This window comes from Engystomops pustulosus, chromosome 4 (assembly GCF_040894005.1).
Source record: "Engystomops pustulosus chromosome 4, aEngPut4.maternal, whole genome shotgun sequence".
Taxonomy (NCBI): Eukaryota; Metazoa; Chordata; class Amphibia; order Anura; family Leptodactylidae; genus Engystomops; species Engystomops pustulosus.
Window position 1 is genome coordinate 194,672,699 of NC_092414.1, and position 60,948 is coordinate 194,733,646.

Genomic DNA, 60,948 nt, shown 5'->3' on the forward strand with positions numbered 1-60,948 from the left:
CATACCTGGTATTTGTAGAACAGGATAACTATCATCTACAGAATAAAGATATTAAAATGTAATAAAACCATGCAGAATAATGTGCATCAATAGTACTTGTATAGCTACACAACTCATCGTGGTGTGACATTATATTATTATTATGTTATTACACCTTCTCTGTGTGCATAACCCCCTAGGATGCATATCATCCTAGTTCTACCCCCAACACAGGCCCTGCTCTCGAGGCTTTTGTCTGGGGTGTACCCAAATGCTACCTTTACGGTACTTCCACAATACCCTCAAATACTATATCCCAGAAATGTCCTTGAACACAATAGCACCCCCACTCATATCATATTTTTTGGGCCTTTAAGAGGCAAGAGACGTACCCCAGATTTCCAAAAAATTCCCTGGTGGACATACAAACTTTTCTTCAATAACTCTCAATGTTCACACACAGACAGTACTGCTACATTTGTGCACACACACAGCTGCTACAGCTCGGCTACATGCAAGTTTGCACCCCCAACACACACATAAAAAATAGATATCCTTCAGTGGCATCCAGGGGTGGATTAGGACTGCCACGGGTCCTGAGCTGTAGGAATATTACAGCCCCTACAAGTCTGGAATCACTTCCTACATCTGGAACTAGAATCAGCTTCTTGGGGAATGGAGGATGCGTCCTTTCTGTCTGCTTTCAATCTGTGGTTTCAGGACCTTTGGAGGATCTTCAAAGGTCCTGAAATGGCTCTTGCATACATGTGTATTGAGAGCAGGAACAGATGTGTGAGGATTTCATGGGTGATGGTCCTTCAAAGTATAAAAATGGTGTGTGGTTTGGGTGGCCATGGGCCCCCCTAGAACACTTGGGTCCCGTTCTACTGTCCAAACCACCTTTACTATAAACCACTGATGGTGGTCTTGGTTTTACAGGTAACCTGTGTGTATCATGAATGAAATTGCAATAAGTTCATACATTCCTTACATTCCCCCAGCAGTGACAACTATAGGACCAATGTAGTATTACATGTGGCCATTAAAAATCATTTTCGCCACAGTTTTTTTCACTGAATTGTAAAGGAAATTTGTACAAAGCCAATTTACTATGTAGTCTGTGTAAACAGTTGCTATCTTCCAGCGATTGCACCATGTTTGTCCACAGCATTAGGATGTGACTTGCTTGACTTTCTCCTTAGCTTAGGGGTGTGGATAAAGCAACACCCAAACAAAGGGACATATCCCAATAGGGAAATATGGAGGCAAAAGGAGGCTTAGTCTTAGGGGTGGGATAGAGACCCAAACAAAGGGACATATCCCAATAGGGAAATATGGAGGCAAAAGGAGACTTAGTCTTAGGGGTGGGATAGAGGCCATCACCACCTTACTACAACCCCGACCATACAATATCAGAATACATTACAGAATGGCCTATCCCTGACTGGATATATGAGAATTTCATCCTATGGTTGAAAATACAGAGATAAAATATAAAGCAAATTGGAGCAAACATAGACTTACCTGAATTTGATTGGTTGAAGGTAGATAAGGAATAGGCCATGTTGACTTCCAGTAGGTAGGTACCTGTAGATATGAGAGACTATGCTTGTTAATATTTCCACCAAGAGAAATTATAAAAAGGAAAAAAACAATAAAAGGACTGGACACCTACTGATCAAGTGATGGTTGTGATGTTGGAGTTAACACATTTTAGTCCATATTGACCATTCCATTTGTTCAAACAAGAAATAAAAGATGAATAAACTTTCTTGGTTTCAAGGAAATAACTTTTGGGTATAAAAGATTTTTTTTCCGGGCTATGGAATAGATTCTTCAACCATTGCCTTCTTCTTTTGAGCCGATGTCAGTGTGTCAGCTATCGTGATTGTGAGTTGTAGCATTTATTGTGGTTGAAATTGTCCCTTTTTGTTACTTTACACTAATTTTTATGGACACCACTGTAAAAATTTACATAGTCTGTGGACTTTGGATCTTGGGGCCATAACTTGGATCTGACTTGACTTGTTTTGCAGCAGGAAAAGAATTTGTCCAGACCATCCGACACATTTATCATGCAAAGTCTGACACAATTGTGTTGCACGCCCCATATTAAAGGTGCAAAAAAAAAAAAAAAAAAAAGATTCATGAAGAATGTGCACATCACTGTTTTTAAAAAAAGGGGGGCCTAATTTTTTTTTTTTTAAATTGTTCATGGCATATCCAATAGATCAACAACCAGGAGTCATGAAACAGGAGACCTCACAATAAACCTGCTAAAAAACTTCATGCTCAAAAGCCCCCTAATTGGGGAAGGTGCCTATTACTATCATAGGCTTGCTAAGTCTGGATCATCCATGGGGTACTGTTTTATTCAAATATTCCTAAAATTACTTAATCCTACAACTTATGACTCCCATCCTAACATGGGTAATAACCAAGATCACTCTAGAAGATCGCTGGCCTTTCTACAAGTAAGTATGATGGTCATATACTTCCCCTGGAAAATTGGCCATCCTCTTTAATGTTTCATGTTAAGATAATTGTTTTTAAAGTTTGGTAAAGTTTCCCTGTAGTCCGTGAGGGCAGCATGTCATGTGACCCATTGGCAGCAGGACTCAGGACTTCCTGTGACGTATGTGTCCTGCTGGATTCTTGTGGATAATGGGGGCCGTGCAATCATTACTGTATGCACATCCGAATTCCCCCCCAACTACTAAAATGGGAGTGTTTATAATGGAGGGGGCCCTCCTCATCCACTAGAAGCCAACAGGACATGTATCATCACAGGAAGTCCTGCTGCCGGTAAGTAACAAGACCTATGGCTCCCGTTGACTACAGAGAACCTTTACCAGGTTAAGTTTTATTTGGCTGATCTTTTTAGGGTCTTTGAATTACCCTTGTAAATTTGGTTACTAGAGGGCAATCCTTTTAAGTCTTAACATATGAAATATACTGTTTTTCATACAACACTATTTGCTATATTGCCGTTGCCTGGTTGTGCTTATTGATGGATGTTGGTCTGAAGGACTTCGGGTATCTTGTTGTGCAGCACTTAATCTGTCTATACGTATTGCTGATAACACTTACTGCTCTGATAACTGTAAGTGTGTGTGCGCCTTGTTCCTTGCTATCTCAGATAAGTTTTTCCAGGCTTTTTTTTCCTCTACATTTCCTTAAACGGTGTTAATGTTTTATCTGATCATGAGCTTGCTTAGCGATTTTCTCCAACTTTTGTTTGCCCCTTGCTCAAGTATCTTCCCAACAATTTTTGAGATAAGACATAAGATTAAGGATTACATTAAAAACCTTCAGTTTCCCTATAGGGCTGGACAAATTCAACATTTTCTTTCCAGTTAGAGCCTTTGTCACCTTATTACATGTAGGATTTTAACATTGTTGTTCTGAATACAACCCATTTAACTAAGACCTTCTGGAGTTGACAGCCATCCCACCAAAATCTGAAGTTGGATGGATATTGAGTAAAAATAGTGAATATTGTTTGATGTTTACCTTCATTGTTTGCTCATTTTTCATTGTAATGCTATAAAATGTTAAATTGTAAAAGTTCTAAGTGGCTGTTTTAGATTTTGGCTTGTTTCTGCAGCGGAGAGGATACATGTTGAGGCAGATTTACTTACCCGGTCCTTACGCGATCCCGCGGTGCGTTGTCTGACAAGGATTCGTGTCTGCCGCAATTCACTAAGATTGTGCGCCCGATATCCTGCATGTGTCACTTCTGCACCGAGGTCCACCGGAGTTCACCTGCTTCTTCCCGATGTATGTGAGTGCATTTCTTGCGACACAATTCTAAATTTTAAATCCTGCGCGTTGTCAGACGGCCCGCCCGTCGTGTGCAAGCCAATGTGCCAAAATCCGATCGGTTGCGTCAAAATCCATCGGGGAAACCCGACGATAATGCGTCCGACTGACCCTGAGTAAATGAGCCCCATAGTCCCTACAACTTATGATTTCGTGTGCTAGACCATTGGTGGCTAACGCTGTTATCATTGAAAGATTGGTAGGAGTGCAAGTTGGCGAGATGCTGGTCTCTGGATGTGCCATGAATCTGTGAGACAAGGACATCCCTGTAAGATGCAGGAAAATATGTCATATGTAAAGGTGTGGTCCCAAATATTTAAGGTAACCCCTATGCACAGGATAGGGGATAACAAGGTGATCTGTGTGGGTATGGCTTCTGGGGCCTCCATGGATCACGAGAATGGGACTCCTGCAATCTGGAGGAAGGGGATCATCTTCTCACTGATGGTGGAGCAGCAGAACAAGCATGTCCCCTGCAGCTCTGTTTACTGTCTATGGGAGTAGGAGGGGAAAGCCGAATGTTGTGCTCTGCACATTTTCATCCTGCCCCTTCATCCATCAGTGAGAATAGGATCCCCTTTCTCTGGATGTGAGGGGCCCATTCTCGTTATCTGCAATCAGACCCTCTCCTTGGATAACTTAAGTACTATGTACCATCAAAATCCATCATGATAAACCAGGGACACTTACTTATACATCCAGGCACTGTGACTGGGGTAATCTTCTTATATTTGTTATCCATGGCCTCTTTGGGTCTAAAATCAACGTTTAAGATTATCCTAATGAACCTGAGGGGCCACCCTTGCCCTTCTGAGATCTGGGCTATTACAAACTCTTACACCATCTCACAACAAGTGCAGTGAGCACTTTCTACCTACTGGGGGGAGTAGGTGTAATAGCCTGTAAAGATCACAGAGGGGAAGTGGTAGCCCCTCAGGCTCATTAGCATAATTATACAAGTTGATTTTAGAAGGAAGGAGGCCTTGGATAACAAATATAAGAAGATTACCAAAGTCTCGGTGCCTGGATCTATGAGTAATGTCCCTGGTTTATCATTGATGGATTTTGATGGTAGATTTCCTGTAATGTTCATTTCCATACCTTCAACCTATGAGTCTCGAAAGTTGTCTTGTAGCATCAATAATTTCCATTATGGTAACTTGAAGAACGGCCATTTTGTCTATTTTGGCTTCATTCTTTATACATTTTAAACCCACATGTCTGTGTGTAAATAATGTCTTCCTGTTCCCAGATTATTTGATTCTCAAGTCATAGCAATTCACTGCATAAAATCAGATTTTGTAGTAAAAATTTCTCCCAATGAACATTGGTTTTATTGGAAGTTGTGTATGTGTACGGATTCCTTCATGAGTGAAAGTAGAACCAGCTCACGCCATGAGTGCACTTTGGATCCTGTGAGCATTATTTGCATATGGGGGTTTTGCAAAAGGAAAATGGAAAAGCCATATAAGTTAATTTTTTCCCTTCATCAAGGTCTATTTGGGAAAAATAGTTGATAAAAAGTTTTGGGCACCGGACACGTCCTATAAAGTTGTCTTCTCGATGAAACATCACAAAATCTTTGGAGTCTTTTGTAACCCAATTAAACGCCATCAAATATTTAGCAAGTCCAATTTTTCTTCTGCCCAGGTCAACATCTGCAAAGAGTTTGTATGTTCTCTCCGTGTTTGCGTGGGTTTCCTCCGGGTACTCCGGTTTCCTCCCACACTCCAAAAACATACTGTTAGGTTGTTTAGATTGTGATTGGGAACAGGGACCAATTTGACATGCTTGTGCAGCGCTGCGTAATCTGTGTGCGCTATATAATTAAAGAATTATTATTATTATCTTCCAATTGTCACTTTCTTCATGTGATAAGAATTGGACATCAAGCAGTTTGTCCACATGAAGTGATAACATTTTTGAAAGGTTTGACAAAAGTTCAAACCACACAATCATTTCACTATCCGAGACAGTAGAAGGAAACAGTAGGGAGCGCTCGACCTCATTCTTACTAATGTGTGGAGTAGCAGGACATCCTGCCACTACAGTCCATCATGAGGAAATGATGGAAATAACCTAGCACAGTGATGGCAAACCTTTTGGAGATAGAGTGCCCAAGCTACAACCAAAACCCACTTATATGTTGCAAAGTGCCAGCATGACAATTTAAGCAGTAACTTATTGTTCCCTGCTGTATCACAGGTTTTAATCGTATTGGCGCCCTGAGTTCACCAATACAATAGAAAGATGATGGAGAAATGTGGATTGTAGCTTCCCTCCAGGGTCCAATGAAGAGGAAGAATCAGGGGACCCAGAGCAGGAGCTCCAATAACAATCCATCTCTATCCACACCTTCTGGCTCCTCCTGTAGTCCTGGCAGCCAAGGATGTCACTTTAAAATAGCACTGAGCTTGGCATGTCCTGGGCTGTATTGTATCACAGGAAAAAGCCTTGAGTCCTAGCTGGCAAATTCTGTGTTGGGGTGAAGACCTGGGTGCCCACAGAAAGGGCTCTGAGTGCCACCTCTGGCACCCGTGCCATAGGTTCGCCACCACTGACCTAGCACATAACACCGACCGCTCCGGCCATCTCCGACCACTCCCATAGTGACAGGGCGCAAGCTTATATTGTAACCCATTAGTGAGAAAGGAAACCCCTGTCTCTGGAGAGCCAGGGGTTCTGTTCTTGTAATTGTGCAGGCCCCAGCAGTCGGACCCTCACCAATTAGTTAGTTATCCCTTGTCCTGTGGATAGGAGATCATTTGAATACAAGGAAGTCCCCAGGTTACGTACAGGATAGGTTCTGCAGGTTTGTTCTTAAGTGGAATTGGTATGTAAGTCAGAACTGTATATTTTATAATTGTAACCTCAGCCAAAAATTTTTTGGTCTCTGTGGCAATTGGATTTTTACATTTTTGGGTCGTCATAAGAACCAGGATTAACAATTAATCTTAATTGCAGACACATTTATAACTGTTACAGTTGATCATTGTAGCCTAAGGCTAAAGTACAGTAAATTACCAATTACCAGAGGTCCGTTTGTAACTAGGGGTCGTCTGTAAGTCGAGTGTTCTTAAGTTGGGGACCGCCTGTACTTGGAACAAACTTTTTAAGATCACGGGACATATAAATAACCATATAAATCATATAAAGCATATAGTAGTAAACTAAAACTTGGAGGAAATACATTAAACCAATTACCATATATACTCGAGTATAAGCCTAGTTTTTCATCACAAAAAAATGTGCTGAAAACCCAAACTCGGCTTATACACAAGTAAAAAATATATAGGTTTTACCAGGTTGTTGTGGTAAAATTAGGGGCCTCGGCTTATACTTGGGTTGGCTTATACTCGAGTATATACGGTAATCTGAAGATATTTTGTAACTTTAACAGAAGACTAAAATTAAGTCTAAACCAAATAAAAGACTAAAATGTTGCAAATTCCTAAACCTCAGCCTAAGGCAATTTGTAAAATCGGCACCGAGTCTAAAAACTTAAAATCTCTACCCTAAACATAAGACTAAAAGATATTCTCATCTCTACCACAATGTTCTTCAGGCTTAGACCGCTGTATAATATAAAATACAGAAATAATGAAATCTATTTTTTCATACCTTTTATACTTTTAGATTTCATAAGTTTTCATTTTATAACAAAGTGCACGTTCTGTTATTTATCATATGATCCTTGGAGGCCAAATAAAAATATTTTGTATTTTGACAAAAATGCTAAAAACGAATATAATTCAGAATCATTTACCTGTATTAGAAATCAGAATCACTTACCTGTATCACTTGAGTACTTCTTCACCAAATGGTTGTGAGAAGACTGTTATGTTGTCTGTAATCTTCTGCATATTCTGTTATTTGACACTCCTTAAAGGGATTTTCCAATCTCTACTTCCTTATACAGTATGTATGGAGAATCTGTGTGCGCTATATAAATAAATTATTATTATTATTATTGTTATTATTATTATTAATCCTGCCCTGCTTTATTTTTTCTTATTTAAAAAATGTATATCTTCTCTATCTAACTACAGAGTCCTGTCTCATGTGGAAAGGAAAAAACAGCCTGACTGGCTTCCCTTCCCAGAAAATATCATGTAAGTGTATGATATTGATGGGTAGATTTAGTCAAGAACAATGAAATAGGAATCTGATTAGGGACCAAAACGACCCCTAGTTACAAACGGACCCCTCTGCCCCCTGTGACCTCTGGTGAAGCTCTCTGGATGTTACTATAGTCCCAGACTGCAATGATCAGCTGTAAGGTGTCTGTAATGAAGTTTTATTGATAATCCTTGGTCCCATCACAGCAAAAAAAATTGAAAATCCAATTGTCACTGGGGGAAAAAAAAATTTGTCCGGATCTACAATTCTAAAATATACAGTTCCGACTTATGTATAAATTCAACTTAAAGGGGTATTCCGGGAATATGATTGTTTGACACAAAAACCCAATAATGATATAAATAAATGGATACAAAAAAACTCAATGTCATTAGTCACAAAATGGAGCTTACATAGTTTGATTTTATGATTTACAAAATTTATGGCCTCTCTAAAGTAGGTGGAGTTATCACTAAGATGGCCGCCACTGGAAACTATAAGTCCCATGATCCTTTTGTTCTCAGTAACTCCTCCTCCCTCTTATGCTCTGCTCCCAGTAATGATGTAACAGGTTTTCTTGCTCTGTTACCATAGTAATGATGTGTAACTGCCATCACCACAACACTGGCCATACTGGATGCACTGCAACCAACCGACTACAGCCAAACGTAGTGGTGATCACATGACCTGCCCAGGCAGGTGCAGGACATGTGATGTGGACATGTGACCAGCAGCCATCTTCTGTCCTGCAACGGACCACGCGGAGGAAATTAACGGACTGATTAATGGGCCAGTAGCATTTTAATTCTTCATTACAGTCTATGTCACCAGCATTTTCTGCAGAGGGGAGCAAAATTTTAAATAACAACTAATTACACGTTGGCTTATATTTTGATAACCCATTTGTATATGAATTATGCTGATTCCTGGAATAACCCTTTAAGTAAAACCTATGGAACCTATCTTGTACGTAACCTGAGGACTGTCTGTAATCATCGCCAATTAGTTATCCCTTGTCCTGTGGATAGGAGATCATTTGAATACAAGGCAGTGCCTGGGTTACGTACAAGATCGGTTCTGCAGGTTTGTTCTTAAGTGGAATTTGTATGTAAGGAATTATGCTGATTCCTGGAATAACCCTTTAAGTAAAACCTATGGAACCTATCTTGTACGTAACCTGAGGACTGTCTGTAATCAGAATTTGCCCAGTATTCCTCCAGGGTGGCCTATAATCAAAATTCGGGAGCTTTTCAAAGGTTTTTCTTGACCACTGACCAAATGAGCACCATGGAGCCATTTAGAAGACTACACAACTACAGAACCTCTCAGGGCATTGTCACTGCTTTTGGCTTATTCTCAAAAGTTAATTTAATCCGGTTCACATTGTGTGAGTCAGATCCAAGTCTCCCATATCTTTAGTTCTTCCCATCCCAATCAAAGTTATAAATGTTTAGGTTTTTGTGCTTTTTATTCCTACTGCTCCCTGAAAGAATCCTGCCCATTTTTCAAGTACGAGTAGAACCTGTTACTTCTTGTATAGCTCCTTGCACATTGACCGGCCAACCAATCACACCTGGGACCACAAGGGTCTCTCAAACACATCATTTTAAGAAAGAAGGGGGAAGTTTGTTCACCGCTCTTCTTTGTACATACATCCACAACACATGCCAGGGAATTTTGTTTGTGATAATCTGAGTATTATCTATAGCAATAAACAATATACTAGCAACCTTTAAACTGAACCTACGTGCTATACCAGGACTATCCTGAAGAATCAGTGTCCGTGTAATCAGAATAACACGACAACAGCATAAACATTAACTACACCAACTTAAAGGGGTTTTCCTACGAAACAAGTTGGGACCTAGATTGCTGACTCCTGGTGGTCTCAGTTATTGCGCCGTACTCAGCAATCTCCGTCAGTCCCATAGAGATACACATTGGGGCACATTTACTTACCCGTTCCCTGCACGATTTCCGCTGTGTGTTGTCCGACGAGAATGAACTTTGCCGCGATTCACAAAGATCGTGCGCCCGATATCCTGCATGTGACGCTTCCCCGCTCAGGTCCGCCGGAGTTCCCCTTCTTCTTCCCGGTGCATGTAAGTGCTTGATTTTGCGACACAATTTGAAAGTTAAATCCCACGCTCAGTCCGAATCAGTTGGATCATCCGACGGCCCGCCCCCCGATTCCTGTTGCATGAAAGTCGGCGTGATTGCGCCAAAATCTGATCGCTTGCGACACAATCCCCTTCTAAATAGCTGTCACTGTGGCGCAAATCCTGAAAAGTTCGAAAAGTTTCTAAAAGTATTTTGTACTTTCAGTTCTGCATAAAGAACAAAAAGAAAGCTAATAGCTCAATGGTGGAGTGCTTACACCCTGCACCGCACCGGCTCCGGGAGATCTGGTTTGTTGGGAACTGTTGTATGGCTGACCTGGAAGAACTTGCTATCTACTTTATAGGAGAAGAATCAGATCATGGTACCATACCTCAGTGAGGGGAAGATTTGCCTATAATGCTGCATTCAACGGAGTGGGCCCAAGACACCAGGGGGGCTGCAGGTTCAACCCAATCAGGTGTGGGGTCCTGCTTACAGCTCAATTTAATGGGAGGAGGATGATATGAGTGAGTGGTGCCATGTGACACCAAGGTTTAGAGTCTAGCATTAGAGGAGCATCGAAACATAGGTTTGCTTTCGGTCCCCAAAATGCCAAGTTAGACCCTGCCACTGCAACTGTTTTACAATTTAAACATCACATCACCAGGTTTTACCCCACTAAACTACTACCCCCCAAAGGTTGGGTATGAAAATGTCCTTTCTAGAATTCCCTCTTTCATTTGAAATCTCACATGTGTAACGGTTTAATAAAATATCGTCCAAAGTCAGGCAATTATGACTCTTCTAACCTCAGTTTCACATGAGATGAGTCAAGTTTAGCGGTTGAAGGTAGAGATTTTTTATGTTGCATTTTCCTTGGGTTTCTATTTTTTGTTTAGTTTTTTGCTTTGTTATTGTAAAAAGTTTGGCCTTCATTGAAAATCCTTTTAAAGCTCTGAATATACCCAAATATGAGTGAATCATATGAACACATAGAGGCGTCCCAACTCATCCTTTGGGAAAAGTGAAAAATACATAAAAAGATTGGTAAGTAAAATCTTTATTGAATGGTGACTTATACACATGAACACTCAACACAAGAATGATTCAAACTGTCAAGAATGAATCCGCCTATCATTAGATCCGTGAGGCCACGCAGCTCTTCTGAAATAGTTGAGTATCTTCACTGGGTTGGCAACATCAATCATTGCAAAGTCTAAAAGTATAAAAAAAATGATAATTTTAAATCAGGTTTCAACAAAGTTCTTTAAACCACACCCAGGGTCAGACTGGCCCATCGGAGTTCTAGAGAATCCTCAGGTGGGCTTAGGTTCCAACATATTTAATAGGACTCATAAGAAGACAAACCCATGTGGGAATGGGTGGAGCAATCACTGACACAGAGATTTATTTTTTAAAGGATGATCCAAAAATATTATGGGTCACGAGATCTTTTTGATGATCATCATACATGAGAATTTTATGGAGGAAAGTTGGGCCTTCAAGATCACCACCTTTGCTAGGACCATCATACCCCTGTCTGAAACTTCTCCTAGTACTTTTTGGGTCCTTCTCCATTTTCCTCTTTTTATTATTCACATTTTCAGTACACCCTGTAAGTGGATAGTCATGTTCTAGCAGATTGGGGGTCATTTACTAAGGGACCGATTCGCGTTTTCCCGACGTGTTACCCGAATATTTCCAATTTGCGCCGATTTTCCCTGAATTACCCCGGGATTTTGGCGCACGCGATCGGTTTGTGGCGCATCGGCGCTGGCATGCACGAGACAGAAATGGGGGGGGCGTGGCCTAACGGTAACCCGACGGATTTGGAAAAAACAGCCGCATTTTTTTAAAAAATTGGTCGCACGGGCCATACTCACATGCACCACGATGAAGACGATGAACTCCGGGGCACCTCGGCGGAATTCGGCACAGCAGTGCCACCTGGTGGACATCGGGCGCAGGACCTTCATGAATCGCCGGAAGAACCGAACGCTCATCAGAGAAGCCGCTGCTGGAACGCGAATGGACCGGGTAAGTAAATGTGCCCCAATATGTCTAAATGCAGTGTCACGTTTTCCTCCTATCCATTCTCCACATACATTAAAGGGGTTGTCTGAGAGTTCTGAAAAAAAAACTATAGGTGGCCGGGAGTGGGCTGCTTAAAAAAATTAAGATGTACTTACCTTCCGGCGCCCCCGGTATCCAGCGCTGCTGTCGCTCCGGTACGGGTGCCATGTAAACAAACATGGCCTCCGGAGCAGCGCTGGACTCAGCTTCCGGCTGGACCCGACAACCTTCTGGCCCGCATTCACAATGCTGTGAATAGGGACGGGTAGGCGTGGCCAGCCACAGCCGGCCGGAAACTGAAACCAGCACTGCTCCGGCGGCCATGTTTGTTTACATGGCACCCGGACCGGAGCGACAGCAGCGCTGGATACCGGAGGGCACCGGAAGGTAAGTACATTTTTATTTTTTTAAGCAGCCGTCTCCCGGCCACCAATAGTTTTTTTTTCAGAACTCTCGGACAACCCCTTTAAGTAGGATCTTCTCCAAAAATAGACAATTGCTATTAATTCCATACTCTATTTCACTAAATAACATGTTAAATAATAGTGGACCCAGCATAGGACCCCCGGGTACACCACTAACTGGTGACCATTCTGAGTTGGAATCTTTGACCACTTCCAACTTCCTGGATACAACTGCAAAACCAATAGACCTGTGAGTCCAAGAACACTAAAGGGGGATTTATCAAAGCGATATACAAGTCTTGACATAGTCATAATTCTTGACACACAGCCAGGAATTGTGACTATTTCCCCCCTTATGCAACCTCCATGCCAAGTGGTTTTGGAGGGGCGTGACGGGGGCTGACCTTTAAGGAGGGGCGTTCCTGTCCCATGCCTGTGTAATAGCTATAGTTCTTGGCATAATTAACAGCGCAATTCTATGCCAGACAGGACCTGATGTAGAAGTGCCTGGCTGCATGCCAGTCACCGCATATATCAGGGGGCCAGAGACTATAGATATAACCATTAGGATGGAGGGGCACACCAAGTGCAGATATCACCGTGGGTAAACACATTATGAAACATGATATCCACAGCAGGGTCACTTAAAGTTGTTAATATGACTAAATTCTCTCTTTTTATCAACTTTCACTAACTTACTCAATGATATCCGTACAACATACGAGGCAGTCCACGCAGGCGTCACCTAGATATTTGGGATAAAAGCATAATTCAATCTTTGATCACATTTTGTATATAAAATCAAATAAAAGGTGGAAATTATTTTGACAGAAAACTACATTTATTGTGTTTTCTCACAAATACAGCCCCTGATTATGTCCTATTGGGGCACAAGGATGTGATCGAGGCTGGATGTGCCATAAGAAGCAGGTTTATCAGTTTAGTTCATGGGCCCCTCCTACCCAGAAATGTTGTCAGGAAAACAGAGGAATCAGCAACCTTTACAAAGAGGCTTTCTTACATGGCACTGGAAAAACGGTGTTGCCAAAGTTGTTTTCACTAAAACCATTTAACAATTTATGTAACTCTAGGGATCAGTGAGCCAGAAACTACTCACTGGGGTCTGTGAAGACATTTCTAGGCATGTTCTGAAGTATAGATAAGCTGTGACCAGTAGTGGTTTATAGTATAGGTTGTAGCCCGGGGCCTAAGCCTTCTAGGGGGCTCATGGCCACCCAAACCACCCATCTTCACCCATAAAATCCTCCTACATCTGTTCCTGCTCTCAATACACATGTACACAAGAGCCATTTAGGGACCTTTGAAGCTCCTCCAAAGGTCCTGAAACCGCAGATTGAAATCAGGCCAAGGGACCCATCCTCCATTCCCCAAGAAGCTGATTCTAGTATCATATATAGAAAGTAGTTTCCGGACTTGTAGGGGCTATAATATTCATACAGCCCAGGACCCATGGTGGTCTTATCTGCCCCTGGCTGTGACATAATTTATTCTTAGTGGTGGAAGCTTTTTGTAGGAGGTTTCAATGGACGTTTTATCTTCTGTTACCTTTCCTTTAAGTATTATTTTGCATAATGTTACATTTCATTTATGCATATAGAGGGCTCCCCTTTTGTGGCTCAAATAATTATAGTTTTTATAACTTTTGCTCATTTCATTATATTCATGGTTTTTCTTTTACAAGCATGCAAGATAAAACACAACACCCATTCTAAAGTTACTAGAACCCCAACACCCATTCTAAAGTTACTAGAACCCCAACACTCGTAATAAAGTTACTAGAACCCCAACACTTGTAATAAAGTTACTAGAACCCCAACACCCATTATAAAGTTACTAGAACCCCAACACCCATTATAAAGTTAATAGAACCCCAATACCCATTATAAAGTTACTAGAACCCCAACACTTGTAATAAAGTTACTAGAACCCCAACACTTGTAATAAAGTTACTAGAACCCCAACACCCATTATAAAGTTACTGGAACCCCAACACCCATTATAAAGTTACAGGAACCCCACCACCCATTATAAAGATACTAGAACCCCAACACTTGTAATAAAGTTACTAGAACCCCAACACCCATTATAAAGTTACTGGAACCCCAACACCCATTATAAAGTTACTAGAACCCCAACACCCATTATAAAGTTACTAGAACTCCAACACTCGTAATAAAGTTACTAGAACCCCAATACTCATTATAAAGTTACTGGAACCCCAACATCCATTATAAAGTTACTTACATGAACTTTCTTCCGTTTGCGAGGGCTTAGCTGATGTGGATGTAACTGATCAAGGAATTAAGAAAGGCAATTAAGAGTCCGCGGTTAGATACTAAAGGGAACCTGCCACCAGGGACCTCATTTTCACAGGTTGCAGAAGCGCATTACAGCTGCAATGCAAATATGTCTTTCTCCCTTTTATAAGCATTTGAATTACAATATAATTGTGTGTTATAACTTAACTTGCACACTGACAAAAGCCGTCTGACTCGCGACTTCTGCCCTGCCACTCTGGCAGCACCTCCTCTTCCGGCTGCTCTCCTGCCGTCCCGCTGAAGACCATAGCGCCATCTTTGCAGCACCATGTGCCGCAACTATCTTACCATTGCCGTCCGGACCCGATGCTTCACCCCCATCACGCTGCTCCCCGGCTGCCGACTCCCCTCTCAGCCTCTTCCGCATCGTCTCCTCCACTGGATTTCCCTGAAATCCCACCGCTCCGGTGAGAACTCTTCCTAGCCCTTGATGGCCTTTCACTTAATCCGCCAGGTCCCGATCCGGGCCAGCTGTGCTTCCACCCAATGTGGACACCTCGCTACCGTCTCCTCCCACATTCTGACTAACAGTTCCTCTAGTGCTGCTATCCTGTTGCTTGACCGACGACCTGCTGACAATTTATCTTCGTCCTTCCTGTCAGCCCTTAATAAGCAGTAAACTCCACCCCCTCAACTTCAAAGCCTCCCTATCACCTGTTCTGTTATTCTCCATTCACCAATCATTTCCATGCAACGCATTCCGCAACCCTTCCCAGTCCAGCCCATCATGCCCGCACTCCGCCCACCAGTAGCAGGCTCCGTGCTCCTATGATGGGGAGGTCTGAGGCCTACGGTGTGGGAGAGGCAGTCCAGGGGAGAAGCTAAAGAGAGGTGAGTGCCTCGGACCGCCCTCTCATGAATATGCCAGACCACTGTAAGCTTGGTCCGGTGGGCTATATTGTGCAGTGCTTCCTTGCTTTATCCGTATGTTCCGATAAAGCTAACAATTTAACACTGCAACTACTGGGGTAGGGCTAGTCGCTACTAGCTCCTAGAGGGTTTAGTCGGGGTGACATATCCTTTTTAAGGCATCACTAAGGGTCCTGCCATGAAATACAAGATGGCCGCCTCTAAACAAGCGCAAATATGTTATGTAATGTGTTATGTTTGTTATGTAAAGTCTTCCTCCTCGCTGTTGGAAAATAAGCTGTAGATGATGCAACTGCTATGGAATCCACAGAAAGATGAGATCAGTTCAGTTCTTTTTATTTTATCTATTCATTTTTATACTAAGTTAAAGACTTAACCCTTTAGTTTAATCATGAAAAGAAAGAAGAAAACCACATACCAGGCTGCTGTCTGACAACGTTGTCTTCACCTAAAGAAAATAAGTCATAATTTCTGAAACTGTCTTTGCTTAAAATGGATATATATAACTTTTTGACAAACTTTTCATCATCAAAGATTGTTTGGTATCATTGATGTGCCAGATTACATTGACTCCCTAAGGAGACTGTAGGGATACAATAAGTTACAGCAGCTAGATTCTCCCACAAACATTGAAAATTTGCATATTTGCTGCATAATGGGGAAGATTTATCAAGTGTCTGAAAGTCAGAATATTTCCAGTTGCCCATGGCAACCAATCACATATCCCCTTTAAAATATTCATGAGCACTGGTAAAATGAAAGCTGAGCTGTGATTGGTTGCCATGGGCAACTGGAAATATTCTGACTTTCAGACACTTGATAGATCTGCCCCAATGTGTTTGCTCCACCATCTTGGCAAGAATTGCTCCCCCTGAAGAAGCAATCAGACATGATGATCCATTGCTATGACAGCCCAGGAGGAATTGTGAGACTCCAGGGCCTGTCGTTTAGGCAGATCCAGATATTTTCCAGTGACGGACTGATAATTTTCACTAATAAAACTGCCATATACAGCAATATGGTATGAGCTATCAGACCCCCTAAGGTTCAAGTACCCTAGGGGGCCTTAAAAATATATATTTTTAAAAAAAGTTCAAATCACCCTCTTTCCGAAGTACGGAAAATAAATAAACAAACAAAGATAACCGTAGGTATGGCCACGTCCCAAAAGTCTTGAGCTATCAAAACATAAAAACATTATTATTGGGGGTGAACCATTTAATGGAAAATAACGTCCAAATGTCTGAATCCCCACTTTATCAGCGTTACACAAGAAAATTTCATAAAAAGTGATCAAAAGATTGTCCCTAATCAAAACATCAGCTCGACCCGCAAAACATGACGCTTTACAAAGCTCTGTGCACCAAAGTATGAAAAAGTTATTGGTAGCAGAATATGGCACCTTTTTTCTACAAAAGGTTTTAATTTTTTAAAATCTGTTAAAACCTATATAAAAGTGGTATTGCTGTGATCGTACAGACCCACAAGAAAATGGTACAAATGTGTTTTCTCATAAATTTCATCACATTTGGAGTTTCTTTACAGTGTCCCAGTGCATGACATGGAATAATAAATACTAACACTAGGAAGAGCAATTTGTTACGCAAAAAACAAGCCCTCATACAGCTCTGTACATGGAAAAATCGAAAGGTTATAGATTTTTTGAAGAAAGTGAAAAATGGAAACAAAAAAGGGAATGTTTTTAACCCCTTCAGGATGCAGCCATTTTTTTTATACATTCATAAACCATAAAAAGAAAAACCCCATTTTAAAATTTATTATGCAATTGCTCCGGAGTACGTGTACACCCCACATGTGGACGTTACTTGTTGTATGGGTGTACAGCGAGGCACAGAAGGGAAGCAGGGTCATGCATTAGACAATTTTGCCCTACAGAATTTAGTGGTTTTTAGTTGGTGCACTTTTCTGAGCAATAAAATATTTGTTTTTCTGTTAAAGTTGCCATGCGAGGGCTTATTTTTTGTGGGATTAGCTGCATTTTTCAGTGATACTATTTTACGGTTGGCTGTGCCCCGTTGTTGAAAATGTATTCACTTTTTTATAGGGGGTTGTAGAAAAAACATAAATTCTGTCATGGAATTGCAACATAAGAACCTAAAGAACGCATGTAACCCAGGGACGTTCCTGTAATAATGCCTTAAAAATACAAAACAGACTGTACTAAGTATAAACTCACCCAGTGCTTCTAGTTCTGACACCTGCCATTGGTTCAAGTTGTTTTCAGACTCGGACATGATCGTACCTGTAGAGAAGATACATTCTGCCTGTTTATATTTCCAATAAGAGTGAAAAGAAGGAAGTTATAGGTGAGTAATCCTTTAACATACACGTGATATGGGAGATGGTTGTGTTGTGCAAAATTCCTATAAACTTGTATTTCAGTTTAGTCCAATCCCAAAAAACACTCTCCGCCCAACCTTCCTCTACCTCACCCCCACCCCACCTTTTCCCATCATTGGAACATGTCTCTTCCCGTTCTTTCCCATGTTCCCTTCCAGTCCTCTGGGCTATGTTCATGTTCAAGTTTGTTTGTCTTCCGTCTCATGACATCTTTCTACTATAGTTCATTTGGGTACATCAGTACTGATCGGGTGTAGTCACAGGACAGACAGGTATTTAGGATTTTTATTCATGGCCAAATTCAATTCCGGAAAATTGGTCCATGTATCAACCGGATTTCCTGACCCAAACCTCACTCAGATGAGACAAGCTAGGAATGTTAAACTTTGGACTAGGTGTCATGGATCAATCCTGCCCATGTATAATGGCCATAAGACAGTGGGGGAGATGTATCATAAGCTTCTGAGGTAAAACTGTTCTAGTTGCCCATGAAAACCAATCAGAGTTCAGCTTTAATTTTATAAATAGCTGTGGGAAAATTAAAAGTGAGCTCTGATTGGTTGCCATTGATAACTAGAACAGTTCAGCTCTAACAAACTCTTGATAAATCTCCCCCAGTGATTCTAAGGTAACATCCTCGCGGATTGTAGACATTCACTTTCCAGACTTTCTCCATTACAGTTAAACCTCATTTACATCACATGCAATGTCAACCTTAACGCCCTCGTAACATCTGCCAATGACAGTGCCAACGATGATAGCCACATTGTCCCTTTTACCACCCAAAACAGGGTTCTACAATATCCTAAATGCCTTATGAAAGTCACTGTGATAGTGAAACATATGGTAGCATTGCTAAGGGGATAGAAGAACCCGTGCTATACTTTTCACAGATGAATTATAAGGTGTAGGGGAGTAGCTATAGGAGGATGAAGCTATGGGGAAGGGGTAGATGAAGCAGTCACACCAAGCTCAAATAAAGCCAACAAGTCCTTCTGTTACAATACGATACAGGGTAGGTGTGGGCTTCTGTTACAGATTGTGCATTGGGGTCCACTAAATCACTTTACCGGGGATACTAAGTTCCCGATTAACTCCGCAATGTCCTCATCTGCTCTCATTTTCTATTACTGACCTCCTCTCAGTGTTTCCCAATGTACTTCTTGTCATAATCACAGCCGGTAATATACTTGGTCTTCTTCTGGCTCTGTAATTTCTGACTCATCTTGTATCTCCCAATCTCAGATCACAACTTCCTGTTTAACTTTTAAGATTTCTTGTCCCTCCCAGAATGCTCCTTCCTGTCACACATACCGAAATCTAACACTCATATTGTCCCCATGTCTTCGATGTCCTGTCCAAATCCTGTTACCAACCATTACAATAAATGCCTTGTCGCACATTAGACCAGAGTAAAAGTAGACTAGACCAGTCTGAGCCTCAGCTTCACCATCCCACATCTATTAGGGAAATAGATATGCAACACCCCTGCCAATGCAGTGCAAAACTAGTGTTGCAAAATCAACATCCTCCCTCCATTCAATAGGGTTTTCAATTCAGGGGGGCCCTAGGGTATGGAAATGGTTATGCAACTGGTAATTATCTGCCTGAGAAAGGGTGCCCAATTCTGTAACCAATGAAATGCATTGTTATTATTATAACGTAAAGAGAATGCTGGTTGGATAATGAGCTTGCCACCTCACCAGGGGAGTTTATACAATCCCTTGTGGCTGGAAAGTTCCAGGTCAGAGTGAGGAGGTCAGTCAGACCAGGAGACTTTTACTGAGAGAGCTTTATCGTAGCACAAGTGTCAGTGGCACACTCCCTGCACACACTTGGCCTGTCTGAAGACCAGGCCCCAAGGGAGTCTGCCGCATCCTGCTGCTGAAGCAGCCAACTATCCTTTATCAGGCTGCGAGAACCTTCTATGGAACTTTATCCAACCAGCCATCTCCACCAGTTGATGGTACTGCTATTGTGGGCGTTGGCGAGTTCCAAATAACAAACAGTAAGGCTACATGCACACTGCCGTTGCCTGCCGTTCCGTAGCACAGCGGGCACACAGCAGTGCGCTGGGAGAGGAGGAGGAGGTGAGCGCAGCTCATCCCCGCCCCTCTCCAAAGGAACATATGGTGCACGCCGCCGTAACCCGGGAAAAGATAGGACATGTACTATCTTTTCCCGGGCTTCGGAGCAGTACGGTGCCGCACGTGTGCTGCACCATACCACTCCCGTACGGTGCTGTGAGCCCATAGAAGTGTATGGGGGACGTATATCGGCCGTATATGTGTCGGCCGTATATACGTCCCCCATACATGTCTGTGAATGTAGGCTAAGTTGAATACTTCACATTCTCTGCCTCCGAGTGATCCCTGTGTACGGCTGTTACCATGAAAGGTGCCCCATTCACCACCACCAGGGATCCTTTCATTTACATCAGGGTTTCCCCAGGAAGAAACTTCTACATCTTCAGCCTCCTTCACTCCTTTCTTGTACTTCCACCTGTCAGAGACCTCTGAGGCCTCTGTTTTCTGGTACCCAGCACTGTGACCACTGACAAAGCTAGGCCATGCTACACCAGCCACTCAGGGATCTGGCTGCCCCTAAGCCATGAAAAAGGCTAGGCCCCGGTGGGGGATGTTGCACATACTACTTGAAAATGGTTGCAAAAAAGGCTTAAACGTCATTATTTTGATCTGCTAAAAAACTACTATTTTAATTTGGTAAAGGCCAACTAAGTGTTCTGTGAATTACGATTAAATAAAATTTGAAATGAAGTGAAATCAAGATTGGTGTGTGCCGTATTTATCTACATTGTTTATTCAGATTGAGAATCCTGCTCATGCTCCACCACGTTACGAGTGTGCCATGCCTCTTTTCAGGGCCAGATTTTAAGGGGGGGCACCCGGGGTGCACGCCACATGGCCCTTACCACTTTGCTGCTACAAGGGGCCCCCACCAATTGTTTACAATTTGGGCAATTCGGGCGGTTGCATGGTCGTCCATATTGCCCACTAAACATGTGCCGAACCGCCAGTAATCTGGACAGCAGATATGGGTTTATGGCAGAGCAAGGGAACGACGATCCCTGCTCTGCCATTGACATATTAGCGCTGTGCAGAGGAAGTCCGGAAGCATGCGGTGCAGCTGACGCAGTGATGTCACACACTGCAACACCTGCACCGGACATCTAACCTGCCGGAAGAGGAGGAAGTTGATTGCCGCAGTGGGGGAGCGGGAGAAGGTGAACAAAATTTTATTGTTTTACTGGGTACTGTATATAGTTAATGCTGGGAGGGGGACAATATATATATTGGGGGAACTGTATAAAGTTAATGCTGGGAGATTGTATATACTTAATGCTGGAGGGGCTGTATATAGTGTTTATTGGGAGTTGTATATAGTTATTGTTAGAGGCTGTATATAGTTATTAATCGGGGACTGTTTATTGTAATTGCTGGGGGACTGTATATTGTTATTGATGGGGGGCTGTATATAGTAATAACTGGGCACTGTTTATTGTTATTGCTGGGGGACTGTATATAGTTATTGCTGGGGGGCTGTATATAGTTATTGCTGGGGGCTGTATATAGTGATTGCTGGGGGGGGCTGTATATAGTGATTGCTGGGGGGGGCTGTATATAGTTATTGCTGGGAGCTGTATATAGTTATTGCTGAGGGTTGTATATAGTTGTTGCTGGGGGGTTGTATACAGTGATTATTAGGGGCTGTATATAGTGATTACTGGGGGGGGCTTTATATAGTGACTACTGGGGAGCTGTATATAGTGATAACTGGGGTCCATATATAGTGATTGCTGCAGGGCTGTATATAGTGATTACAAGGGGCTGTAAATAATTATTGCTGGGAGACTGTATATAGCTATTAATTGGGATGCATATCGTGATTTCTGGGGGGCTCTATATAGTTATTGTTAGAAGGCTGTATATAGTGAATACTGGGAGCTGTATATAGTTATTACTGGGGAGGCTATATATAGTTATTGCTGGGGGGCAGTATATAGTGGTACCCTGTATGGACTTCATTCAGACATTCTTGATTTGATGCCCCATAGACCAGGCAAATCATCACAAGATTTACTAGTAGTAATGATGTACTAGTTCTATGGGACTAGTCATGTCAGGAGAGATAAGGTCAGTGTGACTCTTCGTTACCCTCCGACTCCTTAGCTCATTTATATTCAGTGCTCAAAATCTGTATTTCCAGTACATCATTGTTATCCTATCACTACATCCAATAACATTTCCCTATACATGGACAGTCATCGTTCTGTGCAAAGCATGCACGGCCTGCAGAGGGCGGCATCCAGCGGTGCACACGCAATGTGGTGTCAGGATAACTACGCTATCTGGATTCATTTAGAGTCTGTAGAAAGAAACCAATCTCTCAAGGGACCAGATCACAGAGTAGGCAACGAAGCCCTGAGGCCTCATCAGAATGCACCCATCCCTCTTTCATAACCATATGGAAGATCATGATAATTTATAAACCCCTATTTTTTTAAAGGGCATCTACCACCAGGATGTAGGACTGTATTCAAATGAGCCTTAGGGGCTCCAGGCTCCTTAGAGGTTAATGGAGCCCCTGAGACCCATTTGCCTACAGTCCTTCATCCTGGTGGTAGATGTCCTTTAAATATTTTTTGGGAATTTTGATATAGATACATAGCATTTCCTTCAGCCACCACCAGGGGGAAGTCAGTGCAAACAGATATTTACAGCTTCCAATAATACACTGGATAATATGGTGTTAGAAACGGACATTGCATCAGCGCTAAGAAATATATTTTTTTAAAACTATGCTAATTAAACCAAAAAGTCTTGGAGGAGCCCCTACTACATTATGATATGGGGAAGTATGATATAGCATATGTCTCTATTTACACAATTTTATTTTACATAAAATATTGTAGGAGGCTTATTTGATTTCTAGAAACTTTTCTCAAGTGTTTTCCAAGATCCTTGGGGACTAGGGCAGAGGTAACAAAAATTAAAAGGAAATTAACCAGATGGACTTAGTGGTTTTAAGGCAATCATACTTACGTGCTGGTGTATGTCCCCAAAACAGGATCAGTTCATCATTTAGCTGCTAACGTGTTTGGGTTTTTTGTTTTTTTTTAAGTGACTTTAAAAATATGCAAATTACTATGTCACAAAAGCCACTATTGGCTCTGTCTTCTGATAATTATGCACGCCTCCATTTGGCTATTATGCCCGCCTCCTCCCTTGCTGAACGGCTCTCAGGGAGGGGAGGAGGCAGACATAAGCGCTGATGAAAGGCGTGAATAATTATCAGGCAGTGAAGCCAAAAGGTTCTCTCTTGACATACTTGATGCCCCTGAGGCTCATTTGCATAAAAATTCTAGAAAAATAAGCCATTAGCACCTAAATGATGAACATGCCAGCGTACTTAGGTAAAACACTGATCCATCTGGTTGGATTTTTTTAAAATATAAAGCATATACCTAGCCAGCTCTGGCTCTTAGTTCTGGTATTACAGGATGCGTCGGCCGTCACGAGACCAACTGCAGTGGAAGTCCCAGAAATGTCAAGCAATTGATGTCACTGGGTTCCAGAGAGGACACTGATAGAGCATGCTCGCTATGGCCAAACTTTTACCCGTGCATGGAATAGTATGGTGACACATGTGTACGCACCATACCATGGCCAGGCGCCAAAGTCATCTATGGGGACCTAGTTTGTGGCCGGATAATCGTCCCCACAACGGCAGAGTGAAAAGGGTCGCACTCATATTTTACTAGCTGGTGGTGAGTGAGGAGGTCAATGAGGGGGCATTATTTTTTTGGGGGGGGCAACAGGAGTGCTTTATAGAGGGGCAAGGTGCATTATACAGTGTGGTGGCAGCAAGGCATCATTATTATGTGTTGCTCAACTCAGAAGACCATTACTTTGTGAGGGTTCCTGTAAAGGGGGGTATTACACTGCGTAGGGACACTAAGGAACAGGTTTGGGGCAATATGTACTAATACGTGAAGTCAAAACTGGAAGCATCACAAATTTTGTCCTTCTTTGGTATATATAAAAGCTATTAACCCTTAGTGCTCACACAGCACAGGCTATAAACTTAATGTAACTGGTTTACTTTTGATTTCTTTCAATTATTATATATTCCCTGCTCCTTCTTGTGATGGAAGCTGTCAGGCCAGTTACCATTTACATCCTGTATGTGCACTGTGCTAAATTACTTTTAGAGAGAACACAAGACATCATGGGATCTGTGGGCAAGCTAACTGGCCTCAGCCTGAGGGCACAGGCAGACAGACATTAGTCTCCGCCTACTTCACCTGTAAGATTTTTGTCAAACACTTTCAGAACAGAAAATGCCATAAATTTGGAAAGAAATGGGCGAGCATCACAAAGTAGGTATCGTTCCGTTTGTTTTCAAAGGGGTAATGACATATAATAATTTGGTAAAATCACTATAACTGTACAGTTACGCTTTAAACATTGAAAATATATATAAGCCCAGTGCACATACACAAGTAGAACATAATTGTTAAGGAGATCGCACTGGTTTCGGACGCCATCTTGACTTAAGAAATCCCAAAATAAGGGACTGTCCGCCATTTTAAGTATTAGCCAAGGGTCACGCTGGGGGTCAAAGCACTGTTCAGTTAAATTCATAATTCAAACTTCATTTTATGTAACCTGTTTGCTGGCCTGCCAACTAATTCCCTTTGACATTTAATGCCAGAAGCCAGTCTGCCCTTGATGCTACATTATATTATGATTCTGGAGTCCGCTTATCTCCTTCTTCTCAGCAAATTAGTATAAACAATATCTGTGTACAAGGTCCCTGAGAACTGAGCACAATTAATTAATTTTTCCCCAGAATGTGCTGATGACTAGAGATGAGCGAGCACTAAAATGCTCGGGTACTCGTTATTCGAGACGAACTTTTCCCGATGCTCAAGTGCTCGTCTCGAATAACGAGCCCCATTGAAGTCAATGGGAGACTCGAGCATTTTTCAAGGGGACCAAGGCTCTGCACAGGGAAGCTTGGCCAAACACCTGGGATCCTCAGAAAAGGATGGAAACACCACGGAAATGGACAGGAAACAGCAGGGGCAGCATGCATGGATGCCTCTGAGGCTGCTTAATCGCACCATTATGCCAAAATTATGGGCAACAGCATGGCCATGACAGAGTGACAGAATGAAGCTAGATAGCATCTAAAACATCCAATAATTGACCCGGACACTATAGGGGACGACATGCAGAGGCAGCGGCAGCAGGCTAGAGAGTGTCATGGCGACATACCCTAAATGGACTCAGGCTTCAAACCAATGGGTGGCAGAGAGGAACCAAAGGAGGTGAGCAAGAAGCGCTCAAATAATATCGGTACATGATAAAAGTTTGCCAGTATATTTTGTGGATTACACAGCAGGGTGGCGACAAAGTTAACATGGAAGCCATGAAAACAACCCAAAATTCTGCCTGACACAGCTCGTTTGATAAGGGGACCATGTATGGAGGCAGTGAACTAGTAGTAGATTAAAGGTGCTGCAGTTAAAACTATGTTAGTTGGATCTTGGCATGGAGCTGGCGCTCCGCTGCCAGGCAAGCTTTCGCCAATCCAAGCCCCTGTCTCTAGGCTACTCCCCAAACAGCACTTCTAAGAACCTTTTGTATAAGATCAAGTGTAGTAGCGTTCTTATAAGTTTGGGATATGGCGGGTGAGGGGAATGTAAACAGATGCGCAAGAAGCGCTGAAATAATATCGGTAAATGATAAAAGTTTGCCAGTATATTTTGGGGATTACACAGCAGGGTGGCGACAAAGTTAACAAGTTTGATGTGGAAGCCATGAAAACAACCCAAAATTCTGCCTGACACAGCTCGTTTGATAAGGGGACCATGTATGGAGGCAGTGAACTAGTAGTAGATTAAAGGTGCTGCAGTTAAAACTATGTTAGTTGGATCTTGGCATGGAGCTGGCGCTCCGCTGCCAGGCGAGCTTTCGCCAATCCAAGCCCCTGTCTCTAGGCTACTCCCCAAACAGCACTTCTAAGAACCTTTTGTATAAGATCAAGTGTAGTAGCGTTCTTATAAGTTTGGGATATGGCGGGTGAGGGGAATGTAAACAGATGCGCAAGAAGCGCTGAAATAATATCGGTAAATGATAAAAGTTTGCCAGTATATTTTGGGGATTACACAGCAGGGTGGCGACAAAGTTAACAAGTTTGATGTGGAATGCCCTGTAATAGCTCTTGGGCGGTGTGCCTTTTATCGCCTAGGCTCAGCAGTTTGAGCACCGCCTGCTGACGCTTAGCGACGGCACTGCTGCTGTGCCTAGAGCTACCGACTGATGGCGCCATGGCCACGGATGGTAATTCGGAGGAGGAGGAGGTGGAGGAGGGGTGGGAGGAGGAGGAGGTATAGTAGGCCTTTGAGACCTGGACCGAGGCAGGCCCCGCAATCCTCGGCGTCGGCAGTATATGACCAGCCCCAGGGTCAGACTCGGTCCCAGCCTGCACCAAGTTAAGTGTAGTAGCGTTCTTATAAGTTTGGGATATGGCGGATGAGGGGAATGTAAACAGATGCGCTGAAATAATATCCCTAAATGGTAAAAGTTTGCCAGTATATTTTGTGGATAACACAGCAGGGTGGCGACAAAGTTAACAACTTTGATGTGGAATCCATAAAAACAACCCAAATTTGTGCCTGACACACCTCGTTTGATAAGGGGACGATGTATGGAGGCAGCTATATGGACGACTTTTGGAGGTAGCAATGGAGACAACGTGTGGAGGCTGCTATGGAGACAATTTAATTTGGATAGTGCCTGTATGTGGCAGTCCAAAAAAGTTTTCATACCAGAGGAGCAGGTAGGTGGCCCTCCAGAAAAATGGAATAGATTGAGTGCCTGTATGTGGCAGTCCAAAAAAGTTTTCATACCAGAGGAGCAGGTAGGTGGCCCTCCAGAAAAATGAAATAGATTGAGTGCCTGTATGTGGCAGTCCAAAAAAGTTTTCAAACCAGAGGAGCAGGTAGGTGGCCCTCCAGAAAAATGAAATAGATTGAGTGCCTGTATGTGGCAGTCCAAAAAAGTTTTCATACCAGAGGAGCAGGTAGGTGGCCCTCCAGAAAAATGAAATAGATTGAGTGCCTGTATGTGGCAGTCCAAAAAAGTTTTCAAACCAGAGGAGCAGGTAGGTGGCCCTCCAGAAAAATGAAATAGATTGAGTGCCTGTATGTGGCAGTCCAAAAAAGTTTTCAAACCAGAGGAGCAGGTAGGTGGCCCTCCAGAAAAATTGAATAGATTGAGTGCCTGTATGTGGCACTCCCAAAAATTGTTTAAAACAGAGGACCGGGTAGGTGGCCCTCCAGAAAAATTAAATGCATAAAGTACTATAGCTAGAGCCAGTGGGCCCTGTCAAAAAATAGCCAGTTTCCTCTGCTTTAGTGTACAAAGAGGAGGAGAAGGAGGAAAATGAGGAGGAGGAGGAGTGCATAAATTATTCAGGTTGAGCTTCCTTCACCTGGTGGAGATTGGAAATTATGAGAAATCCAGGCTTTATTCATCTTAATAAGCGTCAGCCTGTCAGCGCTGTCAGTCGACAGGCGTGTACGCTTATCGGTGATGATGCCACCAGCTGCACTGAAAACCCGCTCGGACAAGACGCTCCAAGGGCAGGCAAGAACCTCCAAGGCGTACAGCGCCAGTTCGTGCCACATGTCCAGCTTTGAAACCCAGTAGTTGTAGGGAACTGTGTGATCATTTAGGACGATGGTATGGTCAGCTACGTACTCCCTCACCATCTTTCTGTAAAGATCAGCCCTACTCTGCCGAGACTGGGGACAGGTGACAGTGTCTTGCTGGGGTGACATAAAGCTGGCAAAAGCCTTGTAAAGCGTACCCCTGCCAGTGCTGGACAAGCTGCCTGCTCGCCTACTCTCCCTCGCTACTTGTCCCGCAGAACTACGCACTCTGCCGCTAGTGCTGTCAGAAGGGAAACACTGTTTCAGCTTGTGCACCAGGGCCTGCTGGTATTCATGCATTCTCACACTCCTTTCCTCTCCAGGGATGAGAGTGGAAAGATTTTGCTTGTACCGTGGGTCCAGGAGAGTGAATACCCAGTAATCGGTGCTGGAATAAATTCTTTGAACGCGAGGGTCACGGGATAGGCAGCCTAGCATGAAATCTGCCATATGCGCCAGAGTCCCAACGCGCAAGAATTCACTCCCCTCACTGGCCTGACTGTCCATTTCCTCCTCCTCCAACTCCTCCAACTCCTCTTCTTCTGCCCATACACGCTGAACAGTGAAGGTCTGAGCAATGCTCCCCTCTTGTGTCTCGCCAACATTCTCCTCCTCTTCCTCCTCATCCTCCTCCACCTCCTCCGATATGCGCTGAGAAACAGACCTGAGGGTGCTTTGGCTATCAACAAGGGAATCTTCTTCCCCCGTCTCTTGTGACGAGCGCAAAGCTTCCGACTTCATGCTGATCAGAGAGTTTTTCAACAGGCCAAGCAGCGGGATGGTGAGGCTGATGATGGCGGCATCGCCACTGACCATCTGTGTTGACTCCTCAAAGTTACTCAGCACCTGACAGATATCAGACATCCACGTCCACTCCTCATTGTAGACTTGAGGAAGCTGACTGACCTGACTACCAGTTGTGGTGGAAGTTGACATCTGGCAGTCTACAATCGCTCTGCGCTGCTGGTAAACTCTGGATAACAAGGTTAATGTTGAATTCCACCTCGTGGGCACGTCGCACAACAGTCGGTGAGCGGGCAGTTGGAGGCGGCGCTGCGCTGCCCTGAGAGTGGCAGCATCTGTGCTGGACTTCCTGAAATGCGCACAGATGCGGCGCACCTTCGTGAGCAAATCTGACAGATTGGGGTATGTCTTGAGGAAACGCTGAACTATCAGATTTAACACATGGGCCAGGCATGGCACATGTGTCAGTATGCCGAGTTGCAGAGCCGCCACCAGGTTACGGCCGTTGTCACACACAACCATGCCTGGCTTTAGGTTCAGCGGTGCCAGCCACAGATCAGTCTGCGCCGTGATGCCCTGTAATAGTTCTTGGGCGGTGTGCCTTTTATCGCCTAGGCTCAGCAGTTTGAGCACCGCCTGCTGTCGCTTAGCAACGGCACTGCTGCTGTGCCTAGAGCTAGCGACTGATGGCGCCATGCCCACGGATGGTAGTTCAGAGGAGGAGGTGGAGGAGGGGTGGGAGGAGGAGGAGGCATAGTAGGCCTTTGAGACCTGGACCGAGGTAGGCCCCGCAATCCTCGGCGTCGGCAGTATATGACCAGCCCCAGGGTCAGACTCGGTCCCAGCCTCCACCAAGTTAACCCAATGTGCCGTCAGCGATATATAGTGGCCCTGCCCGGCAGCACTCGTCCACGTGTCCGTGGTCAGGTGGACCTTGTCAGAAACGGCGTTGGTCAGGGCACGGATGATGTTGTCTGACACGTGCTGGTGCAGGGCTGGGACGGCACATCGGGAAAAGTAGTGGCGGCTGGGGACCGAATACCGAGGGGCGGCCGCCGCCATGAGGTTGCGAAAGGCCTCGGTCTCTACTAGCCTATAGGGCAGCATCTCCAGGCTAAGCAATCTGGAGATGTGGACATTAAGGGCTTGGGCGTGCGGGTGGGTTGCACTATATTTTCTTTTCCGCTCCAGCGTCTGGGGTATGGAGAGCTGAACGCTGGTGGATGCTGTGGAGGATCGTGGAGGCGACGATGGGGTTTTTGTGCCAGGGTCCTGGGCAGGGGGCTGACTATCAGCTGACACAGGGGAAGGAGCAGTGGTGTGCACGGCCGGAGGTGAACGGGCTCGGTGCCACTGATTCGGGTGTTTAGCAATTTATATGCCTGCGCATACTGGTGGTAGTTAAGCTAGTAGTGGTGGAACCCCTGCTGATCCTGGTTTGGCAAAGGTTGCACACCACAGTCCGTCGGTCATCCGGTGTTTCCTTAAAGAACCTCCAGACTTCTGAAAATCTAGCCCTCGCCGCGGGAGCTTCACTACGTGACACATTTGGCGCTGATGCACCTGCTCTGGCCCTGCCTCTCCGTCTGGCCCCACCACTGCCTCTTCCAACCTGTTCTGCTATAGGACTCTCCTCCGTCTCAGAAGCACTGTGTTCACCCGGCCTCTCAACCCAGCTTGGGTCTGTCACCTCATCATCCTCCGATCCCTCAGTCTGCTCCCCCCTCGGACTTCCTGCCCTGACAACAACTTCACCACTGTCTGACAACCGTGTCTCCTCATCGTCGGACACCTCTTTACACACTTCTTCCACTACGTCAAGAAGGTCATCATCACCCACAGACTGCGACTGGTGGAAAACCTGGGCATCGGAAAATTGCTCAGCAGCAAGCGGACAAGTGGTTTGTGACTGTGGGAAGGGTCCAGAAAACAGTTCCTCAGAGTATGCCGGTTCAAATGCCAAATTTTCCTGGGAGGGGGCAGACTGGGGGGGGAGGAGGCTGAGGTGCAGGAGCTGGAGGAGTGCCGATTTCGGTGACATGGGTGGACTGCGTGGAAGACTGACTGGTGGACAAATTGCTCGAAGCATTGTCGGCAATCCACGACATCACCTGTTCGCACTGTTCTGGCCTCAACAGTGCTCTACCACGAGTCCCAGTAACTTCAGACATGATGAACCTAGGGAGTGTAGCTCTGCGGCGTTCCCCTGCTCCCTCATCAGCAGGTGGTGTCTCACCCCACCCAGGACCACGGCCTCTGACCCCTGCAGTAGATGGACGCCCACGTCCCCGCCCTCGTCCTCGTCCTCTACCCCTAGCCCTCGGGTTAAACATTTTGAAAATGAAAGTTATATAACTTTAATTTTTTTTTAAACTTTTTTTTGTGTTTTTTAGTTTTTTTTTTTGTGTTTTTTAGTTTTTAAAACCAAACAATGCTATCCTATTGCTATGGCTATTTTCTAGCCAAGTATGAGATGACGCTGAGTTATGAAACAAAATAAACGTAAAATAAAAAGGAAATGGCAGACTGTGCCTAATTGAAATCCAACCCCTAATAAATTATCCCACTTCGGTCTTTGCGATGGATATGTGCGTCACTAAGCGCTAAACACAGCGGTCGCAAGTCTCACTCCAAATTCCTCACAATTGGCTAGTACATGCACTGCAGCAAGGACAGCCACCAGCAGATCAACCAGAAATAAAATATATATAACGCTATTGTACACATAAAAATATCTTTCCACCCCCAATGCGACCCATTGTCGCGGGCATCGGGTCCCTGAGTGAGAGACTGGGAGAATGGGTGGATACCTATTTGCAGCCTCTAGTTGCAACGCTACCTAGTCTTATTAAAGACACTAAACATGTGGTGTCCCTTTTGGATAACCAAATTTGGCAGGAGAACTATATGTGGCTCTCCTGCGACGTAGTTGCTTTGTATCCGTCCTTAAATCACACTATAGCCTCAAATTCTCTTTCGTACTTCTTAGAGAAATATAGTACTTACACTGCAGAAACTAAACAATTTCTGATCATGGCAGTGGAATTTTTATTAAAGTTTAACTATTTTTCTTTCGATGACAAATTTTTTCTACAAAAGTGCGGAGCCTCGATGGGTGGTAAATGCTCCCCTTCCCTAGCAAACATTTACATGGGAAGATGGGAAGAACTTTTCTTGTTCTCAGATTCTAATGTTTTTTCCCCCTATATCAGGTGGTACGGCCGTTATATAGACAACCTGCTCCTGATATGGGGGGGAACTATACAAGAGGCTTGGGATTTCGTTGAGAACATAAATGGCAACGACATGAATCTAAAATTCACTTTCGTTTTGAACTCTAATTCCATGAATTTTTTAGACATTACTCTAAACAGTGGTAATAATATTACTATTTCCCCCTATTCTAAACCTACGGCTTCTAATTCCACACTTCAAGCTGACTCATGCCACCCAAAACATGTGATTAAAAACATACCCGTAGGGGAACTTATTAGACTCAAAAGGAATTGTACTAACAATAGTGTTTTCGAACAGGAGAAGAATAAACTCTTTGATAAACTATCAAAAAGACAATACCCCCAGTGGATGTTAAAACGTGCTGAAAATAGAGTAAAAAACATTCCTAGATCTAATTTACTAAAAATAGAGAAAGAGAATAAAAGGCACCTTAACAAACAAAACCCACCAACCTTCTCTACCACTTTTAGTCCACAGTACCAAAATATTACGTCCATCATAAAAAAACATATCCCTGTACTACAAACAGACGAGACACTGTATCCTCTTTTAAATTTGGGAGTGCGGTTTACAGCCAGAAAAGCCCCTACCTTGGCAACGCAACTATCTCCAAGTATGTTTTCAAGTATGCGACAAAATAATGACAGCCAACATTGGTTATCAACAAAGGGTTGCTACAAATGTGGTCACAATACTTGTATAACATGCTCACATCTAACCCCTTCTAAATCTTTTATATCAGTGGTTACCGGAGAAAAATACCAAATTAAACAGTATATAAATTGCAATACGTCCTATGTGATTTACCTTATCACCTGTATCTCCTGCAAACTACAGTACGTAGGCTGCACTACGAACTCGCTAAAAACTAGAATACGTAGGCACATTTCTGATGCCTCTAGTAATACTGCAGTTAACATATCAGCTGTATCCCGACACTTCCGCGAGGTTCATGCAGGGAATTGCGGATCTTGTAAAATAGTAGCAATTGAGAAGGTTATTAAACCTAAAAGAGGGGGGGACCACAGAAGATGTCTCCTTAAACGAGAGACCTTCTGGATCTTCCTCCTACAAACCCGCACTCCCACGGGTATGAACAGTCGCCAAGATGTGATTTACTTTTACTAACCATTCTATGTCTATTACCATCGTTTTTTCTTATTCTGTGTTTAGGAACAGTGGAGAGATAGGTATCAGTACAAAATGTTAAATAACTGTGAAAAGTAAACTTACCTTTGTATCCATTTGTTCATTCCCTTGTTCCGGAACGGAACTAGTGATCACATGACACTAGCTCATTAAGGGAATATAAGTCAGGGTGGCGAACGTACACGCCGAGCCATGATTAAGATGTTTTATTGAAACGCGTAGGCTTTGCCTGCAGACTGTTTTTTGTTTTGTCCATGTTTCCAATTTGGGATCTCTCCCTATTTTTAAATTACATTGAATAAATTTTGAAGATTTTAAGATACTGCAACAAGAAGCTGGATATTCGTTTTTTTTCCTATTCCCTTGTGGTGCCTTAGAGCGAAGGCTTGATCCGTGCTGCTGCAGTTGTCTGAGTTCAAATCCGCGGTGTCCAGGTGAGCTGACTTTTCTCTACCTATTGCTATAACGCTATTGTAGGCGTAAGTAATCCGTTTGGATTCTCCTTTGGCTATTTTCTAACCAAGTATGAAAGCACACTGATGAGATGACGCTGAGTTATGAAAAAATAAACATAAAATAAAAAGAAACTGCCAGACTGTGCCTAATTGAAATCCAACCCCTAATAAATTATCCCACTTCGGTCTTTGCGATGGATATGTGCGTCACTAAGCGCTAAACACAGCGGTCGCAAGTTTCACTCCAAATTCCTCACAATTGGCTAGTATATGCACTGCAGCAAGGACAGCCACCAGCAGATCAACCAGAAATAAAATATATATAACGCTATTGTAGGCGTAAGTAATCCGTTTGGATTCTCCTTTGGCTATTTTCTAACCAAGTATGAAAGCACACTGATGAGATGACGCTGAGTTATGAAAAAATAAACGTAAAATAAAAAGGAAATGGCAGACTGTGCCTAATTGAAATCCAACCCCTACTAAATTTTCCCACTTCGGTCTTTGCAATGGATATGTGCGTCACTAAGCGCAAAACACAGCGGTCGCAAGTCTCACTACAAATTGCTCACAATTGGCTAGTATATGCACTGCAGCAAGGACAGCCACCAGCAGATCAACCAGAAATCAAATATATATAACGCTATTGTAGGCGTAAGTAAGCCGTTTGGATTCTCCTTTGGCTATTTTCTAGCCAAGTATGAAAGCACACTGATGAGATGACGCTGAGTTATGAAAAAATAAACGTAAAATAAAAAGAAACTGCCAGACTGTGCCTAATTGAAATCCAACCCCTAATAAATTTTCCCACTTTGGTGTTTGAGGTGGATATGTGTGTCACTAAGAGCTAAACACAACGGTAGCAAGTCCCCCTGCTAATTCCTCACAATATGGTACTAGCTGCACTACTAGTGCCAGCAAGCCCAGCCACAAGCAAACAAAAAAAAAAAAAGTATAACGTTATTGTAGCCCTAAGAAGGGCTGTTGGGTTCTTGGAGAATCACTCCTGCCTAACACTATTCTAATAGAACACCCTAACGCTTTCCCTGACCAGCAGCAGCTCTCTCCCTAGCGGCATCCAGACTCAGAATGATCCGAGCAGCGCGGGCAGCGGCTAGTCTATCCCAGGGTCACCTGATCTGGCCAGCCAACCACTGCTATCGACGTGTAAGGGTACCACGTCATGCTGGGTGGAGTGCAGAGTCTCCTGGCTTGTGATTGGCTCTGTTTCTGGCCGCCAAAAAGCAAAACGGCGGGAGCTGCCATTTTCTCGAGCAGGCGAAGTATTCGTCCGAGCAACGAGCAGTTTCGAGTACAATAATGCTCGAACGAGCATCAAGCTCGGACGAGTATGTTCGCTCATCTCTACTGATGACCAATAGCTTTGCAGTATACTATTCACGCCTCTTTGATGACTCTTCTGTCTGTGATGATATGCATTTGAGAAATTAAAACGGAAGAGAAGATTTTTACATACACTAAGAGACTGACGTGTCTTAGTTTTGTGTTGAGGTTCCTGGTACCAGGACAACCATGAAAGGGTTAATTAGGACTCACCTTACAAAAGTCAAGAGGGCTGTTGGGGCCCTGCATAAAAATCCCTATCAATCACTATTTATGGTGCAGTAACTACATATTGTAAAAGGGCACATTTCTAACAGTTAGTGTTGTCCACTTAAATGGGAATACAGAAGCCATTTGAGGACAAAACTATGGCCTTGTGGTCACAGAGCATCTCTAGAAACCCACCACTGACTATTGAGGCCATTCTAGGGAGAAACAGCAGCACATTACAGTCAGGTTGTGCAGTCAGTACTAGGTACCTGTGTCACGCAGATGTTGCTTGCAGAGAGAGTTTAGGGATCCAAGCAGCAGAGTACTAGGGTGGACTTTGAATTGTACAGATGGTAAGGTGCCCTGTGTACAGTCCGAGTTATCTACAACACATTGCTACATTCCAATTATTCCCAATGTTTCCATCATTTGAGTTTTACCTCATATGGAGAAGGTCGGTTGCCATTCCTAAAGTGGGGGGTCATCAAACATGGAAGACATGACGCCTAAAGTGTCTCTCAAACTCTCAAGTTCGACCTGTCAGCGTATGCTTGTTCCAATCTAAATACAAGAAAGGTTTTTCTGCACTTTGAGTCTTGATGCGTCTCTACAGTAGCCAGAATTTGGAGACTCCCAATTCATCACGCAAGGTAAGTTGTTGTTCCCTACATACATCTTGAGGTCTATCTCCGCTGTCTTATATCTGCTCATCGTGATAACTGTGCACATCAGCTTCTGTAGGCAGAGTCCCATAGTAGAGTCATATGAGTGAGAATACGAATGTTCTACTTTGTATACAGCCTCGTGTTTCTCTTCTGTGCCTGCTAACTCCAAAGTCTTCGCAGCTAATGTTTTATATGGAGGTTTTATCCAGATCTGGAATCAAACCAAATCAGCAGCTGATATACAAATCAGAAGAGAAGTCCATCTCCTCATTTGACTCCTAGCTTTTTTCCTTGGCTGCAATTATCTCGATGCTGACTTGGACTGCGTTTGTCTTTCCTATCTCCATTAGCACCAACTTGAATTTGAACTCTAAACCTGTTTAGTAGACCAGGACCTGGGACGATCCCTGCCTGCTTACTGACTATCCTGCCTGGCCAGCTGCCCCCTACTCCCTGGTGGGAGATACAGTGGGGAACGTATGATGATGACCCAACCCCCCGATGCACGCCATGTCTATCATGAGTCTGACCTTGCGTACAATGGTGGCCTGGTCTGGACTTAATGGGTGCAGGCCGTAGGTCTAGCATCCCCGCCACCCTTACCCCGACCCACCTCGCGCTCAACCAGCGTGGAGGGCAAAGTAGTCGCAATTGCTAGCTCTGCGAGGTCGGGTTGCCCATGGCAACCAGAGGTCAAGTTTCATTTTTGCACAGCCGTTTATAAAAATTACAGCTGATCTCTGAACAATTTTACCTCAGATATTTCTGATAAATCTCCCCCTATCTCTGTATTCCTATTGATCTTACCTCACACATAAGTGTCTTATACTCATTGCCTGTAGTAACCAATCACAGCTCAGAGCTCATATTAATGACCTTAGGCAGAACATCAGCCAATCACAGCTCAGCTTCCGATTGCCACAGCAGCAGATGACTCCTGTATATGGTGGTTAAGTGGATTTTGGAAAGCGCGGGGTGAAAAATTTATCTCAAAACTGAGTCTATGATGTTCCCCGAGTCACAGAGAGCGGCTGTGCAGAATTTGGTGACTGTAAACAGGACGGAGCAAATTCCTTTGGCGACATACATACATAGACACACAAATACACACATACACTGAGCTTATATATTAGATTAGAGGAGTCCTAGGGGAAGGGGGGTTGTGCTTTGAACATTTTTTTCTCTTTTTTACTTTTAGTGAATGTGACCTAATGCTGCTAATTCATTGAATGACCATTTTCAGTTCTTTACAACCTAGGATGCAGCTTTGATGCAGATTTTTCTTTGACATTACATTACAGATAAGGTAAAACAAAGCAGGTTAAAAAAAAAATTGCACATGGAAAATCTGCATAAAAAAACACAAAAAATGCAACACTAAACAAATCCGCATGACATCTGCATAAGAAAGAATGTGCGTATTGGATGCAGATTTTCGCTCTGACGATCCTCAACGTGTGCAGATAGCCCAATGGAGCCCTTTATCTACTCCTCCCTCCATCATTGTGACTCTACTCATTCCTCCCACCCACATTTTAAAATACCCCATCCTGTATTATGCCCCTCTCATTGGGCATCCCTGCTCCCTCTCACATGGCGGCCTCTCTCCTTATTAGGATCAATTCCCATCTGCATTATGGCATCTGTGCTGCAGTTTTGACATGTCCTGCATGAAGCTCAGCAGTCCCCGCCGGCCTAGGGAGTGGGTGGGACGGTCTGGGGAATAGGCAGCACCTCGGACCGCCCTCTCATGAATACACGGGACCGCTTTGAGCGCAGTCCGGCATTTCCATTGAAGTGTTTGTTAGCGTTATCGGAGGGTTCAGGTAACGCTAGCAGAGTAACACTGCTACATTGGAAATACTAAAGTAAGCAGCTCCTAGTGCTTTTGTTATGGGTGGCAGGTTCTGTTTAGCAGTGTGAGGCGACTCCCACAGTACTCCAGGCCCAGCTACAATCCAGGAATATAGATGCATTTTTCACTGTGTTGCTGCTACTATCAACACACACACACACACACACACACACAGGTATGGTTACACACAACTCCAAGGACAATACTTAAACATGTCTGTAGCTTTGTATGGTCAAAACTGCTGGTAGATTCCACTTCATAACTGCTCTGAGGCAGCTGTATTATTTGCACCCAATCTTTAGATTAATTGTACAAAAGATTATAAGAATTTATGAAATCTCTCTTAACCAAGCAAAGCGCGTCTTTCTCCATTTACTTGTTTGTCATCCTCTCTCCCTTCCAGATAAAACGAGTTGTAGTCTGAGATGATAAATGATATAAGTTCTATGGAGAGGGGAGGGGCAAGAGTGAGTCGCAGCAGCTAGGTCTTTACTCAAAAGCTCTGAAATATTACACAAAGAGCGTCAGGAGGGGAGAACTGCTAGAAAACCCCTAACACAAGTCATAAAATGTACAGAAATTGTATTATTGCTCATCAGACAACCATTTATTCTAAGATAGTTGAAGGTTTAATGAAAGGAAGTCTCCATAGACACAAACACCACCATCAGTGCCATAATATACTCCTACAAGCTATATATAGCTTACTCCATTGTGAAAAGTTGTGGATACTATATTCAAGGTTGATCTGTGAATACAGGAGTCTGAAGGACATGGATTATTATCTGATAAACTTTAGCGCATAAGCCTGTGTGACTCATGAAGTGGTCGGGTGTGTCCCTTCCTCCGCTGTTCTTGGCAGCGCCGGCTCTTTGTTACAACATACGGGAGAGAACAGATCTGCACTTAGTTATAACAGAGCAATTATTATCCACTTCTCTCCTCTGCAAGGAGATATATACACTCCGATCGGTCATTTTGGGCTTCACATTTTGTATACGGCTACAGAGAGACATGTTTGGCTGCAGATTTGCATTGTAGATTTCTTCCCAGAGATGAAGTGGACACAGGATTGCGTCTCAGCCTAGACATGAGGACCCTCAGGGATTTGATACTGATGACCTGTGTGAAGCAGTGGTCACTGTCACGGGTGGTTCTGCGACCCATATCGTAGGCTCACCCGTGCCCTTCTTCCGCCACTCGCGTGCCTTACACATCCCAGCTCCTGTCTCTACTTCCTTCCTAAGGTGCACGCGCCGGCTTCACTAGATTTAAAGGGCCAGTGCGCCGTTTATTGGCACTGGCTATTTTCAGAACAACATATAAGCCTGCCTCTTCCGGCACACCCTGCCAGATCTTCATGCTATTGCCGATGACAAAGCTGTTCCCTGTGCCTCGTGCGTGTGTTTCGATTTCCTGTTGTGACCCCAGACCTGTTCTTGCTTTCGCTCCTTCGCTGCCAGCCCTGACCTCTTGCTCCATCACTGACCTCGCATCATTGCCACCTGCCTTGACCATCTGCCTGTCCCCGACTAAGAGATTGCCTGCTTATTCTGTACCTCGACCTCGGCTGCTACCAACGACAGGTCGCACCTGTGGAACAACCTGGCGGTACCATGCCGCGGCAAGCCCATCTTGCTTTGCGGTGGGCTCTGGTGAAGACCGGGTGCCACAGATTCTGGTCCCAGGTGTCGGCTTGTGTCATCGTCCGTGGTGGTCCAGGGTATCCAATACCCCTGAGCCTTGACAGTCACCAATATGTAAATCCAGGAAAACCTCCTCTTGTAAATTGTGTTCTTTGTCGACATTGAACTTGGTTTTCCAGTACTTCCCACAAATGATTGACTGGAATAAGTTCTGCTGGAGAACGATGAAGCCTTCAAGATCTGTCGTGTCAACCATTGATGATTGCAGTGTGGCCAGAAGAATAACCCTGTTCAGATACCACTGCCACCAAGGTGGCTACCTGGTCTTCATGAAAAGGAGGTGGTAGGAAGAATAAGAACATCCAGATGAAACCAGGACAAGTGTTTTCCCAGCAAAACATATCCAAGACAATCACATGGTCTCCAACATCTTGTCTTCTTCCCATAATTCATTTAGAGGTTTCTTCTCCAAGTAAATGATGCACACAACTGGCCATCTGCCTGATGTGTAGGAAATCAGCCCGGACAATCTAGGACTCCATGAAACCATGATGTCTGGACACCTTTTGATCATAGCCAGCAGCAGCCTAGGAAGCTTTGCTGTGGGATGAGACTATACAGGGTAGATTTTGTTGGCCACACAGTAATTAGTTTTGAGCACCAGTAGGCCAGTCACCCATTTACTAGCACTGTGATCACCCTCCAAGTCCCTCAAACACTTTCACTTGCCCATCTTTTCTGCTTCCGATACATCAACAATGACTGTACACTACACTCCCAGAACATCCAATCTTTTGACAGGAGCCATAGTTTCACCCATCGATGATTATGTTATGCCTGATCTGTGATGGTCATAACCTGGTATCATAGAAAAAGAGAAAAATGCAAAGAAAAAAAAAAAAAAATTAAGCAAGAAAGGTCCAACTCAAAACATTTCATCCCACGGCCCCGACATAAAAGTCACAGAGAACAGTCATCCATGGTATTTCTATATGGCTTTATTTAGGAAACTCGACAAGTGCCTTCATTACATATATATAGGTCAATGTACATAGCAATCAGTTCTCCTCAGTGCAAATATTAAAACTTCCCATCATCCCCAAGACATCTGGATGTGCGTTTCAAGTCCATTTCCCCCCCATACAGATTTTTTTTTATAGAAGAAATTACGTTTTTATCCCCTCCGATTTATCATTCATGAATTCATCAATCATTTTCCTGAGATAATAAAAATTTAAAAAAAAAAAACACTTATTTCTTCACTGGTAACATTCAGACAGGAACAGCTCCACCTTTCTGTGATATAGAATACGATTGTCTAGTTTATTCCCAGAGTTCTGACCGTTTTAATAAGAGGTGGAGTTCCCGACTTTCGTATTCTGCAATTAAAGGGAAAGATCACTTCCATGGCGGTGGATGCCTAGTGCAAAATATTTTTTTTAAAAATTCCCCCTCCCCTCATGTTCGTTACAGTAAAGGGAATGGCGAGTCAACATTGGAGGCTTGAATTGGAATTTATAAAAACCTTACATTACTGTATATCCAATGATGCATCGGTTGCTACATCATTCTCATACATTTAGAGCTCCTATATCAGGGGTATGTGCCTATAGCACCAGTGGATTATAATACCAAATAATAGGGTGCATCCAACAGTTATGGCAAAATTATTATTGTTCCAAAATATCTGTGTTAAGTCAAAGGTATGTCACGACAGAGCCGAAAGAGATGGCTTGAGAAAATACTTTGTATAACTTGTCATTCCTTCTCTTTAGAGTCTTAGGATCCTCGTGGGCGGTCCTCCAGGAAAGGCTGCCCATCACCAAGTAGCAACACCCCCTGGGATCCTTAACCTAGAAAGCGCAGAGATTTCACTTAATTATACTGAATCTAATTCCACAAAACTATATATCAATCTGTTCAGATCCTCCTGCTTTATATCCTCATACCAAATATTCAAAATATTTTCGAGAAGGGGGGTTTGCATTTAATATCAGAGCTCCAAACCCCATGTACAGAGATAAATGATAGCACTGTTCTTTTATGCAGCCACCCCTACTTTGTTGGACCTAAACCAAGGACCCCTCCATTTACGTGCAAATTCCCATAATGTGGCCTAGTAAACAAATACAGCCGCTTCCTCACTGGATGTCACATACAGTATACATGACTGGGATAAGATGTTCCAATATTAACGGTTAAGGACGTTGTCCAAGGATACTTTCTGCAAATCTGACTTCTGGAATGGAGAGATGCAACTATACACATGTCTGTGGAGTTGGCCAATGCCCTGCACTTATCATGGATGGATCTAATCTCCCGTGCAGGATACGGAGTTAGTTGCCTCATCCACTGTACCCCAAAGGGTCTGACTGTGTCTCATATTAGGTAACAGTATAGCATTATTATATCAAAACAAATCAAGGGAGTGAAGTTGCCCTTTGAAAAAGAGCATAAAAAGTCATGATACAAGCTAGTTCAATAAAATGCCCTTTTATGATGCCCTCCAACTTAATTAACTTTTAGAAAAATCGGATTAATACAGCAGCCAGAGATAGGAAATAGCACTTCCCGAAAAGCTGCAACAAGTTTTCCTCCCAACTCCCCCCACATACTGGGCCAAACCAAGTTTGCATTAATATTAGACTCAAGAACGGCTTATATTGAAATCCAACCATCGTATCTCGATTACTCTGGTCTGACATCACTTACTGCTGTTGTAATCAGATTTTTGTAACAACTGTTCCCACAGAGAAGCTAATTTATGCAAATCATGAGAACACAAAATGTTTTAACATCGTTGAATAATGTACAAAGTTTGTTCCAAGGTGTTCATGTGCAAATCAACTTCAGGTTTAGGTTCTGGAGGCATCAAACCTTAAAGATTGAGATGGCCTAAGATGTGAGATATTAAAGGGGTTGTCCTAAGGTTATTTTTTTTTATTTACCCATACAACAGCACAAGTGGCTTACTATGGGGAATCTACCTCTGGGACCTGCACTAATCAAGTACTGTGACCTCTGTCTGAATGGAGCTTCAGTCAAGCATGCACACTGGAAATCCATTCAGGGTCTACAAGATTTTGGCTAATCCAGCAAATCCCAGAAAGTTGTATGGCGGCACTTTCGCTCCTCAGTCACATAGGACGTGGCACCTCCATTCTTAAAAGCCATCGGTTCGACATCCTGTAGTCTTGGTCCAACTATTTCAAGGAGCTCTTTGTGGGATCTTTTAAAAGATCAGAGCTGGGCCACAGATTGATGCAAGTTCCTATATCCCAAAAACATTCCCCTAGTGGATGTAAAAAAAAAAAAAAAAGAAAAAAAAAAAAACCCTTAAGTTTTTAAAATTTCAAATCCTCATTTTTCCTCCTCTTACAGATCAATCGCACAACACATGACTTAGGTTCATGAAGATGCTGAGAAGTTGTTCCGATGACCGTTTCACTTCATTCATTCATCCACGAAATAAAGACAGCATCTTATAGCCAAAGTGAGGAAAGGGAATTAATCCCCTTAAAGTACAGTTCACAGGGCTGTCCCGGTATTTTATTAAGGACCATGAACAAGACCATCTTCGGGGCCTTCTGTTGGTCTGTAGTCTGTGCCGGTTCCTAGCATACGTCTTGAAATGGCTTCAAATAATTAAAACCTGTTTATTCACAAAATGGCTTAATTTAGGGGAAAAAAAAATAAACATAAGCATCAAGTAAAACTTTTTTTTTTTGTGTTTTTTTAATCGAAAAAAATTGGAAATAAACTCATCTCTGTACATTCCTCAAGGTGACTCGAAAACGGCAGAATCTCTCTTAGCCTTGTTCCTCTATTGGCAAAGTACTACTTAGATTCCCCCTCCTTCTTCCCCCAAAATTGGATTTTTTTCCTGTATTTCTCAAGATCCACCTCTTATGGAAACTATTTTCCTTCCTTTGATCAAATCTTCCCCAAACACATTGGGCAACATGTTCTTCAAGAACTTCTGAGATTGGTTCCTTGTAGATGACCCACCGCGTTATCACAGCCCCTTCCTCTCCAGCCTCTCCAAAATAGACTGCAGTTTTCTCACAGCTTCCTTCCGTGCCTGTCGGATACTGTCTTGACCGCCGGTTTCGACGGAATCTAGCACTAATAATTCCTTAGTCAACATCTCTTCTAAACAGCGATAACTCATGTCCGTCTTTTTCCCTACAAACTCATCCACTTCTGTTTCCAGGTCTACCACACGCTCCAAGACCTGGTTTATCTTTACTATCCCGGGATGCGCACTGCTTGGTGGATTATCGGCTGGGGAATTGTTGGCCTCTTTGGACCTGGGAGAAGGTTCTGGATTTGGAGGCTCCTTCCTGTTATACATCTGCGGAGAGGCGCTGTAATGAGGGTTGGGTGGAGGATGATTTGGCTTGGGTTCAGAAGGTGGGCATGATGGAGGGACATCAGAGGGGTAGCCAGGGGGGTATGGTCTCGGGTGGCTGTAACCAGGATTTTGAGGAGTTTCCTAAAATGAGAAGTAAAAAGATAATTTTTTTTTTGTTATGAATTAAAGTGATCATGTGTTATCAATCCTCAGGTTGCAGTAGTATGAACCTAAAGCTCATGTGCGCTTTAATAGTGTGTCACGTATTAAAGGCCATCTACCCCCAGGATGAAAGACTGTATGCAAATGAGCCTGAGGGGCTCCAGGCTCCATTAACACCTATGGAACCTGGAGACTCTCCGGTGCATTTGTAAACAGTCTTTCATCCAGGTGGTAAATGCCCTTTAAGGGTTTAAATCCTTGCCCCACCATGACATTCCCCAACCACAGTGGGTATTTGCTGTATAATACAGCAAACACCCATCACTAGCATCAATCACCGTGCACCTTCCCACTGCAGCTGCTTAGTTTAAAGGAACACTTAGGCCCGCTCCACACTTGCAAGTGTGATGCGATGAACTCTCATCACACTCGCAACGCATGCTGCCAGGATTGCACGGCCCGAACGCTTCACACCGGGAATGAAGTGACATGCTGGGTTCACTCCCAGTGTGCAGCGTTCGGGCCGTGCGTTCCCGGCAGCATGCGTTGCAAGTGTGATGCGAGTTCAAAGCCAAATCATTGAGTAATCCATGGAGCAGGGCCTGAAAGGAGAAGCATGACTCATTTTCATTGTATTCCAAGAACCTCGCTAGAACCTTGAATTCTGCTCCTCCCTTCAGGCCCTGCACAAGATATATTTCAAGTCTGCTATGACTTGAGTGGTCCTACAATTCAGTCTGATCTGAACCAGGAAAGTGAATAAATTTTACCTTCACATCATAAACTGGTGACTGGACCTCTCCTCCGGGCCAGGGTGGTCTTGCTCCAGCTATATAATGAGAGCCATTTGGGTTGTGCGGTGGTGCTGGTTGCCACTGGTAGGGATTTGGAGCTCCGTACATATTCCAGCTTTCATCTCTAGGACCCTGCTGTGATATACATACACAAATATATGACAATATAACCCTCAACAGGCTGCAATTCACAACACAACCAGCAGGAGACCATGTAGCATAGACATATGTATCATGGATATTATTGATATTAATATATATTCACAAGTCCAATACTCACGGGGGCGGGGTACTGAGGATATGACGGGGCTTGCTGAGGAATATTGTGACAACCTTGCTGGGGGTATCCCCAATGAGAAGGTGCTTGTGGACCCCCTTGCTGCATGGCTGACTTGTAGGGATCAACAGAGTAATGAGGCTGAGAGGGAGGCTGGTAGTAAGGGTTTGCTGGGTGGACACCAGGGTAAGGTGGGTTCATTGTAGACTGGTTATAAGGGGGTCCATATGATCCATTGGTGTAGTGCTCCATTCCCTGCAAGACAAAACATTAGACATTATAGTTAAGACTATGCACTTCCTCCTCCCCTCTCACAGCATGCAGTCTCAGAAAGAAAATCTGCAGCTGCATCCCCTGCTCCCTGCCTACCTTTTTGGTTTTACATTGGATAGATTTTTGTAGGGCAGAGGAGAAAGAAAGGCAAGAAATTTCACTTTTCCCAAAAAATGAAGTGTGAATGATGTAGAACACCACAGATGATTAGTAAACTTTCAATTTACATACCTGACCTCCAACTGTGTAAGTGGGGGGATAGGGAGGACGGGGTTGTCCAGCACAAGACCAGCCGCTGGGATCGTATCCGGGATATGTAGGATTCTAGGAGAGAATAAAACAGAAGAAGTGATACAAAAAGTGCAAAAACAAACAAGAGAATCCTCTTAAAAGGGAACCCGTCATCAGATTTTACCCCAATAATCAGCTCCCTCAGTTTGGGTATGAATTGTCTTTTTCTAGTATTCCCTCATCCATGTGAAATTACACTACTTATTCTTCTCAAAATGTGATTTGAAAATGAGCAGAGAAGAGTCATTTTTCCTGAGCAACAAAAATCCAGACAAAGACAGATAAAAGATCCAGCCGCCAACTATTTCTTTAAGCCTTATGTTATCTGAAAGATGAGATTCTTATCTTTAATATGACACCATGTGGAGGGGGAAGAGGTTATCAGAAGCCTCAGAGCAAAACTGTTCTAGTTGCCCACGGGAACCAATCAGAGCTCAGCTTTCATTTTCCCACATCTGTTTATAAAATTAAAATCTAGTTCTGACTGGTTTCCGTGGGCAACTAAAACAGTTTTACCTCAGACAATTCTGATAAATGTCCCCTCATGTTTCTAAGTGCGATAGAACTAAAGATAGCGGCGGCTGACGTGAACCTCCGCCTGCAGCCTCTAAACTTGACTCATCTCTACATCTGACTCATCTCTACTCAAGGTGTTTTTTGGTAAATGGATGAGATTTCACAGAAAATGCTATATTTCTAGAAAGGACATTTCATCCCCTAAATGAGGGGGGTGGTAGTTAATGGGGTAGAATCTGGTGACAGGTTCCCTTTAAAAAGTTATTAAAACATTGCAAAAAACTGTAGCTGCTGCGTCTGACTCTACAACTTCTATTTTTAACAACAGGATTAGGATTGTGTCGTATTGGCCTGTGACCAAGTGAAGTGCAATGTGGCTGAGCAAGTGGATGATATAGCCGGCTATAGGTACAGGGGTTATGGGAGAAGGCTGCCCCCCAAGTATAGGCCATAGCATGTTTTTCATGTTTTCTTAGATCTACACCATTCCCACATCCTAATGTTGGTCTCCCCTTCTGATATTGCCGACTTGATAAAAATCTTGAACACTTGACACAGATTAGATCAGATTAGAAGGGCCCCGCTAGGACCCCCAGCGACCGGCTCAGAACCATGAAGAAAGTTGACGACGATTGTTGTCTTGCGCCCCTCGCCTCCCAAGACTAGACCATCCCGTGGAGGAGGGAGGCGCCCCTCGCCTCACAAGACCATGGCGGGGAGGAAGGGGGGGGCCCCTCGCCTCACAAGACCATGGCGGGGGAGCGCCCCTCGCCTCACAAGACCATGGCGGGGGAGCGCCCCTCGCCTCACAAGACCATGGCGGGGGAGCGCCCCTCGCCTCACAAGACCATGGCGGGGGAGCGCCCCTCGCCTCACAAGACCATGGCGGGGGAGCGCCCCTCGCCTCACAAGACCATGGCGGGGGAGCGCCCCTCGCCTCACAAGACCATGGCGGGGGAGCGCCCCTCGCCTCACAAGACCATGGCGGGGGAGCGCCCCTCGCCTCACAAGACCATGGCGGGGGAGCGCCCCTCGCCTCACAAGACCATGGCGGGGGAGCGCCCCTCGCCTCACAAGACCATGGCGGGGGAGCGCCCCTCGCCTCACAAGACCATGGCGGGGGAGCGCCCCTCGCCTCACAAGACCATGGCGGACACCCTTACCTCAGAAGAGCCTGAGAGGAAGTGTGTGCCGTCTTCTCACAGGTATGAGCCTCTGAGTCATGGAGTGACGGCGGTCACACGTGATAGAGATGTGTGAGCAGGCCCAGGCATTGGTACAAGGCGTGCCCATAGCGTCATCACCACCAGGACAAGCACCGCTACACGAGCCGGGATACTTGAGAAGTCTTCCAAAGTAAATAAGGCATGACTGCGTGATCTTATGTAATGACTAGTGCGAGAAGCTACATGACACAACACCATTGTTCTCCTCTCTGTACCTCATTGTCTACGCTGTATACAGAGGTCACGAGTCAAAAAAAAAAACACTTCTCATAGTATTTTCAGCAATGGAGAAGAACTAGACATGCAGTAATGCAAAGTAATAATCCACAGGCAAACATAGAAGCATTGACTGCAAACACACTATAACCATCACCGTCTTCCACGCAGAAATAGGAACTAGAGTTTAGAGGCGGCAGGGGAAGGGTTAATTCAGACACCCCTATATTTTGTTAGATAGTACCGAAAAACATGTTATTGTCCCATATTAAAAAAGTAAAGGATCCCATCTTTCTGATTCCTTGAGGCTTGTGGTTCTGTGATGTAAAGAACTGGACAAACGGATATTAAAAAAGATGGGAACTGGATCTTAGTCTGCAGCTTCTATGTATAAATATGTATTTACCTGCCTGTATCTCCGATTCTGTAGATCACAAAGCCATAAGCCTGATGTGATTTGAAAGAGGAGATTCTTATCTTTAATATGAGAGAAACACAGGTTACTAGGTGCTATAGACAAGAAGATAGGGCTTCTGAAGTGACACTCCCCTTGGAAACCACTAAATTGACTCATCTCATGTGAGTCATTTGCCTGACCTTGGGGGGGGGGGGGCTTGGGGGGGGAGATGATGAGAGGTAAACACATACAATTTCACATAAAAGAAAAAAAATCGAGAAAAAAACATTTCATCCCCAACCTGCGGGTACTAATAGTTTAGTGCTGTAAAACCTTGTGACAGGTCCCCTTTAAGTTACATGAGACCTTTACCAACACGTCGCCAGATTCCACCCCATTAACCCCTTCACGCTCACTTACGGATATAACAGTCAGCGATCCATAAAGGGTGAATGAAGAGGGCTCACACCCTCCCCACCACCACACTCCATAGGCCGGCAGTGACAATTGGATTTTTTAAATGTTGGGTTATTATAAGAACCAGGATTAACACTAAAGCTTCATTACAGACACCAGTGATAACTGTTACAGCTGATCATTGTAGCCTAAGGCTAAAGTACAGTAAATTACCAACATCCAGAGGTCCGTTTGTAACTAGGGGTCGTCTGTAAGTCGGGTGTTCTTAAGCAGGGAACCCCCTGTATACAAGTGCATATATACACACACATTGCGTGACTGATCTGGTAAGTTCTGTGCAATCTGTGTGCGCTGTATAAATATGGAATTATTATTATTATGCTATTCATTCCTCTATCCATCCATCATTAATACAAACCTGGAACACTTTATGTTGTTGCTTCTGTGTGTACATGTACATATCCCCAGCGTTTTATTCCGTAAAGCGCATCCATTATTATCAGATCACAGTCTACATGGATGGAACAATTTGAACCCTAGTTATACGTGGGCGCTGCAGCTCTACGTTTCACACTCTAGAATTTTGAGCAAGAGCCGCGCTCCACTGATAAGACTGTCAGTACGTGACACTTCCCCTGTACAAGGTCACACGAGCCGTCAGTGACAGTCTCCAGCATACACTGTGGCTTCTCCTGTAATGAGCTGGTAACCCAGAAAAAAAATAACACACTAGTAAAATCCTGCACTAGTTATAAGGAAACCGCAGGACGGAATAAAAATAGATCAACATCGATAACATCTTGTCACATAACAGATGCCACACGGTGAAAGAGAATCTTGGTTCTCCCATGTGGGTCCGGTCCAGTCTAGATCTGAAAACCACAGAACCTGACATGTAACCAGACTACAATGCAAGTAATGCTTCTCTGTCACCTTCTGAGGTGAGCCAGGCCTGTTTAAAGGGTCAAACATTGATTTATAAGGTTTACCCTAAGAAGGGAACTGAGGGCCCTACTCTCTTCACTAGACACACTGACTCACTGCTGTACTGTACAAAGAGAAGCTGCTACAGCAGAGGAAGGGGCTGTTCAACAGTACATCAGTGCACCTGATTGCTCCAAGTCCAGCTACAATCCTGGAATAAAATTACTTTTTTTTTTTCATTGTCCTGCTGATACTAACAACACACACACACAAAGGTATGATTACAAAGATCTCTAGGGTCTACAGCTTTTTATGGTCAAAAGTAATGACGTATTCCCTTTAAAGGAAATTTACCAACAAAATCTAACATGATAAACCACTTACACTTACTCATAGATCCAGGCACTGTGATTGTGGGAATCTTCTGATATTTGTTATCCATGGTCTCTGTCCTTCTAAAATCAACTTTCAAAATGATGCTAATGAGTCTGAAGGGCTCTGTAGGAGCACATTCCCCTTACCACTGTGCTGAAACTTCCTATAGTGCAGTGAGATTTCATAAGGCAGAGGGAGGGGAAAGATAGTGTAATGGCCTGTGAAGCTGCAGCACAAAGGGGCTAAGGTAACACCCTCAGAGCCCTTCTGCCTCATTAGCATAGTTATGATTTTAGAAGGAAAAAAGTCACTGATAAATATAAGAAGATTGCTAGAGTCACAATAAAACTGGATCACCATCCTCCGCCAAACTGTAAATGGAAATCTACCATTTTTTTTTTATGAATTCTGAACCAAACATACCCTGAGAATGCTGCAGCTACACTGATGGAGGGTCTTATCTAGTTTAATCCCTGAACCGAGTGGTTTTCCTTAAAATAAATTTAAAATTCAGGTACCTGGGAAAGCTGGCTGATATTACTGACATTACTTCCACGTACACTAAGCTGCCTAAAATGTCCAGACAGCACAAGTCGACCAGAGTTCGATTACCTGGGGAATGGTGCAGTGATTGATTACTTCTGCCTGTCAGGGACAACAGATAATGATTTCTGGGCTTATGCTGGCCAGGACAAGGCTGGAGCAGTGCATAATTAGAGTAAGAGGAGAAGCGCCGGGGCAGCCACAGGAGCAACAGAGCCTCAATATCATAATTTTATAATAGTTTTTTTTTTTCAGCTAAACCACTCAGCACATGCATTAAACAAGATATGTTTCTGCACCAGCGTAGCTACAGCATTCTCAAGATATGTTTGGTTCATAATGCATCAAATCAAATGGTAGATTTCCTTTCAAAGGGTTGCACAAGATATTTAATAAAATTAAAAAAAAAAAAACTGGCTCCAGGTGATATAAAAATAACAATGATCTTCAACTCAGACCTTTTCTCTGGTCCGGCATGGTTACTCCCATCACGCACCATAGTAGTGACATTGAACTGACAGCACAGACCTGCTACAGCCCGTCAGCGAAACGTTACCGCTGAGCCTCTGGACAGAGAACGGCAGCAATGGAAGGCGCTGCACTGGAGCAGTATCAATGCAAACAGGGACCTGCAGCACAATGCCACTCAGGTATATGGGACCTGCTGCAGTTCCAGACGTAGCCAGGAAAACTCAGATAGGACACAGAACTAAGTCACTTCAGAAGGAAGAGCACGGAGCGGCAGGAGAGGACCCGGGAGCAGTGAGAACTTCCCAGCCCCACTCACCGCTACCCAGGCTCCTGCAGCAATGAACACCACCATCCGTTATGTTACATCAGGGATAAAAGTGCTCATTGGATTCAATCAGCAAGGTGCAGGACTCAACTCATGGCTTGACAAGCTGCGTGTGTCCTGTTGGCATGGGTGGTAGCTGAGATGAAAGTGACTGCACTTTATGTACATGCTCAGTAGTGAGGCTCCAGCCCTACAGATCAGAGGAATAAGGCAATGGGAAGGAATGTCCACATTTATCTCAGCGCTGATAGAGTGACCAGGAACACAGGACTGAGGGGTCGGAGTCTGGGACCATTTTGGTGGAGCTGGCGTCCTTCTATACAATATATAAGAAGAGATCAGAGTGTTACACCCCATCCCAGGTGGTGAAGGCTGCCTCTGTAGTCTCTGGCAGTGCCCCCTGCAATCACTGATGATGCAAGGATCCCCCCCCAATAACTTACTTAGAATGTCAAATTTGCATCAATTAAAGAGGTTGACCAATTAATAAAGGCACGTTTATCCCTTGCCACACAAAGCCGTACGATTACTCGCCCTACAGCGACATGACCTCTCCAGCCGATCACAGATCCAGTGATAAAATATTTTACTGGTTTTACTGGCTCAGAGACAACACTGACTACCCACCTGCCCCCAGTCACAGGGGTGGTCATCCACATTTCCTCTTTCTGCTCCTATACTGCCACTCAGGAGCCTGGGAAAGCTGGGTCACTGCACTGAAGAAGTGACTGGCACTCAGGTTTTCAATGACTAGTATATCAGGTGACCCAGCTTTCCCAGGATGAGATAAGACAGAGATAATACCTGCGCTCCGGAAGCTCCTCCCACGTCTCCGCCTCCGGCCCAGTTCCTTGCAGTCTCCTGGGGATAATATCCAGAGCCCCAGCCAGAGGCCGCCTCCCCCTGGCGGGCCAGCACGTCCCCGCTGGGGTAATAGCCGCTGCCATCCCCGGCTCTGTGCGTACTCGACATGAAACAACCTCAGTAATACAACCAGCCGCGAAAACACACGGCTACTGCGCAAGCGCGGGATGCAGCATGGCAACCACCAATCCGCCAATCACACCGGCTCGGAAGAATCACCAACCAATGAGCGACCAACATACCAAACTAGGCACGCCCACTACAGTTTTACTCAGCCAATAGGGAGTAGCAAGAGCAATCTGTCACTTTAGCTAGAAGTGACCGCCTTCACTTGTCCTTTATAAGTATTCCAGCCAATCAGGAGTGAAGAAATGGATACGTCATCCTATAATTACCCAATCAGTGGCTGTAATACTTGCGCAGGCGCACTTCTATAAAATTTTGATAATTTTTTTTTTTTATACCAATCACGATACAAGCACTGAACACGCCCACTAATCACTTGTGCCCGCTGTCCAATCGCCGCGGTTATAGCTGACAGCTGTTTGCGTCCTCTGACGTCACGTTACGTGTTTATATCTCGCGATCGGCGCGCCGGAAGTTATTTGTTTTCGGAAAAAAAATGGCGAAGCTTCCGGTTGGTTTCTTTACGTGGTGTCCGGTGTGAGACTTTTCCCCGAGTAGGGGGCGGGAGTGAGAGAATGAATTACATGCCGGGGACCGCCAGCCTCATAGAGGATATTGACAGTGAGTATAGCGCATGCGTGACATATAGCTTCCATAACAACCTGTCTGCATTATAACCTGCACTTCCGGTTGGTTGCTATGGGTAACACTAGATTCTTCCATTATGTTTTTCTCTCTTATTATTTCCTGTGCTCACTGTCGCCCTCTGCTGTAACTGGAGGAGTGTGGTAGAGGCTGAGCCTCCCCCTACGGCCAGAATTAAAAGGAGCTGTCCACCTCCAGTAAAATTATATTGTTTGTGTAATGAAAAGTTGTAAAGATTTCCAATATATCTTCTGTATCAGTTCATCATGGGTTTTCTAGATGCATGGTTTACTTCCTGTGGATAGAAACTGCTCCCAGGTCATGTGATGTCACACAGGTGCACGCCTCATTATATGTCCCTGGCCATGTGATGTCACACAGGTGCACGCCTCATTATATATCCCTGGCCATGTGATGTCACACAGGTGCACGCCTCATTATATATCCCTGGCCATGTGATGTCACACAGGTGCACGCCTCATTATATGTCCCTGGCCATGTGATGTCACACAGGTGCACGCCTCATTATATGTCCCTGGCCATGTGATGTCGCCGTGACGTCATCAGAGAACGGTGATCGTTCCCCATGTCAGGCTTAGGTCTTCCAAAGACCCGAGGCTGTCTTGTTTTAACAATTTCATTAAAAAGTTCAATTTGCATATATTAATAAATATGAGGAAAATCCCCATATAGTGCCATACTGTATGTGATACCTACTTTATCCAAATTAATGGGAAGGAAAAGACCGAAAGGAAAACTTAATAAAATATCACTTTTATTATAACAATTTAGTAAAAGACATTAGCAGAGCTGTCTGCAGACAGTTACCACTATAAATAGGTTGGTATTGGGTGCAGACAAGATGTGTTCATAGATACAAAAATGGTAGGTATGTAATGATCATGATAACAAAATAAATGCCGTCCCAGTGAATAACAAACTTATTATCTACCGTATTTTCCGGACTAGTCCAGTGCGCCTTATATATGAACCTTTCTTACAGACAACAGCTGCCTTGAACTGTGCACAGGTCTGCCACCTGCTGGTCATTCATCCTTATAATCAGGTGCGCCTTATAGTCCAGTGCGCCTTGTATATGAACCTAGTCATTTTAGCAGGCCTTTATTGATGGTGCGCCTTATACTCCGGTGCGCCTTATAGTCCGAAAAATATTGTATATGCAACACGCAGTACCCTAATGTGCTGACCAGGAAGTATAAGTAACTAACACTCGCCCATATTTGATATATGCACTAATGTATCTGGGGGACAGCGCCATTTGTAGTAGACATGTCATTAGGAGAGCACAGTAAAAATCCAAGCCCACAAGAAAACTGCATTTTCACGGCATTTGGAATTTTCCGGCTTTCCAGTACATGGCATGGATTATTCAATACCATCACTATGAAGTGCAGTTTGTTACGCAGAAAACAAGCAGTCACAGAGCTCCATACGTGTAAAAATAAAAAAGTTATAGATTTTTGAAGGTGGGGAACGAAAAATGGAAATGAAAAAGCAGGAAAGGTTCAGGTCCTTAACCGGTTAAACAGCCTTGGCCGCAGCTGATTAATGGAGAGTCTGGCCTGTGAGCCAGATATCACCTTGGTATAAGAGGGTGCCGGCTCTTAAAGGGTTCCTTTCATAAAAGGATGCTGTGTGAAGGTCCCGGTAGAAAGCTATAAGGGATATGTAATGATGGGGGAAGTGTCTGTAGTGGCCCACCGGGAGGCAGCAGGAAACAGTCACATGACCTCGATCTATGAAGGACAGAAGATGGTTTAGCAGGGTAACTACATTGCGGGTGACCCTATAAGGTCTGGTTCTTGCCTTCATAAACTTTCTTATTAGTGGACAAACCCACTTTACCTCCATGATTAGAAAATGTGTGTTAAAATCTGTTGGCTTGGTGACATGTATTCTGACGTGCAAGCTTATATTTGGGGCGTGATTTTGGTCGGCCCATTTCAGTAGCCTCTTGTCCTGGAAGCAACACACAGGACGCCACCTGAAGTCTTCAGTCAAGGGAAATGACCATCTATCAAAATCCATCATAACAATAACCAGGATCCAGGCACTGTTACTGGTGGCCTCCTCCCTTCTAAAATCAACTTTTAAAATTATGCTAATGAGCCTGAAGGGCTCCTTGGGACGGTACCTCAGCACACCATGATGTAGCTTCACAGGCCGTTACACTGTCTCCCCTTTCCTCAGCCTGATATAATCTGAGTGGGAAGTGCTCTTGTACAATGTAATAGCATGTGAAGCTGCATCATGGAGGGGGCTCTAGTGCATGCCCCCACAAGCCCTTCTGGCTCGTTAGAATAATTATAAAAGTTGATTTTTAGAAGGGAGGCCATGGATAACAAATATAAGATTACCACAGTCACGGGGCCTGGATCTATAAGTCCCTGGTTTATCATGATGGGTATTGATGGTAGATTTTTTTTTTCTTCTTTATAACAATGCCTGGGGCTGAACAGAGAAAGCATTGATTTATATAAATCAGTCTGACAATCACAGATCAGGTATTAATGACCTTTGTAATGTTCATCAAAATGTAGATGCTGGACACCCCCATAATCTTCAGTCTTGTGAAGCATAGATGGAGGTGCAGCTTTCACTTACCCCCAGATAGTCCCTAAACTGCCTGGTGTAATGTGTGTCATTTCTCTTTTTAAGAAAAACACTTGGTCCTTCTCCGAGATGGGAGAACCCTTATCGGATACCTGAGGAGCATTGATCAGTTTGGTGAGTATTCCCTACACTACAACTCCCAGCAGGCATCTGATTGGCAGCCGGCACGCGCACCAACTGCTATATTGCCTTATAAGAAAAGTGGTTAGACCCCCCACCACCACCACTACTAATTACCTGTCCCATATCCTGTGCAAAAAAATTGTGGTACAACAAAGTTAAATCGTATAAATACCAAAAAAAAAAAAAAACATTTTAGAAGTTGATGTAACAGCTGGTTTGTTCAGGTCTTTGTACATGCTGGTTTCCTGGCTTGCTGTACCTGCCTCTTTCACTAGGGGGCAGCAGAGTATGTGACAGATCCTAAAGCAAAGCGATGTATAGAATGTAAGGTTATCCTATAACTTGCACACGATGGTGAACGCAGGAGCCTCGCATATACAAGTGGGTGTAATAATCTCATAGATGACATGAGGATCACCCAGTCTAATACTTATGTGAAAGCCCAGGGGGTCCCCATTCTGCCTGGCATGGCAGCTGTCCCATGCAGGTGGAGGGTAAAGTTATGGAGAAGCGGCTGTACTTGTGAGGGGGTCCGCCTCATTCATCATTAGGTTAGTGATGTATGAACTTGAATGCGTAGTCGAAGTTAAAATGAGGGGGGGCGCTTAAACTCTTTTTTTTTTTTAACTCTGTATTCACATTGTAGCTTCTTCCCCAACTTAAAGGGGATGTGCTTTTTGTGAAAGAAATGCTCCAGTCCAATCAAATTTATGGAATAATACATGGTGCAGGGCCTGAAGGGAGGAGCAAGACTCAGTATCATTTTATTCCTAGACCCTATAACCCTGCCCTGCATGCACAAGGGAGAATTCAATGAATCCACTGTGACTGGAGTGTTCCTTTAAGCCCAGAACGCCTGTGCCAGTCTGTCTTTTTAGGACCCAGAACAGAAAAGCTTCCTCCTTAGACAGGTTTTCTCGTTGGCAAAGGTTATCCATATCAAATGAATGCTGACTAATGTTGCAGCATTAAGTACAGCGCAGTTCTCTATAAAGTGGCCAGTCTGGGTAACTGCATCCCCTCTGCCTTATTGGTTCAGATAACCCATTGCTATCCCTCCTGACAAGTCATGTACTGACTATATCCCAGTCATCTGTTTACAAGAGATGTATTTTCCACGACTGCCGCTCCTGTGATGCCAATAATTGTTATTCAAATGCCTCTAGGGAAATCGTATTGGTTCTTGCTGAAACGTCAATATCTGTCATGCAAATAGCCGCCCTTCATTTATACAAGCAAATAATGGTCTATTGTACAGCGCTGGCTTCTCTGGAGGATGCGATGTGACCCTGTAGTGTATATTAGCCAAGTCCAAGTAAAAGTGACATTAATAATTATATGTATTATAATAAAATTAAGAGCCCTCCTGTGATTTCTTGTGCCAGTGAGACTGTGCCTTGAGTTTCCATGGATTGTCCAAACAGTAATGATTCAACATGTATAGGGACTGGTGCTCTAAGGGGACCTGTCACTAACTAAATAGATCTTTAAAAACTGCCATTATACCGCAATAAAACTACCGTATCCCTATATTGTTCCCCATGCTTGGAGATATCCAGTCTTTTTATAAAATTGACTCTCAATCTATGCAAATGACACCATGTGAGTCTGATCATTGTATATTCATAGCCTCCAGATCCCTTTGCTGAAGAGAATTTCTGAGGGAGAGGTGAGCTGGTGTCTTTTCAGCCACTCGCATCCAGCCAGTGTCTCTCTCAACCCCTCGCATCCAGCCAGTGTCTCTCTCAACCCCTCGCATCCAGCCAGTGTCTCTCTCAACCCCTCGCATCCAGCCAGTGTCTCTCTCAACCCCCTCATTTACCCCTTCATTCTCTCAGCCCCCTCATTTACCCCTTGTCTTCAGCACTCACACAGCCAGCGTGTAAATGATGTAGCAGAACAGAGTTGGCTCAAAGCAGACCCTTTCTTTCAGGAGCTAGAAGAACATGAATAAGCATAGAAGTTATGTCATCTTTACAAACTGACTTTGGAACTTTTCAGACATGGGGGGAGGGGAAAAGTACAATATAGGATTAGTTGTACTGAAATTACAGAGGAAATTGCATAATGCATAGGTCTAGGGAATTGTCCTAGAATACATTGAATAGCCAGCATACACTTTAGGACACTTCTCAGATCATCGATATTCTAATTTCCTGAGAACCCACAAAGCAAATGTGACTGCTACAGAAACTAGTGACTATATTACCCATGAGCTTTGGTCGGGGGTTGATGTGAATGGGACTGAGCTACTTTATTGGGCACAGATGGGAGTGTCAGTCTTGCTTTTACTTTTCTCTTTTGTAGCTAATCTTGTACTGCACCAGACCGTGGAGAGGATACACGTGGGGAAGAAATATGGTGACATTCCCAGGGGAATATTCGTGGTACGAGGGGAGAACGTGGTCCTCCTTGGAGAAATTGTAAGTATCGCATAACATTAAAGGGATTTTTCCATGGATAGTCTCTATGTACAGCATAGGGAATACGTGGTCTGATGAGATGGAGGGGATGCAATATAGTATGAATGATGTATATTAAAGCACCACTGGGTCACATGCACTTCTATAGATGACCATCTATTGCAGTCCCAGAGAAGTAAGCGCTGGTTGAGGATTTGCTCCTTGGCATTTGTGGACTTGTATCCTTGGGAGCACTGAACACCCCCCAGCTATCAGACACTTTACCGATGTGGCACTACCCTGTTGAAGCAAAATGGAGAAAGCCATTTCTGTGCTATAAACATTGAGTTAAAGGGAACCTGTCACCACATTTTTCACACATACAGGTGGTGGCAGGTTCCTATAGAGCCCTAGTAACTATCTGACACCCTGCTTTTAGCTAAAAATAGTTTCCCTCAGATCCCCATAAAATCAGTTATAATCTTGCCTGGTATCTTTGCATCTTTGGAGAGAGTCGAGGGGTGTGGCCTAATGTCATGTGACCAGGGTGACCTCATCAAAGTTTAAGCTACTTGGCAAACTGTACCCCATAAAACAATCACAGCAGCCTCTATGGACTCCTACTCCTCTCCATGCTGCTGCTGTGATTTCATGAGATATATGCTTGGTGTACAGTCTTCTAATGCTAAAAAGCTGAAGTACCTGCAATGATGTCACCCTGGTCACATGACATTACAGCTACATACAGAGATGGCAAGGGTAGGAGCTGCTGGATTTGGCCCGAGGAGGCCACGCCCACCTCGAATTCGCTGTAGCCATGCTTGGATACCAGGTAAAACTATAACGTTGAATATATGGGGATTTCAGGGGAACAATTTTTAGCTAAAAGAAAGGTCAGTTAGTTACTAGGGGTCTATGGGAACCTGTTTGTATTTGTGAAAAATGTGGTGACAGGGTCGCTTAAAAACACTGTCACTTGTGAGACTATAGTGCTGACCATGTACAGCCATCCCTGCATTTTCCTTTAAAAGGAACCGATCACCATGCTAGACCAACTTAAGGTCTATATGGACCCGTGGTTCTTTGGCCACAATAAAAACAAAGGTTTAGAATTGCCTAGGAATTAGTCAGAGATAAAGCTTTGTACATCAAATCTTCATGTGCCCGAATGGCTGTGCAGGTGCCGGGAGCTCCAGACAAATTTAAGAATAAGGGTTGGTTTCTTTGATTGTGGGCCCTGGAACATATCACAATTTAAGACCCTAAACCACTGGTCCAGAAGAACCTGTCATTGGTTTAATATCCCAAATCGCCCCGACAGGTTCCCTTTAAGCTGCAGTATTCCACAAAGGAATGTTACTTACTGTAGATTAGTCTCGGCATTGTGCAGAGGGCCATACATGTGCAATGATTTGAGATGTACTGAAGCCTCCGGAGTGTAGACCCGAACTCTCCTCGGAGAGTAACATAAAATTGCTAGTTTTCAGATATCAGATAACATTTATATAATGAGTTGTTGGTGTTTTACTAGACTCAAACCTGGTTACTGGCTCCCTATTTAGGACTAGACCTGATCCATGTATCCACTGAGTTACTATATAACCTCACTCTAAGGACGCCGGCCCATGAGGGAGCAGCCCGAGGAAGACTCTGCCTGCACTGGAGGGATTCCCTGGACCGGACCTCTTATTCCTGGACTGATCTCTGCTTGTTCCTGGTCCTTCCAGCGCACGGAGAGTCTTCCTTGGATTGCACTCTCTGATGGGCAGGCGGACTGACTTTGCATATACAGCTTTGATTTCCTAGGAGCGCACATAGTAGCAGATGGATCCTTGTTAAAAACAAAATCTCTTCTACAGGACCTGGAAAAGGAAAGTGACACAAAATTACTACAAGTCTCCATTGAGGAGATTTTAGAGGAGCAGCGTGTGGAACAGCAAAGCAAACAGGAGGCGGAGAGGGTGAAAGTGCAGGCCCTGAAGGAGCGAGGCCTGTCTATTCCCAGAGCGGACACCCTGGATGAGTACTGACCTCCTGCGTGGACGATAGCACTGTATACAGATCCCAGGGGGGGATTACTTTGCGTTATGGCTTTTTTAAGTTACGGACCTGTCTGCTGCAGCCGCGCTGTATCAATTATGGGTTAATCTTATGAAATGATTTGGGTTGCATGTATGGATAATGCTGCCATGCTGAGAGCACTTATGTTCACCAGAGATGAGGGGGAAGGAACCCCATTAAAACATTTTGGTTTTGGCCGGTTTGTTTCTTAATCATTGTGCTGCTTCTCTTCATTCTACCAGTCCTATGGATGACTACAGCCATGGGAGATGTCTGTGTACACGGTGACAGTGGGGCAGAACACTGACTGGTTTGTTTCCGCAGTCTGCACAGTATACAACCCATGCAATAGCTAAAAACTCATACTGCCACCATTTAGCATACACGTCACTCAGCAGAAGGCTATGGGGAACAGATGCAAAGCATTGCATCCATCCCTAGCCTCTGCTGAGTGTACACGCTGAGCACTCTCACCTTGTGTTGTCACTGTCCATTATGAGAACATGACAAACAATCACTGGCTATGTTCATCGGTCCTCCCGCTATCACAGGGTGGGGGGGTAGAACCAGACAACATATCCCACTGTGTGCATAGTGGGATGTGTGTTGGCCCCTCCAGGACACATCTGCAATCCTTACAATGGAGGGTTAAAACTAGATATGCCCTAATATACAAGCTGTGTAAAAACTGAATCTTTACATATTTTGAAGCCTATTAAAAGGGTTGTACTGCAAAAGATCAAGAATAAGTGGTAATATATAAACTGCTAAATATTTGACTGCAGGAATGCAGTAAGGTGACAGTTACTCCTCGTGTCACTACCCTTTTACGTTCTTAAAGGGGGTTTTTCAGCTTGCAGACATCGTGATAGCATATTGTTGAAATCAACATCTCATTAGACCTTCATCCTAATGCTACCTGCATATGACTTGTATTTGATGCATGCACTGTTCAGACACACCTCATGTATTGCTGCACATAGAAGCAAGTGAGGACGTGTGCTATTGAACATACACTTCACACATCCTCAATTCCTTGTCGTGTGCAGATGGACAATCATTCTGAGGCCATCACATCACAAATGTTAAATCACTGCTGTGTCAGGGTGGATGGATAATCATGGAGGTCAGAACCTTACTATATACCCATCTGCTATTCTCTCTACACTTGTCATCTGATATTGTTACTGCTAAAGCCTGTTGCCCATAACTGAGTGATAAATTTGTTTCATGGGCCTGCAAGATCTCCCAAATCAAACATACAATCCTTGAACTAAACTCTTAGGGCAGTGATGACGAACCATTTAGAGACTGATACAAAGAAACAGTTCTGTCAGCTCACCTGGGACGCAGTGGATTAGTGGAGAAGTGAACTCAAGCTCGGATATCGCCTGCTTCACAGGAGGCACTCAATCAAG

General features: G+C 44.0%; 2 protein-coding genes across 3 annotated transcripts; one reads left to right on the forward strand and one right to left on the reverse strand.

Moving 5' to 3' along the window:
* Positions 1-40,092: 40,092 nt before the first annotated feature.
* On the reverse strand, positions 40,093-51,757 carry BAG4 (BAG cochaperone 4). Of its 2 annotated transcripts, none has more exons than XM_072149231.1 (5): positions 51,480-51,757; positions 45,206-45,298; positions 44,705-44,956; positions 44,401-44,556; positions 40,093-43,609 (listed from the first exon to the last, which is right to left on the reverse strand). In XM_072149231.1, exons 1-5 carry the CDS (start codon positions 51,645-51,647, stop codon positions 43,130-43,132), a joined length of 1,149 nt encoding a protein of 382 aa, XP_072005332.1. In that variant the 5' UTR covers positions 51,648-51,757; the 3' UTR covers positions 40,093-43,129. The 2 variants fall into 2 exon arrangements, with proteins under 2 accessions (XP_072005332.1, XP_072005331.1); XM_072149230.1 differs by having other exon boundaries at positions 44,401-44,559; positions 51,480-51,755.
* A 368-nt stretch (positions 51,758-52,125) lies between these two features.
* On the forward strand, positions 52,126-59,727 carry LSM1 (LSM1 homolog, mRNA degradation associated). The gene is made up of 4 exons (XM_072149232.1): positions 52,126-52,286; positions 54,990-55,058; positions 57,375-57,490; positions 59,329-59,727. The coding sequence occupies exons 1-4, from the start codon at positions 52,241-52,243 to the stop codon at positions 59,497-59,499; spliced, it is 402 nt and encodes a 133-aa protein (XP_072005333.1). The 5' UTR covers positions 52,126-52,240; the 3' UTR covers positions 59,500-59,727.
* Positions 59,728-60,948: the final 1,221 nt, after the last annotated feature.

What these genes read in the sequence shown, in the direction of transcription:
- LSM1 (XM_072149232.1), top strand. Translation starts at nt 52,241, where the DNA reads ATGAATTACATGCCGGGGACCGCCAGCCTCATAGAGGATATTGACA. An exon ending in CCTCATAGAGGATATTGACA is followed by an intron (nt 52,287 to 54,989) that starts GTGAGTATAGCG and finishes TCTCTTTTTAAG; the next exon opens with AAAAACACTTGGTCCTTCTC. An exon ending in TGGTCCTCCTTGGAGAAATT is followed by an intron (nt 57,491 to 59,328) that starts GTAAGTATCGCA and finishes TCTCTTCTACAG; the next exon opens with GACCTGGAAAAGGAAAGTGA.
- BAG4 (XM_072149230.1), bottom strand. Translation starts at nt 51,647, where the DNA reads ATGTCGAGTACGCACAGAGCCGGGGATGGCAGCGGCTATTACCCCAGC. An exon ending in CTTACACAGTTGGAGGTCAG is followed by an intron (nt 44,957 to 45,205) that starts GTATGTAAATTG and finishes TTTGTCTTGCAG; the next exon opens with GGAATGGAGCACTACACCAA. An exon ending in CACCAGTTTATGATGTGAAG is followed by an intron (nt 43,610 to 44,400) that starts GTAAAATTTATT and finishes TTCTCATTTTAG; the next exon opens with GAAACTCCTCAAAATCCTGG.